The sequence below is a fragment of the Coregonus lavaretus genome (assembly GCF_964263955.1).
Source record: "Coregonus lavaretus genome assembly, chromosome: 12".
Lineage (NCBI taxonomy): Eukaryota > Metazoa > Chordata > Actinopteri > Salmoniformes > Salmonidae > Coregonus > Coregonus lavaretus.
In genome coordinates this window covers 51879568-51944065 of record NC_139999.1, presented here as the reverse complement: position 1 = coordinate 51944065, position 64498 = coordinate 51879568, and the positions used below count along the sequence as shown (strand labels likewise).

The 64498-nt window shown below is 42.2% G+C and overlaps 1 protein-coding gene across 1 annotated transcript; it reads right to left on the bottom strand.

The window, feature by feature from the left end:
- Positions 1-7193: 7193 nt before the first annotated feature.
- Positions 7194-30941, bottom strand: LOC311137994 (uncharacterized protein). The gene is made up of 8 exons (XM_084172639.1): positions 30562-30941; positions 14561-14666; positions 11904-12542; positions 11266-11345; positions 10773-11053; positions 10271-10352; positions 9326-9461; positions 7194-7894 (listed from the first exon to the last, which is right to left on the bottom strand). Exons 5-7 carry the CDS (start codon positions 10942-10944, stop codon positions 9449-9451), a joined length of 267 nt encoding a protein of 88 aa, XP_084028765.1. The 5' UTR covers positions 10945-11053; positions 11266-11345; positions 11904-12542; positions 14561-14666; positions 30562-30941; the 3' UTR covers positions 7194-7894; positions 9326-9448.
- Positions 30942-64498: the final 33557 nt, after the last annotated feature.

The following is a 64498-nucleotide window of genomic DNA, read 5'->3' as shown; positions in this document are numbered from 1 at the left end:
GACAAGTGTGTCACGCGACAGGGTGTGCTGCAACGGATCAAGTCCAATTAAGGCCAGTACTGTTCTATCCACAAAACCCACTCTCCCTTACAGGATATAATAGATGCATTGTGTAGGCATAGAATATTTCATGTTGTGACCATTTCACAGGAACTTGGCAACAGACTGATGAATTGATGTAATTGATAATTCCACATTAGGGGTTTTGTGAATTAGTTGTTTTGATTAGAGTTGTGTTGGAAATCCAGCACTGACATTATTCTGTAAAATTAAGGTAATTGGGTGATTATTAAGCAATTGGTTTGTGAGTGCTGTAGTGTTGCTGGATTACAGGTCTTTCTTTTTTGGATTGCTCTGAAGTTGACTACTTTCCTTTACTTTTCCTGACCGGATGTGGTAAGATTGCCACTAATCAATAATTTGGTAAAATAAAATAAATGGATATATTGATTAATTGATTAATTAATTAATTTGAATGAAAAAAATACATACAGTGGGGAGAACAAGTATTTGATACGCTGCAGGTTTTCCTACTTACAAAGCATGTAGAGGTCTGTAATTTTTATCATAGGTACACGACGGAATCTAAATCAAAAATCCAGAAAATCACATTGTATGATTTTTAAGTAATTCATTTGCATTTTATTGCATGACATAAGTATTTGATACATCAGAAAAGCAGAACTTAATATTTGGTACAGAAACCTTTGTTTGCAATTACAGAGATCATACGTTTCCTGTAGGTCTTGACCAGGTTTGCACACTGCAGCAGGGATTTTGGCCCACTCCTCCATACAGACCTTCTCCAGATCCTTCAGGTTTCGGGGCTGTCGCTGGGCAATACGGACTTTCAGCTCCCTCCAAAGATTTTCTATTGGGTTCAGGTCTGGAGACTGGCTAGGCCACTCCAGGACCTTGAGATGCTTCTTACGGAGGCACTCCTTAGTTGCCCTGGCTGTGTGTTTCGGGTTGTTGTCATGCTGGAAGACCCAGCCACGACCCATCTTCAATGCTCTTACTGAGGGAAGGAGGTTGTTGGCCAAGATCTCGCGATACATGGCCCCATCCATCCTCCCCTCAATACGGTGCAGTCGTCCTGTCCCCTTTGTAGAAAAGCATCCCCAAAGAATGATGTTTCCACCTCCATGCCTCACGTTTGGGATGGTGTTCTTGGGGTTGTACTCATCCTTCTTTTTCCTCCAAACACAGCGAGTGGAGTTTAGACCAAAAAGCTCTATTTTTGTCTCATCAGACCACATGACCTACTCCCATTCCTCCTCTGGATCATCCAGATGGTCATTGGCAAACTTCAGACGGGCCTGGACATGCGCTAGCTTGAGCAGGGGGACCTTGCGTGCGCTGCAGGATTTTAATTCATGACGGCGTAGTGTGTTACTAATGGTTTTCTTTGAGACTGTGGTCCCAGCTCTCTTCAGGTCATTAAGCAGGTCCTGCCGTGTAAAATGTCATTGATGCCCCACGAGGTGAGATCTTGCATGGAGCCCCAGACCGACGGTGATTGACCGTCATCTTGAACTTCTTCCATTTTCTAATAAATGCGCCAACAGTTGTTGCCTTCTCACCAAGCTGCTTGCCTATTGTCCTGTAGCCCATCCCAGCTTTGTGCAGGTCTACAATTTTATCCCTGATGTCCTTACACAGCTCTCTGGTCTTGGCCATTGTGGAGAGGTTGGAGTCTGTTTGATTGAGTGTGTGGACAGGTGTCTTTTATACAGGTAATGAGTTCAAACAGGTGCAGTTAATACAGATAATGAGTGGAGAACAGGAGGGCTTCTTAAAGAAAAACTAACAGGTCTGTGAGAGCCGGAATTCTTACTGGTTGGTAGGTGATCAAATACTTATGTCATGCAATAAAATGAAATTGAATTACTTTAAAATCATACAATGTGATTTTCTGGATTTTTGTTTTAGATTCTGTCTCTCACAGTTGAAGTGTACCTCTGATAAAAATTACAGACCTCTATATGCTTTGTAAGTAGGAAAACCTGCAAAATCGGCAGTGTATCACATACTTGTTCTCCCCACTGTATAAAAGAGTCGTTACAATGGGGGAAAAGGACATAAAAACTACAAAAGTAATTACTCCTGTTGATGTAGTACAAAATAGTAATCCTCGTTAATGGTATTGCAAGGTTATCTGGAAAATGGAATAAACGTTGGCCTGACATTGAACAACCATGGCCAGTGGAAGGGACTCTTAACCCAGACGTCATCAAGATAATGCAAGTGCTTGTATCCACGTATAAGGCAGATCAAAAGAAGGGCAAAAAAGGGGAAGAACGTAAAGAAAAGAGACAGAGAGCTGGGTGTTCTTAAGCTGTTTGAAAATGAAGGACAAAAACTGATAAAAGATAGAAAAGATAAAAGAGACAGAGGTATAGAGAAAATTGCAAAAGAGGTGAAGGTAACAGAAAAACTAATGGCAGAAGTCAATACACCTTTCTCACATATGGATTCAGCAAAAAGACCCCCACCTTACGAGGAAGGAGTAGAGTTTAAGGACGTCTATCCTCAGCTTCCAGTGATCATTCAGGAGGGTGATTATTGCATCAGAGATGAAGATGAACTAATAATAGAGAGAGGACAAGCAGAAACGACCATAAAGATGAATCCAAACTCCAAAAGTAAGAACAAAACGAGATGTCTGGAAACTAAGGGTGGAGTGAGGTTCAGGAGGATGGACCTTGAAGATGATGATGATGATGATGATCAGAGTGATTCAGAAGAGATCATGGGTGGATATGACCCTGTGATCAGACAGAGGTTGGCCAGAGCGGAAAGAAGGGGTGATGGAAGTTGGAAGAAGAAGAATACAAGAGATTTGAGTTCTGATGTGAAGATGGAGACAGCGATGAAGATTTGGAGATTAAAGGTGCTTCATATTCAAGAGGATTTTATCCTACAATGACTAACACAGAAGAAATAGAACAAGATATAGATAGATGCATATCATGCCTGGATAAGGCCAATAATTTAGAAGAAGTAAGACAACTGGAAGAACAACTCAAGAAGCTGAAGATACAGAAGAAAAAACTGCTGAAAAAAGGATCCCAAGAATTGGAGAAGAAGTATACATTAAGGCCAAGACAAGGGAGCACCAGTAAGAAGATGATGCCAGTGATCATTCGAGGACAAAACCTGGAGTATAAGCCTTTGCAGACTACCGATATGTCAGATATACTTGAGAAGCTGCCTACCCTTCAAGATGGAGCATATCCTTGGATTTCAAAGTTGGAAGAAATTACGGTGGGAACACAGTCTGCCATAGGAGACATTAAGAGACTTTTGGCTAATCTCCAGGATTCCAGGCATGGAAGACATTTTTCAGAGAGCTGGACTTCATAGATATGTGGGGACTGCAGTGAATGACCCTGAATTGTTGGCTGCAAGTAGAAATCGGCTGTGGAGAGCACTGAAAGATACGTTTCCAACAAATGTGCATCCTGACAACATTCTGATTGATCCACTAGGACAACAAGAAAATCTGAGAGCCTATGTGTCAAGAGTTCATCAAGTGTGGAGAAATATTACCGGAAATGATCCAGATGTGAGTCAAATTGAGCAGTCAATTTTGAGAGCTAAACTACAGATGGGACTGCCCTCACCAGTAAGGAGCAAACTGGCAGAGGTGGTTGGTCTTGGAAGCATGACAAAAGGTGTCTATACAGATCATATAGCCCATCAAGTGGATCTGTACCGGAAAAAGGAACACAACCAGAAAGAACAGGACCAAGAAACTCTCAGAAAACTCAATCAAATACAACTGGTGGAGAATAAGAAGGAGAAGAAACAAGCTTTGGTTATGCAGAATCAGTGTGCACCAAATCAACAATCACTGCCACAGCTTCAACCGAACCAGTTCCAACCGCAATTGTACCAGCCACCAATAGCGGTACCAGTTGTTTCATATCCACAGCCAGTTTCTGGACAGAGACAGAATTGAAGAGGAAGAGGACGAGAAGGCTTAGGAAGAGGAAGAGGAGGAAAATTTAAGCCATACTTCCAGCAATCTTCAGAAGTGTGTTATAATTGTGTACAGGTTGGTCACTTTGCCCGTGAGTGTAATGGGCCTGGAGGAAACACCAGAGGGAATTTCAGAGGAAAATACAGGGGCCAGTCAAGATCATCTGGAGGACCGGTGAACCCTTATAGGTGCCCGGAGCAAGGATTCTAGAGGTGCCCAGAAGATCCGAAAGGGGGGTGTCAGCTGGTAGCATCAGGACCGGAAAAAGATCCAACAATTGATGTGAAAGTAAACAAACAACCATTGGAAGTGATGGCGGATAGCGGAGCTGCTTTTACCTGTGTTCGGCCTGAAGATGCTACACATCTCCCTATGTCCAATCAACTAATTAGGACAATCGGATTTGAGGGAGTGAAACAGCTGATTCCTCTTACGGAACCAATTGAGCTCTGCTATGAAAATCAGAAAATTACAATACCCATACTGGTATCAGAACATACACCTATCGCATTGTTGGGAAGAGATGCATTGTGTAAATTGAACTGTACAATAAAATGTACACTGTCTGGTAGAAGTGCCAAAGGAAAAGGTTTACCAATTGTCGATGACGACAGAGATGGATTCTTCTTCAGTATTCTGGATTGGAAATCTCAGTGAAGTTTTTTTGGAGCGAGACCTCCTTGGAAGAATCAGTATCCATTGAAAGATGAAGCAATCCAAGGGATCGAACCAGGAATTGAAGGACTTTCAAAAGCAGGTGTTTTGAAGACAATGAGAAAAAATCCTTAGAGTAACAATCAATTGTTGTTTTGGGAGAAACCATGAGGGGTTGATAGTAGCGCCTCTAGACCTATTAGGTCTGATGATTCAGGAAGCACATGGGTTAGCTCATGTTGCAAGGGGGAGGTTAGGAGAAAGATCACAAAGGAGTATGGTTTTTGGGAACCATATTTGCTTGAACAGGTTGACTATGTCATAGGCAGGTGCACAATTTGTCTGAAAAATAATGTTCGCAGGGGTGTGACTGTTCTTCCTGGTCACATTCCTACACCGAGAGGTCCTATGCGTGAGTTGGTTATCGACTTTGTTGATATGATAAAACCAGTTGATGGGAAAAGATACATGTTGGTGGTTGTAGATAGATTTTCACGATGGCCGGAGGCCTGTCCAACCAAGTGAAAAGATGCTCAGTCGGTTGCTAAGTTCTTGTGTAAAGAAGTCATAAGCAGGTGGGGACTTCCCGATCGAATATCCTCCGAAAATGGGAAAGAATTTGTGGATAAATCAGTGAAATGGTTTTTGAAAAAATGAAAAAAAAAAAAAAATCTGACTAAATTGTTATGAAAACTAGGGTTGAAGTAACTCTAGGAAATTTTCAATATCTGTGTGATATTTTTTTACGTCTTTACATATTATTGTGATATTTTGTATTTTCTTATGAATCAAAAGGGGGAAATGGAATGTGATTCATTTTATATATCATTTTATATATCATTCATATATTATTGTTGATATTGATGTTTTAATTTGCATGTGTTGTTTTGCAAAAGATACTGGTTGGTCTTTTCTTTTCTTCCAGAAGTATATGGGAATGTGTAGAGGGGATTCAAATACTCAAACATGGACAATATGAATGGACTGGAGGAAGTGGAACAAGGAAGGTGTGGAAATGTTCAGATTCCATCATCAACGTTTCATTGGAAGTCGACACTGCTGAGGAGATGAAGTGTAGTGGACTACATTCCAGTGTCTGCAATGATATATAGACATATTTGCATGTGTAATACATAATTTGTGTTACATTCTTTCTGTATTAATTTTTGAAGAATTATATTTTCTGTTGTTGGGTACATGTGGGGACCTCAGATGTTTTTGTTTATTTCGTTGAAGCTTAGGGATATTGGGTCTAGGCAGGGACAGAGAGAATCCACAGGAGGGTCCGATGGGTCGACCAGCCTGAATGTGGACATTTTTGATTGTATTTTGTTTACTGAGGTTTTCATGTGTATTCAATCAATCAATCAATCAATTTTATTTTATATAGCCCTTCTTACATCAGCTAATATCTCGAAGTGCTGTACAGAAACCCAGCCTAAAACCCCAAACAGCTAGTAATGCAGGTGTAGAAGCACGGTGGCTAGGAAAAACTCCCTAGAAAGGTATTCAATTGCATCATAGCTTAAAATGCATTGATAAAGATTTATAAATTGATATGGAGTACTTAGGTGGTCGCCTGGGGCAGAGGGGCCGTGAGAGAATTTTCCTGTCTTGATTGATGGATATTTGGAATGAAAGCTGCCAGACAGGTTTTTCGCTCTTACACTCCATAACAATTTATTTACACTAATTACAAAAATGTGTCTATATAAACATGTGTTTACTCTCCATAAATTTTGGTTTATTGCTAAAGTTACTCAAGAACAAAAAAAAATATTTGTCATAATCCTATTTTTGTTTTCGAGACTTAATTAGTCTCGAAGGGGGGAAATATGTAGTGTCCGAGGGTCTATGATTTTGCTGACATTTGCAAATGGTGTAATGGATGAACTCTACTCTGCTTTGCTGAAACATCTGGAAAGCATTACTACATAGGTTTCTTGGAATAGAGGACATTTGGAGATATGTGGAACCCGGGGATTGGTCTATTAAAATCACGCCATATTATGTTACATAGGATATAAATACCATGTTTTGAACAAAGGACGGGGAGGAATAACATATTACAGATTGCAGCCGGTTATTCTCCAGATATCTGCAGATGTCTGTAAATTGACGCTGGAATTCTTTGAAATAATAAAATCTTTATAATCAAAGTACAGCGTCAGCGGAATTCTTATCAACACAGCATAGATCAGCATCGTTGTCTCTGACACCACATGGGCAAATGTACAAAATCAGCAGGGGATCAAATACTTTTTTCCCTCACTGTATATATATATATATATATATATACATATAAAACGTGGGGGATTGGAAGTGATGCAGACAATTACATTGATGGAAGTTACAATCTACAATATTAAGCAGATCTACCCCCCACCCCCCAAAAAAAAAAAAAATCCTCCCCCGACATCCTGGGGACCTTGATCAATGTCGAATATTGCAGTGCATCCGGTGTCACCATGATTAATAAGAGGTTGTACACCACAGTGTATTTCACAACAGGAGGATTTCAAACCAAACCAAATAAAGGGATGTTATACCACAGTGTCCACCCTCTAAATAATCAGACACTCTATCCACCACATTTCCATGTGTACTACATTTAGTGTGCATACTTTATTATTTTTTCAATGCGCTTTATACAAGTAGTCGAAACAAGGGCCGATATTTATGACGTACGCTACTGAAAAGGATGCTCATGCTAGTGTTGAAGAGCAAGTCTCCCTTGAGCAGCATGATTGACAGACCAGTCATCGTTTATGGTGGGGGGAGATCGGAAATCAGATTCGTTAAGTTATTATTTTATTTTTTCAGACACAGCAGTGGGAATATCGTCAGGGAAAGACATGAAGAGGGGCAAACATGGGGGTGTTGAGGCTGGGCTGGGGGTGTTGAGGCTGAGCCAGTGCTGCCCCTGTTGAGGCTGAGCCCAGTGCTGCCCCTGTCGAGGCAGATCTTAGGGTGTTGAGGCTGGGCCTGGTTCTACCCCTGTTGAGACTGGGCTGGGGGTGTTGAAGCTGGGCCTGGTACTACCCCTGTTGAGGCTGGGCTGAGGGTGTTGAAGCTGGGCTGAGGGTGTTGAGGCTAGGCAGAGGGTGTTGAGGCTGGGCTGAGGGTGTTGAGGCTGGGCTATGGGTGTTGAGTCTGGGCTTGGGGTGTTGAGGCTGGGCCAGGTTCTGCCCCTGTTGAAGCTGGTGCTGGTGGCCCTATTAGGCCCTGTGTGCTGGGGCCTGCTGCTCTCCTGTCCTGAAGGGTGAAAGGAACCACTTACTGTACATACAGTACACATACAGTATCTCACAAAAGTGAGTACACTGAAGAAATTATACTTTGCTACAATGTAAAGTAGTGAGTGTACAGCTTGTATGGAAGTTCAACATGGCACCTCATGGCAAAGAACTCTCGGAGGATCTGAAAAAAAGAATTGTTGCTCTACATAAAGATGGCCTGGGCTATAAGAAGATTGCCAAGACCCTGAAACTGAGCTGCAGCACGGTGGCCAAGACCATACAGCGGTTTAACAGGACAGGTTCCACTCAGAACAGGCCTCGCCATGGTCGACCAAAGAAGTTGAGTGCACCTGCTCAGGGTCATATCCAGAGGTTGTCTTTGGGAAATAGACGTATGAGTGCTGCCAGCATTGCTGCAGAGGTTGAAGGGGTGGGGGGTCAGCCTGTCAGTGCTCAGACCATATGCCGCACACTGCATCAAATTGGTCTGCATGGCTGTCGTCCCAGAAGGAAGCCTCTTCTAAAGATGATGCACAAAAAAGCCTGCAAACAGTTTGCTGAAGACAAGCAGACTAAGGACATGGATTACTGGAACCATGTCCTGTGGTCTGATGAGACCAAGATAAACTTATTTGGTTCAGATGGTGTCAAGCGTGTGTGGCGGCAACCAGGTGAGGAGTACAAAGACAAGTGTGTCTTGCCTACAGTCAAGCATGGTGGTGGGAGTGTCATGGTCTGGGGCTGCATGAGTGCTGCCGGCACTGGGGAGCTACAGTTCATTGAGGGAACCATGAATGCCATCATGTATTGTTACATACTGAAGCAGAGCATGATCCCCTCCCTTCGGAGACTGGGCCGCAGGGCAGTATTCCAACATGATAACGACCCCAAACACACCTCCAATACAACCACTGCCTTGCTAAAGAAGCTGAGGGTAAAGGTGATGGACTGGCCAAGCATGTCTCCAGACCTAAACCCTATTGAGCATCTGTGGGGCATCCTCAAACGGAAGGTGGAGGAGTGCAAGGTCTCTAACATCCACCAGCATTGTGACGTCGTCATGGAGGAGTGGAAGAGGACTCCAGTGGCAACCTGTTAAGCTCTGGTGAACTCCATGCCCAAGAGGGTTAAGGCAGTGCTGGAAAATGATGGTGGCCACACAAAATATTGACACTTTGGGCCAAATTTGGACATTTTCACTCACTTTTGTTGCCAGCGGTTTAGACATTAATGGCTGTGTGTTGAGTTATTTTGAGGGGACAGCAAATTTACACTGTTATACAAGCTGTACACTCACTACTTTACATTGTAGCAAAGTGTCATTTCTTCAGTGTTGTCACATGAAAATACATACTTAAATATTTACAAAAATTTGAGGGGTGTACTCACTTTTGTGAGATACTGTATATAGCAACACAAGAATATAGATGGCGAGAGTAAGCAGTACCTGAACATATAGAAGAGCAGGTAAGCACTCCGGGCTCTGGTCCTCAGCACAGTGGCTTCATTGGACATTGACACCTGGCTATCGTTACAACAGAACCAGTTTCCACTGGCATTCAGGATGTCACTAACGTAGTGCCCTGTGGAACAAGGAAGACAGACTAGAGGTCAAGGGTCAGGCTCTTGTGGGTAATGAAGTGTGTTGTACAAGTTAACATTTAATTTGGGAAGTATTTTATCTGTTACATGTGTCAAGTTTCGAAATCAGAGATAATCAAATACACGTGGCATATTATTAGGCATGCCTCTCCATTCTTTTGAATTGCACAAACTCTAAACATATCATGGTGCATGTCGGGATGGCACTTCGCTTGGCCGAAGTGGCTATTGGAGGGTCTAATTATCCCCTATACCAGGGTTCCCCAACTGGCGACCTGCGGAACGAATTTGGCCCACTGGTGATTTTATTTGGTCCCCCCATGTTTTCTGCGCAAAAAATGTTTAATTGTTAAAAGACTGTAAAAACACCAGCAAATCAGCTCCAAGTGATTTTCATTTTGGAAATCTGTTGCAATGTATTCCCACGCACAATAAAGAGATGTATGTGACTTTACACAAATGTAAGCAAGGTTTGAAATGAGTCAAATATTATATCTGTTTGGGCTGCTTGCGGACAATTTGCAGTCTACAAATTATTTGTAATTACGTTCCGGACCCCTGCCCATCTGGTGATGAAGAAAATAATTGGTCCGGGGCTGAATCTAGTTGATGATCCCTGCCCTACACCCTCGATCATTTTCACTCCCTCAGCTTTGGGATACTTGTGTATATGGCAGAGGTGCACGTGAACTCGCAATTGGAGAGCTGAAGAGAAGGGAGTGATTTGGGATTCAGCCTAAGTCTTATTTACTGTGTATCTGCATGTGTGTGTTTTAAGGTATTTACTTACCGGAGCTTGCGAGGCCTCCCAAATGAGAGACTACGCCAGTCAGCTGGTAGTAGCCATTCACTGACTTCACTGGCTGCTGCTTCTGTAAGAAAACACATGTGATCATAGGATTGTCATTTCCTCTACAGTCCACCACACTGTCTACAGTCTACTAGTCTACTGCAGGAGGTCTACTACATCTGTACTCCTCATAACTATCTCAGTGTTCTGTCATGACTTATTTTTCACTGGTTTCTCTCTCTCTCTCCTCACCACTGAGGCTGTCTGCAACACTTTCCCTGGTTCCTGGTCATTTGAACCTGAGGGGTCAAATATACATATAAAGAGCTGTGAAAAACGTGGTCACTTGTCTGAATTGCTCTGGTCTAAAACAGCTCAGATACATCACTAAATATGTCTGAGAAACATTTTAATTTGCAGCTTCTAGCTTCTCTGTCTGCAGGACCGTTTTGGGAGTGGGTGGTTTGTGTGGTTTTGGAGCAAGAATAGTGCCATGACCTACCTGAACAGCAGTGGGCGCTGTCTTTGGCCTGTCCAGGTGGGCTGGAGACTTGGCTGGTGAGGGTCTGGGGGCTGGAGACCTGGCTGGTTTTGGTCTGGGGGATGGACACCAGGATGCTGGGATCCTGGTTGGTGAGAGCCTGTGGGCTGGCACTGTGCAGGGGTGGCACCATGTCCCCACAGAGATCAGAGAGCCTCAGCTCTGGAGGAAACAAAAGAGGAGCCTCCAGCTTCTCCAACCCCCCAGGTCCTCCAAACCTCTTCAGATGCAGAACCAGCACACTGCCCAGAAACATAGAGTGAGAGAGATTAACAGACAGACAATGAAACCAGCCAACAAAATAACAGATGAGTGAAATGTGTTTGGTGGTGCTCATCCCTAAGTCCTACAACCTGCTCAGGAAGGTAACTACTCCTAAAGGCTCAGGACACACGGACCACTAATTTCATTAAACACTGCCAGTCGTATGAGAGGTTATAAAGGGGAAACTCACAGAGGCAGTATGTGGAACTGCTCCACCTTTGAGGCCTGGAGGCCTTTGCAGCCCTCACATGTGAATTCAACCTTTTCGCCCTGGGTTAGAAACAAAAGCATTACAAAACGAATGATACCACTACAATAACAAGATACATTATTCTGAGGCAGTGGGCAGCTTGCCCAGGGTGTTAGTCTCTACCCTCAAAGTGCTGAGCCCTAAGTGCTGACCTTGTATAGATGTGTTGTTTATTCAACTAAGATATTTGGTTTGGATACTGCTCTCAACTGACTAAAGAAAGTCAGCGCATCATTGAAGGAGATGATCCTGCCGCAGTTTTGTGGCTCACGTTATTCTAATATAGATGGCTTTCTTTCGTAATGGGAAACACTCTTTTCATGCCACTTCGATACCGAAGTGACTTTTTCCTAGCAGCTTACAGTAATTTACGCAGCAGGTTAGGAGAATTAACGTAGCCGATTAGGAGACTGAGATTAAGGTTAGGAAAAGGGTTAGGGTTAGCGAAAATGCTCTCCTAACCTGCTATGAAAATCACTTTCTATCGAAGTGGCGGGAAAAGAGTGTGTCCCTTCTTTAATTTATGACCACAAATAGTGGGTGGGTGGGTGTGTGTCTGCTCTTGAGCCTTCCCTTACCTGAGCAGGTTGGAGAAGGGGGAGGAGCTCCAGAGTTGTTCCTGGCGTAGGATTTCCTTTGAGAAGTAAGGCAGGACCAGAAGGCACTGCAGGGTGGCGTTAAGGAAGCAAGTGTTGCCAATGTTAGGCAACCTGTGAAGAAGAAGCAGCCATCAGTTTACACATAGAGATACAATATCCAGAAACATAGAGTGGCCTATGTCATAAACCTTCATAACTCTAGAATGTGTTTACAATGGCAGCCACCTTGGTCAGGGATAAATTCGATGTAATTCTGTGAGTACACAAAGGAGTGGATGTCCTTTAGACCAAGATGACCATAATGCATGGGTTTATAATGATCTAATAAAACTGGCATGCTTGATAGTAAGCCCTGTCCCCATACTATATCAGTCATTGATCTCTAAACAATAAAGAGTTTATTTTCAATGCATCTGCGGTGTGTTGTGGTTGCATCTGCGGTGTGTTGTGTTTCACCCAAGATGTTCCATGTTGACCCCTGCCCCCCATTCTCCTCTGGCCCCCTGGGTCTCCTCTGACCCTCTGGTGGCTGAGCTGGCCCTGGGAAGAGTCCAGCTTCTGGCGGCTGAGATAGGCCTCTGCGGCCTTGGGCTAGAGTAGTCCTGAAGAGACAAAGGTCTGGAGGAAGGAGAGAAACAGGTCTAAAGCCTCCAAAGCAGAGATAGTATCACTCTACACAGTCTCTCTCTTAAATACTATAATGTACTATAAACACAGTCTGAGTAGTTATGAATGTATTGCTGTCCATATAAATGCAGTGTATCAAGTAAACCAGGGCAATAGGTTAGTACTCTCTTAATCCACTAGATGGGGCGAGAAGAGCCTAAAACTACAGTTTGAGAAAAATAACGTTCTGGGACTGTGTTTATCAAGCGTCTCAGAGTAGGAATCTGATCTTGGATCAGTTTTGCCTTTTAGATCATAATAAATCAGTTTATTATGGACAGAGAGGACCTGATCCTAGATTATCACTCATACTCTTGATAAACACTGGCCCTAAACCCACCTCTCCAAGGAGACTCTAGGATGGCACTGTACTTATTTTATTTTTGTTTGAATTACCTGACAGTTGCGCCCTCTTGGCCATGACGGTCCAGAAGGTTGGTAGGAGAGAGAGAACTAGGAGGGACACCATTGGAGTGGATTTCACTGGGGAAGGGTGTTTGGCAGGTGACCGGGGGAGAGAGGGGTGTTTAGCAGGAGAGCAAGGCTGAGTGGAACATTTAACAGGAGAGGGAGATGGATGGAGGGAGGAGAGTTGGTCAGAGGGTGAGGGGACAGAGGTGGAGGAGACTTTCCGTTCAGAACGGTCAGGTGGAATTGGAGAGGGGGATGAATTGCTACTCTCCTTCTTATTTCTTGTCTTCTGCTCCACATCAATTGAATTGGGTTTCTGCCGTTTTTTCTGTTGGGGGGGGGTCATAAGAATAGGAAGAGGTAGGCCTAAATTAGAGGAACTTAGCTATCTATCCTAAACCTCAAATATCTCAGTGTATACAGGTTATGTTGAGTGACATTTGCAAAAGCCAAACTTCATGTACATTTCATGTACACTTTTTATGTATTCGTCAATCAGAATGTACTTTTACTTTTATTCTTCCCACTAGGTCTAAGAGAAAAATACTACACCAGAATTTAAGTAGTTGTTAATCGATTAAATGACCTGATTTCATACCTTTTTGCACCAGCAGAAACAAGCCATGTCAATTAACCAATGAAGACAATTGAACATGCCACCACAATAAAGGCATTTTAATTTGAAGACAAGAGTGCCTTCATCTTCCTTGTTTTTTGATAGCTTCCATGTTCTTTGTGGGTTGGTCATCGGTTTATTGAAATGCTAAATGCTTTTTCTCTTATTCACCAGAAGATGGACAAAGGGTTGGTCAAAAGAATGTAAACAGGAAATAGAGATTTAGCCAAAACCTCAAACAACAACCCAGATTGGTTAGGGACAGTTTTCCTTATTCAATATTGCCCTGAGGGCAGCTCTGCCTCAAGGGCAGAATGAATGTGGTTGGTTCAATTAAAGCTCAATGGTCAGTGGGCAGAGCTTACAGCACCCAGTGCGAGTTAAATACACTTGCTAGGTGGTAAATTGGTGTTGGATTTAAGGCATATCACATGGGTTGCCACACACAAGGTTGCTGGATTGAATTGTGTTTTCTAACCTCGCTCCAACCACTAAACAATTATTGGTACCTAAACTTAACCCAACCCTAGCTCGAGTCCCAGATCTGTTTGTGCTGTCTTGCAACTCCTATGTCATGGCATGACAATGACATAGGAGAAGACAGACAGCACAAACTGATCTGGGACTGGGCTAACCCAACCCCTACCCTACTAGCCTTTAACTTAACCAATCACATTTTATAGTGACAGGTCAAATGGGTACAGTAAGGGTGTGGCGTCACTGTAAACATATTTGATATTAAGCATCTCAATCATATCACGTGAAAGGGAAGGAGTTCCCATAGGTCGTTTGGCCACCCGTTACTCTACTCAGAGGACCATGGTTACATCCGTAACCCAGCGTTTTCAAGTCTGTATTTATTCAAATGGAATACAACTGGAGAGTAACATCAAAAGATACTCGTAGCATCTCTGAATCTTTATGTGGCATTCCTCCTCCAGACCTGATTGAGGGTTAGAAGGCTCCATAACGTCAGCTGCCCAGCTGCTTCCCTTTGCTGTGTTTCCTATTAGGACCGGCATGAATCCCAGACGATAAAGCTTCCTGAGCTGAAAGAGTTACAATGGTTAACAGAATTATCTTCAATTGGATTATCTTACATTTGTTTGTCTTTATTGAAATTGCATGGCATTTTCAATATGCCCACCCAATGTTCAAGAATGGCATTTTTCCCTTTTTTTCAGATTACAACCACTCACTTTCAGTTATTTGAAAAGGAAATAATCTCCCAAATATCACTATTTCTAAAACAAGCCATAGAAAGTTTGCCCTGTGTGTACAATGTTAAAATGTAACAAATTAAACTATAGATATAGATTAAATAATGACACAATAATGATGAGAGATCTAAAGTTTGAAATTAAAATAAATACAAATATTTGTGTAAGAATGGAGCAGAGTAGTTGAAGATAATTACAAAATATACAAATACATACTTTGTATTTATTTAATCATATACAATATTAAACTTGATCAATCATGAATAAGCAGTGGTCAAACTCCAATTCTTCCAAATAAATCCAGAACAACATGTGCATGCCTATTGAAATCACTGGCCACTTTAAGAAATGGAACACTAGTCACTTCAATAATGTTTACATATCTTGCACTACTCATCTCATATGTATATATTGTATTCTATTCTATAATATTCTACTGTATCTTAGTCCATGCCGCTCTGTCATTGCTTGTCCATATATGTATATATGTATATATTCTTAAATTCCATTCCTTACTAGTTTTGTGTGTATTGGGTATATGTTCTGAAATTGTTAGATATTACTTGTTAGATATACTGCACTGTCGGAGCTAGAAGCACAAGCATTTCGCTACACCCGCTATAACATCTGCTAAACACGTGTATATAAAAAGTATATATAAAAAATCTTAGTAAAAAAGCCATCCCTTTTCATTTGTAGATCCAACACCGATAGAGGAGAGCAGGGCAGCCATAGCAAAGATGACACACAAAGGAGACACTATAGCCACCAGCATCCAGCTAAAGACAGAGAGAGCATCAATAGACTGAGAAGGGGAAGGTGTATTTGACCCACTGGTCTGGTCTGTTTCAAGGAAATACACTGAATACACAATTCAATTGATTGTCTTTTCTCATCAAGCTAATCATACAAATAGTGTGAAAGTTTAAAAAGGTCCAATGCAGCTGTTTTTATCTCAATATCAAATCATTCCTGGGTAACAATTAAGTTCTTTACTGTGATTGTTTTCAATTAAAATGGTCAAAAAGAAACAAAAATAGCTACTTAGCAAAGGGCAATTTCTCAAGCAAGAATTTTGCTAGGACTGTCTAGGAGTGGGGAAGAGAACTGAAAATTACACGTTTTTGTGTTACAGCCTGAATTCAAAATGGAATAAATAGATTATTTTTCTGACCCATCTACACACAATACCACATAATGACAAAGTGAAAACATGTTTTTAGAAATGCTTGCAAATGTATTGAAAATGAAATAAATAAATATCTAATTTACATAATTATTCACACCCCTGAGTCAATACTTTATAGAAGCACCTTTAGCAGCGATTACAGCTGTGAGTCTTTCTGGTTAAGTCTCTAAGAGCTTTCCACACCTAGATTGTGCAACATTTGCCCATTATTCTTTAAAAAAGTTATTCAAGCTCTGTCAAATTGGTTGTTGATCATTGCTTGACAACCATTTTCAGGGCTTGCAATAGATTTTAAGTAGATTTAAGTCAAAACTGTAACTCGGCCACTCAGAAACATTCACTGTCTTCTTGGTAAGCAACTCCAGTGTAGATTTGGCCTTGTGTTTTAGATTATTGTCCTGCTGAAAGGTGAATTAATCTTCCAGTGTCTGGTGGAAAGCAGAGTGAACCAGGTTTTCCTCTAGGATTTTGCCTGTGCTTAACTCCAGTCCGTTTCTTTTTTATCCTGAAAAACTGCCCAGTCCATAACGATTACACAAGCATAAACATAACATGATGCAGCCAACACTATGCTTGAAAATATAGAGAGTGGTACTCAGTAATGTGTTGTATTGGATTTGCCCAAAACATAACACTTTGTATTCACACTTTGTATTAAGTTAATTGCTTTACCACATTTCTTGGAGTATTACTTTAGTTTTGGAATATTTGTATTCTGTACAGGCTTCCTTCTTTTCACTCTTGTCAATTAGGTTAGTATTGTGGAGTAACTACAATGTTGTTGATCCATCCTCAGTTTTCTCCTATCATAGCCATTAAACTCTGTAACTGTTTTAGTCACCATTGGCCTCATTGTGACATCCCTGAGTGGTTTCCTTCCTCTTCGGCAACTGAGTTAGGAAGGACGGCTTTATCTTTGTAGTGACTGGGTGTATTGATACACCATCCAAAGTGTAATTAATAAATGCTCAAAGGGATATTCAATGTCTGTTTTTTAATCTTTACCCATCTACTGTCGTGTCTTGACTTTAACATTAATCTAAAGACTGTTATTTCTCTAATTTACTAACTATGTTTCATTGTTACCCGATCATTAGGATCTGGGGCACCATGAGAGCGGTTCTTAAAAAGAGTTACCATCTCCCGAATTAAACTCTAAAAGGTCTTTACCTATCACATCTATAAATAGTCAACTTATTAATCATAACCTCGTATCATATCATCATTCTGAGCAGTCGTAACCTCCTTGCATCTGCAAAAACCAGAGCCTTACTTATGATTCAGTACTACACAAATTGGTTTAATTATTTACAGTGAGGGAAAAAAGTATTTGATCCCCTGCTGATTTTGTACGTTTGCCCACTGACAAAGACATGATCAGTCTATAATTTTAATGGTAGGTTTATTTAAACAGTGTGAGACAGAATAACGCATGTCAAAAATGATTTTCATTTTAATATTTCTACGTTAGAAATATTGTTCCAGTATTCAATTTTGAACGTGTTAGCGTTTCAGCGGGAAAAGGGTCTGTTGAGACAAAGCACATTCCTTTGGTGAATTTGGAGAGCACAGGCCTGGATCTTCTCCCTTGATTTACAACAGGACATGAGTTGTTAATCCCCACTAGTTCTTTCCTTCCCCCTCTACGGGTTATTAATTGCAAACCTGATCTGACCTATTTGGATTCTCGTGGTCATTCATGACACTACCAATAGGTGCCCTTCTTTGCGAGGCATTGGAAAACCTCCCCGGTCTTTGTAGTTGAATCTGTGTTTGAAATTCATTGCTTGACTGAGGGACCTTACATATACTTGTATGTGTGGGGTACAGAGATGAGGTAGTCATTCAAAAATCATGTTAAACACTATTATTGCACATAGAGCGAGTCTTATGCAACGTATTATGTGACTTGTTAAGCACATTTTTACTCCTGAACTTATTTAGGCATGCCATAACAAAGGGGTTGAATACTTATTGACTCAAGACATTTCAGGTTTTCATTTTTTGTTAATTTGTACAAATTTCTAAAAACAATTCCACTTTGACATTATGGGGTATTGTGTGTAGGCCAGTGACAAAAACATCTCTATTTAATCCATTTTAAATTCAGGCTGTAACACAACAAAATGTGGAAAAGGTAAAGGGGTGTGAATACTTTCTGAAGGCACTGTACTTAGCTACAAATCCATTTAGAGTTACAACGGTAAATACGTCAAGCTAGCTAGCTAATGATCCATTGTTTATCATTTTACTTGAATAGATTCTCCCACTGCCTCCGTTTTCTGGGTCCTTAGAAAAACAAAATAATGGGTAATCTTCACAAAGTTTCCAGTGGTAGCAAAACGCAGCCAGCCATGTGGATGATTGGAGGAGTTCCAACAGACTGTCTCTGGTCTTCCAACATGGGGCCTGGTGTGGTTGCTAGGTGATTTGTGACGCAACTGCAAGCCCTCTATAGGAGCAAAGCGGGAAGTAAAATATGTGCTGTGATTTGTTGATTAAACTCAACTGACATTACAAAAAATACATTCCATTGCATGAGCCACATCAGTTAACAGAACATTCTACATTAACATGGAAATTATTGCATCACAATACCAGGCAACCGTTGTGAGTGTACCCATGAGTTTACCAGTCAAATTGCCAGGGTGAGGTTCCAAGCCCGTTCTATTCATTCTATGTCTATGTGTGCTGCTGCTGCATTGTGGGGGGTGGTGCCTAGGCAACAAAGACTAGTTTTCTTGTTTCAGCAAGGAGCATCACAGTTTCATCACGTTGTTAAGAGTCCATGTTACGACCGAAACGGACTCAACCTCACGAATGTCCAGCTTCAGTCAGCTGTTTTTCAGTGTGTTTTTTTAAAACAGTTATGATGGTTATTTTCATGACAGTCTTCATCCATAACTGTCGGTTACACAGTTATAATATTAGTAATTGTGCCAGCCCCCCCACCCCCCAGACTAGGGAATGCTAAAAAGAGAGGCCATGTTCTCACAGCCAGAGATCGTTCCCTTAACAGTGTACGTCCTAGCTTAGCTTAGCAACAAGTGGCAAAAGGTTGCTAGGAAACACCTTGCTCTCTGGGAGCGGGGGCACACGCATACACATATACACTTCAATGTATTAACTGGAGCTTTGTATTAAACTCCTGATGTGTTGAAAAAAATCCAGCGTGGAGGAAAGCCCCTGTCAGCAAAGTAACATGTCTTTAGAGAGATGACACTCAACCTTTCACCTTTGACCGTTTAGAAGTGTGAACTTGCAGGAAATGTCATGGGGAGGTGAGGGTTGGGGAGGGGGGGCACATGCAGGCTGTGAATGTCCCACCCCTAGCACCCCATCATCACGGCATGTCTGCCCTGTGTTCAGCGCACACACACGGCACTCAAAGCTTTGGCAAAATATCCAGTATGCCAATAGTAGAGACCAGAATCCACGTAATTAATACTCATGCATACTTTTTAAAAGACAGTCCAAGTTAAATGTTGCTTTTTCTGCTGCCACGTTCATAGTTCAATAAGCCTGGCTTTGTTTGCTTGTTACTTTAAACATAGGGAGAGAAAAGAAAGCTTTAGCCTGACCAAATCGCAATAGATCCAACAAATTAAGATCGAGAACCTCAAGTCAATTTTGGAATAGGTCAAGTTGGGACCAGCGAAAGATAAATCCCACACACCCTCCCCTCATCCATCCTTCAGCAGTCAAAGTACACAACTTTTAACAGTCCAGTCCAACATAGGTCCTTTTCTGTCCATGACAACCCCCCTTTCCCAGGATAGAGTCCCCCCGGGGGGGGGGGGGTTATGGTGGGGTGTGGGTTTAAGGGTGACTGCTCCAGCTTTGGCAGTCGTCTTGAGAAAAAGGGTGTTTCTGGGGAAACAGAGTGCTCCCCATTTTCCAAGGACTCCATAGTTCCTACTTAGCAACGGCCAGAAGCGTCGGTATTCCGAACACCGCTTTTCACACAGCCTGCCTATCGGCCTGCCAAAACCACACAGGAACACAAAAACCTGGCGAATGTCACCATAACAGATGCCCCGTGTATTGTTTTCAGGGAGTCAAAAGCCACAGAAAAACCCCTGATGTTATTGAGATGATTTTCTGTTTCAAGAGCAGTTTAATATCCGAGTGAATAGCCACCTGTCAAGCTTTGGCAAAAAACTAGAGGTGAACTGATGCCGAAGAAAACTAAAAACTCTCAGAACTTTTCAAGCTTCAAAGTTCTGACTTTTGGAGAAGTTCTGCCCTAGTTTTTGGGTCGGGTTCCAGATGGTGGACACTCCCCCTCTACCACACCCACTTACCTACCTATCCCTCGGCGGAGGACTCAAGTCTGCAGCCAGTCAACACCAGCTGTTCTCCCAAAGACAGACAGACACACAGTTCAGACAGACAGAGCAAAGCAACACGAATCCTCCCTTCTTTCACATCCCTCCCCCCATCCTACCGCATCCAGACCTATACCTCACCCCCCTCCATCCCTTCCCTCCATCCCTTCCCTCCGCCCCAGTTCCCCCTCTTGTTGGCTGGCCTTTTCAACCTTCGCCAACAAAAGAAACAAAAGGAGCCAGTGCAGAGAGAGAAAGGGTAGAGAGAGACCAGGCCAAGCACAGCAATAAACTCTACACACGCACATACCTGTAGACACATGTACACAAGTACGCACATGTGTGTGAATGCAAACTCATGCTGCAAACACAGACCCACAGTGCTAACACACACCATTTCACGAGGACACACATTACCCCTGACTTCTGAAAACATGCAAATACACAAATATGGCCTGCACAAAATATGCACACAAACTTGAGGGCAGACACACACACCTTTAGTGAGCACATCAACATTATTTTGACTACAGCCTGACAAACTGCAGATTATGTACCATTCTACATGTTGCCTCCAAAGGAATGCCGTTTGCAGTGCACAAGACAGATGCCAATTAGTTGTGCGTGTGTGTTTGTGTCTGTTCCCCTGTCTCCAGTTCTCCCTCTTCACCTGCCTCAGGTGGGGGTCTCATCTTCTCATAATCATCCGAGGCTTTGACAAAGACCTCCTCAGCCATGTCATACTATACCATCTCACCACAAGGGCTTCATTCTCTAAGAGGCTGCTTGAACTTGTGAGAGTGAGAATGTGGAAGAGAGTGAGACAGCGAAATATAGGATATGGGAAATGGACACATTCAGTAGGAAGAGAAAGAGTGACGCAAAAAAAGAGATGATGAGAAGGAACGAATAAGAGAGCGACAACACCCCACGCAACCAAAAACAACAACCCAGGAACTGCTTTGCTCTTTTCCCCCAGCCTGTGCTGTGAACCACCCCCCCCACCCCCACACCACTACCACACACATCCTTACCGTTTTCTCTGTATGCAGGGGTGAGAAATGCATTTAGGCATGCAGAGGTAGTGTAAATATAGTAGAACGCTAAGATCCATCATGCAGATCGAAATTGAATAACTAGGCAGGCCTTCACAATATGTCGACCCGCCCTACCATGTGCTAAACTGGAGGAAGACAACGTTCGTGTTACGGAATTTGAACATGGATTCAGATAGACACACACTAACCAACTCCATTCATGAGGGAGCTCACACGCATATACCATTTATACTCGTACGCTGCATTCGGTGGAAGCATGCAGCGTGCCCTTCTGAGTTAATAATTCACACTCCGATAGGGCACTTCAGTTGTGCTTCAAAGGAATGCCGATACTGCACTGTGCGTAGTTTTCATAGTTTGCATATGATCTAGGTCTCTATTTACATATTTGAATAATGAACAGGCTTTCCAGTCTAATTAAACCCTATGAGAGTTAAGACTAAAGTCAAGTTTTTGAAAAAATTATCACAGAAGTTTCAACATACATCCATGGGGTTAGGCTACTGATTAGAATCAAGGGCATGTCTGGAGGGTGTGGGTAACATGTTAAATGGGGCCTCTTGAGCAGTGTTTACCCTTGTGCATCTGAATTTGATTAAATTAACTGACTAAAGGCGTTAGCATGCTTCAGTTCGGCTGGCGCCTAGCCAGCCTCCCTTAAAAGACCTTCGCTTGAAAAACAAGAAAAAGTGTAAAAATAGTGCTTTTGTCCATTTTGAGACGCAATAGCCAGTATACACTTCCTCAAAATAGTCAGAATTAATCTAAGACATGTCCAAGAAATCTGTCATTAATTTTAAAGTTTTTTCCAAGGAGATCTTAGTCGCGCGATTTTACGTCTAACTAAGATGTTTGGTGCAGTATCTCTCAATGAAAAAATTTGCATGAAAACAAGTCGTCTCGTTGAATGACAAAGACTTTATTGAAGAATCCCTACTCTTGACCAATCACCTGACTAAGGGGCGTAGACTTCGGCTCCGAACTTCGGCTTTCCTCCCGAAGAAAATGTGTGTGTCCGAAGTCCAAAACGAACAAAAACGTCACATAATGTCGTCACGATATTTGCAAGAACTCTTCTGAACTGTTTCGGCTGGGAAGCATGCGGACACCTTAAGAAGTAACAGCAAAATAAAACTAGCAGAGTATCATAGAAGAATAACTTGGCACCCTTGCACTGTTTCTATGGCCTGAACCACAGCCAAATAATGAATAAAGATGGGAATTACGATTAAGCCTAGATCAAGTTAAGTTTTATTAGTCGTACGGGATACACATGGTATACACCGTCCAATGAAATGCTTACTTGCAGGTTTCTTCTCGACAACAATAAGAAATAATAAAAAGATAAGAATACGAACATAAAGTAACTTGCTCAGTATAATAGAATACAATTTTTAGCATAAGTGTAATACAGGAAGGCACTATTTTTTTGTCCAATATTTACATGTGTTTTGGGGAAGGGAGGATTGGGGGGCAAGTGTTTAACGGGAACTACCATTTTATTTATGTTATTTCTCCACACATTACATACAAGACTCTATAATGATACGTTCACTGTGATGTAATAGAGCAGGAAGCCTGTTGTCTTCGGTTATTCCCAGAACCTTATCTGCTACCAAAAAAAATGCAGCCTTTGATTGATATCTAGAGATAGATCGTCAGATAGCTGCCATCTAGCAAGATCCAAAGATCTCAAATGGTTGAAATAGTCAGTCTGGCACTGGGTATCTGATTCTGAAACCCACCCCACCCCCTCTTTTAGGGGGATTGTGCTTTGTGCCACCAGTATATTCTTCTTAATCTTTTTGCATCTGTTGGCTTGCAAAGCCCCATTAAAAGACCAGACCATTCTGATAAAGGTTGAGTTAATGCCCACTGACATAATTAAATAGGGTATTTAAACTGGCCATGGTTGTTGAGGGGCAAGACCACTTTAAAGCAAGTGTAGCCTTCACGAATCGTGTAAGGCTGGCTATCCTTCCCAACAAGTTGTATTTCCATCCATGTTAAACAGATTTGCTCCAGGGCAATTCCACGATAAAGGAATTACGCTAAGACTCCAATTGTTTCTCTTTAAAATGTATGCCAAACAAGTTTACCAACAATGACTACTTTGAACAATTTATAAAGTAAAATTAACATTTACTGGAAAAACTGTGCAGATACGAAGTTTGGTAACAGAATTACGGTAAAGTCTCCCTCAGTTTTATTATGTTAACAAACTTTGGATCTGCACAGTTCTTCCTGTAAATGTGTTTTTGTAAAAGTTTCAGTGGAAATAGTCAAAGGTAGTCCTTGTCCAGAGTTATTTTGTTTGTTAAACTGGTGTACATTTTAAAGTGAAAAATCGGAATCTCAGCATAATTCCGTTACCATGAAATTGCCCTCCAGTCTTGGATGGATAAGGGGCTTTACCATATCTAAGAGGGGAACCACACCAGAGCAATTATCCTCCAAAACCAGTCAGTAGGCGACCATCCAGCCAGCTCGTTGCAAGCAGTGGCCTTCTTTCCCTCATTGCAGGGTTAGCGTTATCAACAATTATCAACATTGGCCTATTCCGGTAACCCAAAGCCGTTTCAACTGTTCAGGGCTGTGATTCTGTGCCTCCGTATCATCACAGGATATGGCACTTTGTGGTGACACCTCTGGCCTGACTGAGTGTGCTGCCGCAAGACATCATTTAATCAACAACACCACTGATGATCTACTGCCATCGCCACCCAGTCGCAGTTTATCCAATCTCCCCGTCCTTGATATCTCCCCACCTGTTAATTGCCAGGCCGGCAAGATAAGTCACAAAGAATGCTAAACAAGACAAATCACGAAAGCGTCTAGCCCGCCTACTTGCCTTTGCTGGGGATGACTTGACAAAAGGACGGACAGACTGAAGGACTGAGGTGCACTAGTTTGAGGGAGTAGGACTGATGAAAGGTGGTGACACCACATGTTCATGCTAGCCCGTACAGCTGCCAGCCATGGAGAACAAGGGGGGCCAACACCCATCCCCCTTCAGTCTTTGACACTAACAGTTACATGGTGTCTGAGGTCACACTAGCACCATTTACTGGCAGAGAGGTGAGGAGTGCTCTGCCCAATTGGGTCATTATCACTGGAGCCCTCTCTTTCACAGAAGTCTGTTAAGTATCGATGCCCTTTTAACTCAGCTGGAGGCAATTAGTGTAGTCAGTCATGCATATTATACCACTGTGGTTTAATCTCATAAAATAATCCACCTTCAGTAGCATATACATCACCACCCATATTGAATATATTCAGAACATGGAAGTGAGGTTATGGTAATGGCAGTTGTAAGGGCATTAATGTACAATTCATATCATTATTTTTCTTTGAGCAGCAAGCCAAACTGGTGAGGGCCTAAATTGCAATGGAATAATATGAACATAATCAACAGTCATTGAAATTACAATATCAATTCCACTAAAACAATTCCCTGTGAATAAGGTTAAAATGGGAGATAATCAAATTCCTCAGCCCTCATCTGTAGGACCTGGATGATACCAGTATCACGATACATATCATAGAAAGGAAACAAAACACAAGGTGAATTTAAAATGTGGAAACAAACATCATTGTGTCATCCAGTAACATTGATTTATTTTCCAAGCTATAGCAAACAATATTTTACATACAGCAAGTTTTAAAAGGACCAATATTGCGATACTGGTTTCGTCACAGCCCTATTCACCTGGCACCCTTCCAAAATTGCATTTCTGGCTCAGGTAATGACTGGTCAAATCTCCAAAGGTAAAACGGTGAACACATAATGGTACCATTTATACATGGAGTCAAGGGTCATTTTACAAGTCAAGACTGATCTGTCTTGTCTTGTCGGACTCTGTCCAGGTCCAGTGCAAAATGGTGCCGGCCAGCTTCCACATGTCTGCATACAACGACACTCTCATTCGCAAAGAAAACTTGCCACATATTTGAGCCTTGGTAACTGCTTTCTTTGTGACTGATACACACTCAGTAAAAATCAGTCCCAATTAGCCACAATCATGAACAGCAGTGCTGTTCAGCAACCTCCTACAACAGTGGCCAGCTTGAACTGTTTATTTGAGCTTCCACAGCCAAGGGACATAATTGGCAGCTTTCTCTCCTCTGTTTAAAGGTAACTTCCCTTTTATATATTTATGACTGGAGACAAATTTAGCCGTCCATAAGCTAATGCCCTGTTAGTCTTTTGATCTCCATGCTGCCGAAATACAGCCATAAATGTCTCAAACTTTTAATAATCTACCCAAAACAAAAAAAAGTGATGCTTTATAGAGAAATGGATTGTGCTAAATACTTATCTAGTCTTTGTAGCCTATCAAGGGGGTTTAGGCCAAACCGTTAATAACCAAAAATGACAGCTGTGTATGCCGTGCAGCCTAAGACAAAAATAGCGCACACAAAAATGACAATCTGCGGATGAGCGTAAAAACAAACCGAGTGGATGCTGTTTTTTTTGGGCAGCCACGGCCAAAAACAAATCAGGAAAAATGCAATAACAAAAATGATGAGGAATGACCCAGTTATTAGATGCCAGGTCCAACCAAGACTACGAAGCAAATCCAATGGGCAATCAACATCAAGATGGGATATTCCAAGTGGTTTCTGTGCTTATGGTGTTGCGATAACTTAATCTGTCACTTAAATTACAAGGCTATGATCTTAAAAAGAAGAGCAGTTGGCTAGCATTTGAGGAAAAGGTCACGCAGTCACTCTCACTGATGGCTCTTCTGCCATGGATGACACTGTTGGATAGGTGAATATCAATACAAATAAAAATTACGTGATAGAAAACATCATGACCTGGACTTGAACTTTTACCTTCTAATAACTGTCCCAGATAGAGTAATTCAACACACAATACTTCAAATAATTACAGTTTACCATTAGATTTGGCTTCACATGCCTTTCTTGACAAGAAACGTTCTCCCATCTGAAGAACCTTCTCACAACCGGTTAATTATTTAGAGTCTAAGACGTTGGGGGAGGGTGGTGCTAAGCTGACATATGGAATTGTTTTAAGATGGTCATACAATGGATCATTGTGGTCCTCTGTAGCTCAGCTGGTAGAGCACGGCGCTTGTAACGCCAAGGTAGTGGGTTCGATCCCCGGGACCACCCATACACAAAAATGTATGCACGCATGACTGTAAGTCGCTTTGGATAAAAGCGTCTGCTAAATGGCATATTATATTATTATAATCATTTAGCTATTAGATTTTAGGACCTCTTTAGGTATCAAAAAATAATGTATTTGATAAAGTATTGATTTTGACCTTTACTATTTTGGCCATAGAAATGCATTGAATAACACTCATAAATGGCAAAAAGGCCAGTAAAAAAATCTATGATAAGAAACAAGGTTTTGAAGTGTCTGTCCTAAATTTAGGAGATTTTTTTTAAACTCAGGAAATATAAATATATACAGTACCAGTCAAAAGTTTGGACACACCTACTCATTCAAGGGTTTTTCTTTATTTTTACTATTTTCTACATTGTAGAATATGAAGACATCAAAACTATGAAATAACACATATGGAATCATGTAGTAACCAAAAAAGTGTTAAACAAATCAAAATATATTTTAGATTCTTCAAAGTAGCCACCCTTTGCCTTGATGACAGCTTTGCACACTCTTGGCATCATCTCAACCAGCTTCACCTGGAATGCTTTTCCTACAGTCTTGAAGGAGTTCCCACATATGCTGAGCACTTGTTGGCTGCTTTTCCTTCACTCTGCGATCCAACCCATCTCAAACCATCTCAATTGGGTTGAGGTCGGGTGATTGTGGAGGCCAGGTCATCTGATGCAGCACTCCATTACTCTCCTTCTTGGTCAAATAGCCCTTACACAGCCTGGAGGTGTGTTGTGTCATTGTCCTGTTGAAAAACAAATGATACTCCCACTAAACGCAAACCAGATGGGATGGCGTATCGCTGCAGAATGCTGTGGTAGCCATGCTGGTTAAGTGTGCTTTCAATTCTAAATAAATCACGGACAGTGTCACCAGCAAAGCACCCCCACACCGTCACACCTCCTCCTCCATGCTTCACGGTGGGAACCACAAATGTGGAGATCATTCACCTACTCTGCATCTCACAGACACAGCGGTTGGAACCAAAAATCTCAAATTTGAACTCATCAGACCAAAGGACAGATTTCCACCTGTCTAATGTCCATTGCTCGTTTTTCTTGGCCCAAGCAAGTCTCTTCTTCTTAGTGTCCTTTAGTAGTGGTATCTTTCCAGCAATTCGACTATGAAGGCCTGATTCACGCAGTCCCCTCTGAACAGTTGATGTTGAGATGTGTCTGTTGCTTGAACTCTGTGAAGCATTTATTTGGGCTGCAATTTCTGAGGCTGGTAACTCTACTAAACTTATCCTCTGCAGCAGAGGTAACACTGGGTCTTCCTTTCCTGTGGCGGTCCTCATGACTACCCCATGAAGCTGGTTGAGATGATGCCAAGAGTGTGCAAAGCTGTCATTAAGACAAAGGGTGGCTACTTTGAAGAATCAAAAATGTATTTTGATTTGTTTAACACTTTTTTGGTTCCTACATTATTCAATGTGTTATTTCATAGTTTTGATGTCTTCATTATTATTCTACTATGTAGAAACTAGTAAACAATTAAGAAAAACACTTGAATGAGTAGGTGTTTCCAAACGTTTGACTGGTACTGTTATTATGGGAGTGGATTGTGTGTGGGTGTTTGTGGAGAGAGGGGGTGCATGACTATAGCTCAGCTTGTGACATCTTCCATAGAACTGCATCTGTCAAGACATAAACTGGGGTGCAAATGGTGGAACAGATCAAACATGTGAATTTGTTAGGGATCAATTTGTCAAAGAGCTGAATAGGCATGAAGTCCATTCTTGCGATCTCTTGAAGAGGAATTCTTAATGTGCATTTTCAACATAGAACATACATACCCATGAAACTTAGAAACCAGATATTGATATTAAGTATTTTCAATACACTAAATGCCACCGGAAAAGTAATGTAAAGACTGCAACGTAAAGCAACGACGCCTGCCGGAGAGAGACAAAACGGGCTGTAAAAACAGAACAAGCAGTCCTACTCCAATAACCCACCGCCCGCTGTGGTTTAATGAACTGAATGTCGGGGGGCCCCCAGATAGCATATGAACATGTCATAAGAAATGGAAAAATGTGTAGAATTGCAGGAAATTAACTTTAACGGTCGACTTTGGGCATGAAAAACGGTCCAACTCCTCCTCTTTCTCAATTTTTAAACAGAAATTGGGTGTGCCTTTGATGGTTCATCGACGTGTCATTCTGGTAATGCACGCTGCGACCGATGTAGCTAGTTTGTTAGCTAAGCTAGCCACTTGTAGCTAGACAGTAACTCTCCCAGTATGTGTTGACGTCATTTTACACTATTTGTTTTTGGACGGAAGCTGTAGAGATCAGTAACAAATGGCACTTCTGTAGCCAAATACCTTATTCATTTAAAAAATGTAATCATTAAATGACCTGGTATGATGTTGTATTAATCAGTTTACAGTTTAAAACTGTTATTTTTGCATTTTTGCCGAAAGTCAAACTTTAATGTAACTGTCCAAAGTTTCCAGATTTCTATGAAATATTACCTATAATTAACAGGAGTGAAATAGTATTCCTTCCAACATATTTGAATTAGGTATGCTAAAAAGCAGCTTTTCTGTGTTGGAATGGCGTAGGCGTACCCCAACAACAGAATGGTGTGGGCTTATACCGGTCATTAAAAATATGAATGTGAGTAGACCGCTGATTGGCCAGCTCCTCCTCCTCAGGAGGATGACATCAACCCCTGTGAGGAAATAGCAAGCATTTTTTAAACGGTCTGTTCGAGTTACAAGTTTGATGTAGAGTTGTTTAAGTGTTTTTTTTCTCCAAATTATGCTTTGGCCACAATTACGAGTATAGGATGATTCAACAATATTATTTTGGTATGAGTTAACAGAATATGACGTTTTTAAAGTGAGATTTTCACTGGACAGATACTTTAAAACTGAAACATGTAGCTGAAAATTAGCTTTAAAACTGTGAAATGTTCTCTCATCCTCATTGCAAAATGTGAAGAGTAGCATGAGATGAGCTATAAAAGCATATTTTTCTCTCTGCCCCATGACAAAGTGTAGCATTGCAGGAAATTCGTTTTAAAACTACAACATTTTCTCTGAGATTTATGACTAAATGTGTAGAATAGCATTATAAAACTGCACATTTGTTTCTCTGCCCCATGGCAAAATGTGGTGAAATGCAGGAAGTTAGCTGTTTTCCTTTAAAAATATAAATCTGTTATCCCAATAAAATTCTACTTATCCTTCCACTGTTTTCTAAATAACTCTCCATATACCCCTCAAGAGAGGCATAATAAGTTGTGTCAAACTGTGTAAAATTGCAGGAAACGCGTTTTAAAATGTCCCAAAAAATAACTCAGTGGAAGGACCCCAGGACACCCAGTCTATAGTTCGTCCCCACCAATATCTACACCACAATTTCGCCCTTGCACAGACTCCCGATGTTGTTTTGGAAAGCTAACCTATAGTGTGGTCAGGTTTATCACACCAGATAGCCTAATGAAAAGACAATTGATTTGTAATAGAGATAGTAGCCTTCGTATTACCGAAGTGTATTTACACATTCAAAACTAGGACTTATTTTACATGGCAAAACTGGACTCCATACATTAACTATTGGCTTTCAACGTTAAGATAGTAGTACCACACTATTCGTACTACCAACTATTTTCATATTGCTAAAAAAAACATGTACGTAACTGATAATATAACACTTGAAATGTCTATATTTGTACAACATTTGAGTGCAATGTTTACTGTTAATTTCTAGTCGTTTTTGGTTGATGTTGTTAAATTTGTTTCTTCTCACTTTTGTTTGTTAATTTAACTTGCTTTGGCAATGTAAACATATTTCCCGTGCCAATAAAAGCCGTATGAATTGAATAGTAACATTGGCCACAATCAGCATTCAACTTGCACTAGACTCCACGTATTTAGGAGATAACCCCAATTTGCAGGAACTATGGACGACGTTTCTGAGAAACAGGGTTTTGCAAGCCTCAAAAGTAGGTTTTCGCAGTAACAGTAAGCTTAGACCTCATACACTCACCTTAAATTCAGATAAATGAGGTTTAATTCCACGACCCGCCGTTTCGTTCTGGATACAAGGCAAGTGAGTTCAGTGCCGTCGGGGGCAAGCTTATCCAATTTGTCAACAACTTGTGCTTTTAAATCCAGGCAAATCACAACGGTTCCCAGGGGTCAGGATAACGCAAATTCCATTTTCGTTCAAACTTGCGTTTGGTTGGTATTAGTTTTCTGCTGGTTTAAGATTGTTTCACGAGATCAAACAACCTTCAGCTTTAGTAAAGTCTGCAATGTTCCATGTACATTTCCCGGCTTAAAACCAACTCGTTCGCGATCTTATTGTTATAGCTTTTTTCTCATGTTGCACTGTGCACTTTCTACGATTACCACATGTAAGCCTGCCCGGCGAATAGTGGCAAGAATGGATAGATTACCTCACGACAGCCCTAGATACGCCAGCCCCCGATATGCGTAATGTTTTAAAGGGGCTTGGCCACACCGACTGCTGAAATGCCCTGGTGACTGGCGGGCCCCTCCTGGCCAACCAATTTGGTTATCTAAACGGGGCAATCTGCAGTTCAAACAACAACAAAAGCGAGACCCCGCCACTGATTTGGTAAACAGCTCAGGGATGGAGCTGGAGAAATGTAACCACTCTCAAATTCATTGACAGAGCTATGGATGCAAGGACTGATCATCCAAGAGATCAACATTTGAGGCTATACAGTGTTTGTTTACCATTAGCCTACATTGTTTAAAAAAGCGTATATTTTGGGTTCTGATGGGATGGGGTATGACATTTGAACTAAGCCCATCAGGCATTTATAAGTTATATTCTTCAAGAATCAATGGGTATATACAATGAATGTTTTGTGCAACAACAAAAAAATGTGGTATCAGCAGATTACCCCTTTTAAAGGGGCAACAGGTTAGGGGTTGATTCAGATCCGTTTTAGCCACATCCACATAGCAGTTGTTTTGGCAGGAACCCACTAAGGTGTTTCAGATTCCAAGCTTATGGTCATGTTGCACAACCTGGTCTCAGCGTATTTCGTATTATTCTGTACGTAAAGCCGAGCTACTCCATTTAGTATGTTATGTTACTTTTCGTATGGTATGTATTCATTTGTGGATGTGCATCATCCATTTCATATGATATGAATCTACAATATGTTACGAATTTGCAAAAGGTACAATAGTTACGAATTTACAAATGTTAGCTACGCTAGGGAGAGGGTTAAAGGGTTAAGGTTAAAATGTTAAGGTTAGGGGAAGGGTTAGCTAAAAGGGTTAGGGGAAGGGTTAGCTAACATGCAGTTGCAAGGTAGATCAAAAGTAGTAAGTAGCTAAAAAGTTGATAATTAGCTAAAATGCTAAAGTTGTCCGTGATAAGATTCGAACACGCAACCTTTAGGTGTTCGAATCTCATCAACTTTAGCATTTTAGGTAATTAGCAATGTTTCAACTACTTACTACTTTTTAGCTACTTTGCAACTGCATGTTTCCAAACCCTTCCCCTAACCTTAACCCTTTTAGCTAACCCTTCCCCTAACCTTAACCCTTTAACCATACCCCTAGCGCAGGGTTCTTCAATTCCGGTCCTGGAGGGCCGAAACACTTCTGTTTTTTATTTCTACCTGGTAGTTAATTGCACTCACCTGGTGTCCCAGGTCTGAATTAGCCCCTGATTAGAAGGAGAGGATGAAAAACAGAGGTGTTTCGGCCCTCCAGGACCGGAATTGAAGAACCCTGCCCTAGCGTAACTGATGTTAGCCAGCGTAGCTAACGTTAGCCAGCTAGCTAACATTATCGTTAGCCACCTAGCTAACATTAGCCACAACAAATTGGAATTCATAACATATCATACGTTTGGCAAATTCAGAACTATTGTATGTTTTGTGAATTCGTAACATATTGTAAATTTTTGCAAATTCATAACATATCATATGAATTGTAATTCGTAAAATATCATATGAAATGGATGATGGACATCCACAAAATAATTCATACAATACGAAACGTAACATATCATACTAAATAGAGTGTCTCGGATTTACATACAGAATAATACGAAATGTTTTACGACCAGGATGTGCAACATGACCATAAGATGGCATCTGAAACACCAAGTAGTAAGTAGTTGAAAAGTTGCTAAAATGCTAAAGTTGGCCTGATGAGATTCGAACACACAAAGGTTGCTAGACGTTCGCATAATACACCCACCCAACCACCATCCTTTCGTTTTTGCCTTAAATCAAATCAAATCAAATTGTATTTGTCACATGCGCCGAATACAACATGTGTAGATCTTACAGTGAAATGCTTACTTACAAACCCTCAACCAACAATGCAGTTTTAAGAAAGAATACCAAAAAAATTACACAAAAAAATACAATATAAAATAATACAAAATAAAAGTAACAAATAATTAAAGAGCAGCAGTAAAATAACAATAGTGAGGCTATATACAGGGGGTACCGGTACCGAGTCAATGTGCGGGGGCACCGGTTAGTCGAGGTAATTGAGGTAATATGTACATGTAGGTAGAGTTATTAAAGTGACTATGCATAGATAATAAACAGAGAGTAGCATCAGTATAAAAGAGGGGGGCAATGCAAATAGTCTGGGTAGCCATTTGATTAGATATTCAGGAGTCTTATGGCTTGGGGGTAGAAGCTGTTTAGAAGCCTCTTGGACCTAGACTTGGCGCTCCGGTACCGCTTGCCGTGTGGTAGCAGAGAGAACAGTCTATGACTAGGGTGGCTGGAGTCTTTGACAATTTTTAGGGCCTTCCTCTGACACCGCCTGGTATAGAGGTCCTGGATGTCAGGAAGCTTTCCCCAAGTGATGTATTACCCTTTGTAGTGCCATGCGGTCGGAGGCTGAGCAGTTGCCATACCAGGCAGTGATGCAACCAGTCAGGAAGCTCTCGATGGTGCAGCTGTAGAACCTTTTGTGGATCTGAGGACCCATGCCAAATATTTTCAGTCTCCTTAGGGGGAATAGGTTTTGTCGTGCCCTCTTCACGACTCTCTTGGTGTGCTTGGACCATGTTAGTTTGTTGGTGATGTGGACACCAAGGAATTTGAAGCTCTCAACCTGCTCAACTACAGCCCGTCTATGAGAATGGGGGCGTGCTCGGTCCTCTTCTTTTTCCTATAGTCCACAATCATCTCCTTTGTCTTGATCACGTTGAGGGAGAGGTTGTTGTCCTGGCACCACACGGCCAGGTCTCTGACCTCCTCCCTATAGGCTGTCTCATCGTTGTCGGTGATCAGGCCTACCACTGTTGTGTCGTCGGCAAACTTAATAATCGTGTTGGAGTCGTGCCTGGCCATGCAGTCATGGGTGAACAGGGAGTACAGGAGAGGACTGAGCACGCACCCCTGAGGAGCAGCGTGGCAGATGTGTTGTTACCTACCCTTACCACCTGGGGGTTGTTAGAAATTGCGTAATTCAAATCTGGTATTGGAATAAGAGAAAACATAATCAAGAGATATTCAATCCAAGCTAAATTTATTATATGCAAAATGTATGTATGATAAGTATGAAGGTTCGTATACGGGCTCACTGAAAAACCACGCAGGGCCGACAGTGAACTAGAATTATTGTTTACAGATTATTTCTCAAATACTCTGACAGAAAGCCTCCACCTCTTCTGTTGGCCAACCAGAGCAAAGGACTGAGTGTGGTCCAGACTCCATTTCAGCCAATCCGTTCCATTTGTTGCCAGGCATAGTTGCTATGATAATAACCTGCGGAGTCAGCACCGAAAATACACAAATCCACTGTAGCCATGTTCAAGGACAGTTTCACAGACAACAAAGAGAGAGTGTTCTTATCAGCCTGTTATGTGAAACAATCCATATCAGTACAGTGCTCCTCATTAATGCATTCCTTCCAAGCTATTCATCACATACTGTCACGACCGTCTTGAAAGGGAGCAGACCAATACACAGCGCGTTGAGTGAACATGATGACTTTAATTAGTAAAGCACGTCAATACAAAACAAAAGACGATAGTGAAGTCCACAGTGGCAATGACTGTACAGGAACAAAAACCCACAACCACAAGGTGAAAACACACAGTATAAATATGGCTCCCAATCAGAGATAACGAGCCGACAGCTGACACTCGTTACCTCCGATTGGGAGTCACTGACCAAACACGGAAACAAAACCAAAACCAAACACAACAAATGAACACACCCTATACCCAACACAACCAAATGAATACACCCTGGCTCAAACAACACAGTCCCGGAGCCAGAGCGTGACAGTACCCCCCCCTAAAGGCGCGGACTGCGACCGCGCCTCAATACGGGCTAAACAAGGGAGGGCTGGGCGGGCATACCTCCTCGGCGGTGGTTCTGGCTCCGGTCGTGGTCCCCACCCCACCATAGTCACTACCCGCTTTCGTAGCCTCCTCCAACTGACCCCCACCGGATTAAGGGGCAGCACCGGACTAAGAGGCAGCACCGGACTAAGGGGCAGCACCGGACTAAGAGGCAGCACCGGACTAAGGGGCAGCACCGGACTAAGGGGCAGCACCAGGATAAGGGGCAGCACCAGACTAAGGGGCAGCACCGGACTAAGGGGCAGCACCGGACTGAATGGCGGATCCTGGCTGGCTGGCTCTGGCGGATCCTGGCTGGCGGAAGGCTCTGGCTGATCCTGCCTGGCGGAAGGCTCTGGCTGATCCTGTCTGGCGGAAGGCTCTGGCTGATCCTGTCTGGCGGAAGGCTCTGGCTGATCCTGTCTGGCGGAAGGCTCTGGCTGATCCTGTCTGGCGGAAGGCTCTGGCTGATCCTGTCTGGCGGAAGGCTCTAGCGGCTCCGGTCTGGCGGACGGCTCTGAAGGCTCATGGCAGACGGGCGGCTTATGCAGCGCTTGGCAGACGGACAGTTCAGACGGCGTTGGGCAGACAGGCAGTTCAGGCGCCGTTGGGCAGACGGGCAGTTCAAGCGCCGTTGGGCAGACGGGCAGTTCAGGCGCCGTTGGGCAGACGGGCAGTTCAGGCCGGACCGGGCTGGCGACGCGCACCGTAGACTTGGTGCGGGTGGCAGGAACAGGCCGGACCGGGCTGGCGACGCGCACCGTAGACTTGGTGCGGGTGGCAGGAACAGGCCGGACCGGGCTGGCGACGCGCACCGTAGACTTGGTGCGGGTGGCAGGAACAGGCCGGGTCGGGCTGGCGACGCGCACCGTAGACTTGGTGCGGGTGGCAGGAACAGGCCGGACCGGGCTGGCGACGCACACCGTAGACTTGGTGCGGGTGGCAGGAACAGGCCGGACCGGGCTGTGGAGACGGATAGGAGGCCTGGAGTGAACAGCGGCCACCACCCGTCCTGGCTGAATGCCTACCCTCACACACTCTGTGTGAGGCATCCGCACAGGACGTACAGGGCGGTGTACCCCTGGCCTGGTGGCCTCCTGGATACTCCCCCTTTTCTCCTCCGTCAGCCCCGTCGTCCATGCCGTGTGCCCCCCCCTAAAAATTTTCTGGGGTTGACTCACGACCCTCCGACGACGACCCTGATCACGCCGTAGCTCCTCTCTACGGCGCGCCTCCACCGTCTCACTCCATGGCCGGCGATCCATCCCGGCCAGGATTTCCTTCCAGGTCCAGGACCCCTGCCCGTCCAAGATCTGCTCCCACGTCCAGGCTGCCTGCTCCTGGACACGCTGCTTGGTCTTTCTTTGGTGGGTTTTTCTGTCACGACCGTCTTGAAAGGGAGCAGACCAATACGCAGCGCGTTGAGTGAACATGATGACTTTATATAGTAAAGCACGTCAATACAAAACAAAAGACGATAGTGAAGTCCACAGTGGCAATGACTGTACAGGAACAAAAACCCACAACCACAAGGTGAAAACACACAGTATAAATATGGCTCCCAATCAGAGATAACGAGCCGACAGCTGACACTCGTTACCTCCGATTGGGAGTCACTGACCAAACACGGAAACAAAACCAAAACCAAACACAACAAATGAACACACCCTATACCCAACACAACCAAATGAATACACCCTGGCTCAAACAACACAGTCCCGGAGCCAGAGCGTGACACATACAGATCCAATTAAAAATAAAACCCGACAATTCCCCCTTTTGACGCCCTCTAGGGTGTCACTCATTAAAATACAATACAAACAAAAATAAACACTTTTATTAATAGACAATTTGATAATAAAAGTCCTTCAGTCCTTCCATCGACACCCAACTTGCAAACGGTTGGCCACAAGTCACCCAGGCACTTCAAACCTTCACATAAGGAAAGACAAACATTCTCAATGGTTAACTTGATTAATAAAGCATAAAACACAGGATTAATAGAACACAAAACATAAGATTATTAAAACATAAAACACCAACAGGGAAGTAAATTTTGGCCCCCTTTAGACACCCTCTAGAGTGTCACTCCACCAGGCCTGGTAGGTCATATCCTTCATTCCTTAGGTCGGAGTCCGGGATTGGGCCGTATCTCACCATCTGTTTGTAAACCACCTTCTCCATCTCCTTTTCTCACCAACCCTCAGACACAGGAAATAAGACAACATCCACAAAGAACAAGTATACCCATAGAAGCTATAACTTCACCCAGAATAGTTACAACAATAGTTTTCCATTTACCAAATATGTTATCAAACCAACCGTTTATGGAGCTATCAATACCAGAGTTCTCAGCCAGTTATTGTTGGAGATGAAAGTACAGCACATATATCCAAACAGAACACAAACCCCGTCCCGCTCAGCCACAAGCATATCTAAAGCTATTCTATTCTGCCATGTCATTAAGCTAGTTGCCGCTGTCTGCTCAGCTAATCCCTTTATTGCATCACGAGTGTGGTTTATAAATCTTTTGCTGGTTATATTAAATATAATTTATCCAATCTACATTTTTATTAATTGTTGACCACCAGAAAATACTTAATTCAAACCCAGCTGCGATCTGATTGTGGATCCCATCAATATATATCCTTTCATCAAAGGATTCCTGGAGGAGGTCCTACTTTCTACGTGACAACTCACCAGTCTCTGACACGTTTGATTGTTTACATATGTAGTTGAGTTCACAATCAGTTATCACCACACATCCATCAGATGTCAGCACGGGTCTGGTTTTGGGTCCTAAAATCCTCTGGCTGCAACAAAGAGGAGAGATTAGTCATGGTCTCAGCGAAGTGAAGTTCCGCTACCAGATCACAGTCGGAGGTCACCAATTGTTAGAAATTGCGTAATTCAAATCTGGTATTGGAATAAGAGAAAACATAATCAAGAGATATTCAATCCAAGCTAAATTTATTATATGCAAAATGTATGTATGATAAGTATGAAGGTTCGTATACGGGCTCACTGAAAAACCACGCAGGGCCGACAGTGAACTAGAATTATTGTTTACAGATTATTTCTCAAATACTCTGACAGAAAGCCTCCACCTCTTCTGTTGGCCAACCAGAGCAAAGGACTGAGTGTGGTCCAGACTCCATTTCAGCCAATCCGTTCCATTTGTTGCCAGGCATAGTTGCTATGATAATAACCTGCGGAGTCAGCACCGAAAATACACAAATCCACTGTAGCCATGTTCAAGGACAGTTTCACAGACAACAAAGAGAGAGTGTTCTTATCAGCCTGTTATGTGAAACAATCCATATCAGTACAGTGCTCCTCATTAATGCATTCCTTCCAAGCTATTCATCACATACAGATCCAATTAAAAATAAAACCCGACAGGGTGGCCCGTCAGGAAGTCCAAGATCCAGTTGCAGACGGAGGTGTTTAGTCCCAGGGTCCTTAGCTTAGTCATGAGCTTTGAGGGCACTATGGTGTTGAACGCTGAGCTGTAGTCAATTAATAGCATTCTCACATAGGTGTTCCTTTTGTCCAGGTGTGAAAGGGCAGTGTGGAGCGCATTAGAGATTGCGTCATCTGTGGTTCTGTTGGGGCGGTATGCAAATTGAAGTGGGTCTAGGGTTTCTGGGATAATGATGTTGATGTGAGCCATAACCAGCCTTTCAAAGCACTTCATGGCTACAGACGTGAGTGCAACGGGTCCCCTGTAGCTCAGTTGGTAGAGCATGGCGCTTGCAACGCGAGGGTTGTGGGTTCGTTTCCCACAGGGGGCCAGTATGAAAATGTATACACTCACTAACTGTAAGTTTCTCTGGATAAGAGCGTCTGCTAAATGACTACAATGTAAATGTAGTCATTTAGGCAGGTTACCTTAGTGTTCTTGGGCACAGGGACTATTGTGGTCTGCTTGAAACATTTTGGTATTACAGACTCAGACAGGGAGAGGTTGAAAATGTCAGTGAAGACACTTGCCAGTTGGTCAGCGCATGCTCAGAGTACACATCTTGGTAATCCGTCTGGCCCTGCGGCCTTGTGAATGTTGACCTGTTTAAAGGTCTTACTCACATTGGCTACGGAGAGCGTGATCACACAGTCGTCCGTAACACCTGATGCTCTCTTGCATGTATCAGTGTTTCTTGCCTCGAAGCGAGCATAGAAGTAATTTAGCTCATCTGGTAGGCTCGTGTCACTGGGCAGCTCGGGCTGTGCTTCCCTTTGTAGTCTGTAATAGTTTGCAAGCCCTGCCACATCCGACGAGCGTCGGAGCCGGTGTAGTACAATTCGATCTTAGTCCTGAATTGACGCATTGCCTGTTTGATGGCATAGCGGGATTTCTTATAAGCTTCCGGGTTAGAGTCCCACTCCTTGAAAGCGGCAGCTCTATCCATTAGCTCAGTGTCGATGTTGCCTGTAATCCATGGCTTCTGGTTGGGGTATGTACGTACAGTCACTGTGTGGACGACGTCATCGATGCACTTTTTGATGAAGCCAGTGACTGATGTGGTGTACTCCTCAATGCCATCGGAAGAATCCTGGAACATATTCCAGTCTGTGCTAGCAAAACAGTCCTGTAGCTTAGCATCTGCTTCATCTGACCACTTTTTTATTGATCGAGTCACTTGTGTTTCCTGCTTTAGTTTAGCTTGTAAGCAGGAATCAGGAGGCTAGAATTATGGTCAGATTTGCCAAATGGAGGGTGAGGGAGAGCTTTGTACGCGTCTCTGTGTGTGGAGTAAAGGTGGTCTAGAGTTTTTTTCCCTCTGGTTGCACATTTAACATGCTGGTAGAAAAGAGGTAAACGGATTTAAGTTTCCCTGCATTAAAGTCCCCGGCCACTAGGAGCGCCGCCTAAGGATGAGCGTTTTCCTGTTTGCTTATGGCCGTATACAGTTCATTGAGTGTGGTCTTAGTGCCAGCATTGGTTTGTGGTGGTAAATAGACAGCTACGAAGAATATAGATGAAAACTCTCTTGGTAGATAGTGTGGTCTACAGCTTATTCATGTCTTCGTTCAGCCATGAAACATAAGATATTACAATTTTTAATGTCCTGTTGGTAGGATATACGTGCTTGTAGTTTGTCCACTTTATTATCAAGCGATTGTAAGTTGGCCAATAGTATCGATGGCAAAGGCAGATTAGCCACTCGTCGCCGGTTCCTTACCAGGCACCCCGATCTCCTTCCGCGATATCTCCTTTTCTTTCTACTGTGAATGACAGGGATGAGGGCCCTGTCGGGTGTCTGGAGCAAATCCCTCTCGTCCGACTCATTAAAGAAAGATTCTTCATCCAGTTCAAGGTGAGTAATCGCTGTTCTGATGTCCAGAAGCTCTTTTCGATCATAAGAGACAGTAGCAGCAACTGTTTTTACAAATTAAGTTACAAACAATGCGAAAAAACAGAGTCCATAAAACGGCAGCCATCCCCTCCGGCGCCATCAAAACCTAGGTAACCTAGAACCTAAGTAACCTTCTGTTTTATGTAGCCATACCAAATGTAACATATCATACTAATTTCAGTGTCCCGGATTTACATTTACTATGTTATGTCTAGTCAATGAGACCAGGCTGTGTTGCAGCATTGTTTAGGAGGGAGATTCCGAGCTGTGAGAAGTGTGCAGGAGGGCTTGGGACAAAGGAATCTGTACTATCGGTGGAAAAAACTGTGTGTCAATTGTGGGGGTGCCCATGTTGCTGTGGATCAGAAGTGTCTGTGCGAGAGAGACAGGTTGAGTTTGCCAGGTTCAGTTAAGTAGGGTGACCACATGTCCCAGATTGTGCATGACAGTCCTGCATTTTGGCCGTTTGTCCCGCAACAATCATTTCCCACATTTTATCAACAAATTCAAACACCACTAATTTAGAAAGAAATGTATAAATGTCCCGTATTTCATTCAAACATTCCAACCTGTCTCTTGCATTCACGTTGCGCTTAAGAAAATATGTACATCATAAGGATGTGGTACTGGTAGCCTACTTCTCCAATCGTTGTTGAGATCTAAGGTGCGTTCAGTTCGCTTGAACGTTTTCTACGTTGCGGAACGGTTTGTACTGAACAACACGTTTACGCAAAACATTTTACATTTTTGTCATTTAGCAGACGCTCTTATCCAGAGCGACTTACAGTTAGTGTGTGCATACATTTTCATACTGGCCCCCCGTGGGAAACGAACTCACAACCCTGACGTTGCAAGCGCCATGCTCTACCAACTGAGGTACAGGGGACACAAAACGTTATTGAACAGACTTTGAGGTACGTTTGCTCCCATTTGGTGGGTGTAGCGAGGTGTGGTTTGACGCAATGAGTGACGTTTTTAAAGGGCAGTGGCCATGCTGACAGCGTTTCCCCAACCCACAACCGTTTTTCAACCGGTCATTCAGTACAGCACCGTTTCCGTTCAATTGAACGTTCCAGAACGTAAAAACGTACTGAACGCAGTCCTGATATTCTGTGCAAGACTACAAAAGTAAGTAAATAGTCGCATTAGACTGAAAACTAGGCTATATTGTAATTTCGTCAGATTTATGAAGCTCTCCATGCTCATTAGTTTCTCATTCAACATATTTGCTGCTACTTCCCTCAATCCCATTTTAAAAGTCTCCCATCCTAACTGTTTTACATTCCGTGAGACCAACCAGAAATGTTTCCTTGGCCACATATTCCCACATTTTCATAACACAGCCACACATTTGATCAAAAGAGTAGCTGCGCTTTAATTTGCTCATTCAGTGCTCATTCAGTGCAACGGGAGAAGGGATGTAGTGCTGTCAGCGCACACCAGAGCGACTCCCCGCCACTTCTCACAATGTTTGTTATGGATCCCCATTAGCTGCTATACAAGGCAGCAGCTACTCTTCCTGGGGTCCAGCTAAATTAAGGCAGTTATACAGCTTAAAAAACATTACAATACATTTCACAACAGATTTCACATCACATGAAGTGTGTGCCCTCAGGCCACTACTCTAGTATCACATACAGTATCTACAACACAAAATCCATGTGCGTATGTTATCATGTGCCCGTGTGTCTGTCTCTTCACAGTCCCCGCTGTTCCATAAGGTGTATTTTTTAGCTGTTTTTTAAATCCGATTTTACTGCTTGCTTGTATTCATACCCCTTGACTTATTCCACATTTTGTTGTGTTACACCCTGAATTCAAAATAGATGAAATGTATTTTTTTCTCACCCATCTACACACAATACCCCATAATGACAAAATGAAAACATGTTTTTAGAAATGTTTGCAAATGTATTGAAAATTAAATACATAAATATCTCATAATTATTCACCCCTGAGTCAATACATGTTAGAATCACCTTTGGCAGTGATTACAGCTGTGAGTCTTTCTGGGTAAGTTTGGAAGAGCTTTGCACATCTGGATTGTACAATATTTGCCATATATTTGCAATAGTCTTGCCATAGATTTACAAGCAGATTTAATTCAAAACTGTAACTCGGCCACTCAGGAACATTTACTGTCTTCTTGATAAGCAACTGCAGTGTAGATTTAGCCTTGTGTTTTAGGTTATTGTCCTACTGAAAGGTACATTTATCACCCAGTGTCTGGTGGAAAGCAGACTGAACCAGGTTTTCCTCTAGGATTTTGTTTCTTTTTTATCCTGAAAAACTCTCCAGTCCTTAATGATTACAAACATACCAATAACTTGATGCAGCCACAACTATGCTTTAAAAGATGGAGAGTGGTACTCAGTAATGTGTTTTATTGGATTTGCCCCAAATATAAAACTTTGTATTCAGGACATTTGCCACATTTTTTGCACTATTACTTCAGTGCCTTATTGCAAACAGGATGCATGTTTCAGAATATGTTTATTCTGTACAGGCTTCCTTCTTTTCACTCTGTCAATTAGGTTAGTATTTTGGAGACACTGCAATGTTGTTGATCCATCCTCAGTTTTTTCCTATCACAGCCATTAAACTCTGTAACTGTTTTAAAGTCACCATTGGCAGTTTCCTTCCTCTCCGGCAGCTGAGTTAGGAAGGATGCCTGTATCTTTGTAGTGACTGGGTGTTTTGATGCACCATCCAAAGTGTAATTAATAACTTCACCATGCTCAAAGGGATATTAACTGTCTGCTTTTTATGTTATTTTACCCCATCTACCAAAAGGTTCCTTTCTTTGCAAGGTGTTGGAAAACCTCCCTGGTCTTTCTGGTTGAATCTGTTTGAAATTCACTGCTCGACTGAGGGACCTTACAGATAATTGTATGTGTGGGGTACAGAGATGAGGTAGTCATTAAAAAATAATGTTAAACACTATTATTGCAAACATAGTGAGTCCATGCAACTTATTATGTGACTTGTTAAGCAATATTTAGGCTTGCCATAACAAAGGGGTTGAATACTTATTGACTCAAGACATTTTCAGCTTTTCATTTGTAATTAATTTGTACAAATTTCGAAAAACATTATTCCAATTTGACATTATGGGGTATTGTGTGTAGGCCAGTGACAAAACATTTTTATTTAATCTATTTTACATTCAGGCTGTAACACAACAACATTTGGAAAAAGTAAAGGGATGTGAATACATTGTGAAGGCACTGTAGGTGTAGGGTTAGTTGGTGGTGCAATTTGTTCCTTTCCCCCTTCCTTTTTTATTTTTGTATCACATACATTCCCGCACAGTAGGTGGCGGCATGCACAAACAAAATGTGCGAACGCCGTGATACCAAAGAAGAAGAAGAAGTTGTTTCGTCAGTGTCGGAGGTGGAACTGCATTAGAGCTGTCAAATCCACAAGTGACTCTCGGCAGTATACCTAAATCGGACATTGCCATTGGCTGCACGGAGTCGCATTCAGACAAATCCCATGCAGCCTTTTTTACAAGTTTGAACACTGGAATGTGAGATGTAATCTACACCTAGATCAGGATGATATAGATCATAGTTGAAATTGCCACAGGGGATGGGGGGACATGTCCCCCCCAATATTCAGAACAGGTCGATTAGTCCCCGCAAATAATTTATTTAAAAAATACAATAATAATAATTGGTTGGGGGCTCCCCAGATAGTATATGAACACGTCATAAGAAATGCCAAAATGTGTAGAATTGCAAGAAATTAACTTTAGCAGTCGACTTTGGGCATTGATGAACCACCAAAGGCACACCCCATTTCTGTTTGAAAATTGAGAAAGAGGAGGAGTTGGACTGTATTTCGTGCCCCAACCCCCCAAAATTATTTGTATTTTAGGCATAATTTCCCCCCCACCAATATTCAGAACAGGTCGATTAATCCCCCTGGAGGTCGGAGGCCCCCCAGATAGCATATGAACACGTCATTCCAAATGGAAGAATGTGTCGAATTTCAGGAAATGAACTTTAAAGATACACTATGCAGAAATCGCTCCACCATTTCCTGGTTGCTAAAATTCTAATAGTTTGTTTAATTTCAGTTTATGTGATAAAACAAGTAAGTATAGTGTAGAAAATCATTGTACCATCTAAACCGCTGTGAAATATGTTTTCCATAACCAAAAATATTATATTTTAATATTTTTGAAGCTGGTGTGCAAAACCGAAAGTAAAAATGCAAAAAACTAAACTTAAGAACAGGAAGCATAGAAATAGTGCACATAGAACAGATCTACTGCTTCTTAGACTTGCTTTCAATGAGAATGACAGATCTATTACACACATTCCTATGTGAATTTGGTCAGGTCGCCCAAAAAGTTACACATTGCAGCTTTAACAATAGATTTTGGGCACGAAAAACGGTCCAACTCCTCTTTCTCAATTTTCAAAAAGAAATGGGGTGTGCCTTTGGTGGTCCATCGTTGTGTCTTTCTGGTCATGCACGCCACGACCGATGTAGCTAGTTTGTTAGCTAAGCTAGCCACTTGTAACTAGCAAGTAACTCCTCCAGTATGTGTTGACAGAATTAAACTGGATTTGTTTTTGGACAGAAGCTGTAGAGATCGGTAAGAAAAGGCACTTCTGTAGCCAAATATGTTATTCATCAATTATTTTAAGCATTAAATGACCTGGTATGATGGTGCATTGATCAGTGATACAGTTTAAAGCTGTTATTTTTGCATTATTGTCTAAAATAACTGTCCAGTCTTTCCAGCTTTCTATGAAATATGACCTATAATGAATTACAATATGAGTGAAATAGTTTTCCTTCCAATTTTTGGATTTATAAATTATGTTAAAAGGCAGCTTTTCTGTGTTGGAATGGTGTGGGCGTACCCCAACAACAGAATAGTGTGGGCGTATACTGGTCATAAAAAATATGAATGCGAGTAGACCGCTGATTGGCCAGCTCATCATCCTCTGTGAGTAAATAGCAAGCATTTTTTTAACGGTCTTTGAGATTGTGTTATTGAAGTGTTTTTTTTCTCTCCAATTTATGCTCTACGAATGCAAATAAGAGGATAGAAATAGGCTAATGAGGCAACAAGGGAGGGAGGGATAGAGAAATGGGGGGGGGGGGGGGGGAAGTGGGACACCCAGTCCCCACTAGCTTGTCTCTGTGTATGTGTATATGTGTGAGCACAGGCTAGTATTCATGGTAGGGGGACAGAGTGAGGTGCGGTGGAAGGGGGAAGCTGGGTGGGTGAATGAACGCGCCTGTCTGTCAGGGGCTACACATTGCATTCATGCCCCCCGAAACACTGAGTCATTCATCCAGCTCTCAGACTACCCCTCTGAATACCAACTCTGCCTTTCAGCAGAGTGAGCGGAGCTGGGTAGGCCCGGGATGGGGTGAGAGGAGGGGAAGGAGACGGTGGATGGATGGAGGGGGTCAGGGGGTCAGAGGGCAACACCCCTCCTCCCCCTCGTTATGTTGATTCACAGAGTTGTTCAGGAGAAAGTCTTCAGTCACTGGGTTGTTTCACACTTATGTGACCCACAGGAACACATGCTTTTGAAAGCACAAGGTTTTTGAGATAAACACACCATTCTCGCTCACGATGTTATCACCTCCTAAGTGATCTAACGGATTCATGCTCAAGTCTCAGCTCCTGTATCCTGTAAATTGAGAGTGAAGTTATGAATAGGCTATAGCGTCTGAACGCTGAATGGCTTCCCATTGGCCAGACAGTTGTGTGTGTGTGTGTGTGTGTGTGTGTGTATGTGTGTGCGTGAACGTATGCGTGTGTGTGTGTATGAGCATGTGCGTTTGTGCATTGTATGTGTAAACAGAAGTACAGCTTATCCTATATCCAAGGTACATTTGGAAAGTCTTCAGACCCCTTGACTTTTTCCACATTTTGTTACGTTACAGCCTTATTCTAAAATTGATTAAATTATTTTTTCCCCTCATCAATCTCCACACAATACCTCTTAATAAGGGGCGGCAGGTAGCTTAGTGGTTAAGAGCGTTGTGCCAGTAACCGAAAGGTCGCTGGTTCTAATCCCCGAGCCGACTAGGTGAAAAATCTTAACTTAACCCTAATTGCTCCTGTAAGTCGCTCTAGATAAGAGCATCTGCAAAACAGGTTTTTAGAAATGTTTGCAAATGTATTAAAAATAAAAAACAGAAAAACCTTATTTACATAAGTATTCAGAGACTCGAAATTGAGCATAGGTGCCTACTGTTTTCCATTGATCATCCTTGAGATGTTTCTACAACTTGATTGGAGTCCCCCTGTGGTAAATTCAATTGATTGGAGTTTGCCAAAAGGCACCTAAAGACTCTCAGACCATGAGAAACCAGATTCTCTGGTCTGATGAAACCAAGATTTAACTATTTGGCCTGAATGCCAAGCGTCACGTCTGGAGGAAACCTGGCACCATCCCTACAGTGAAGCATGGTGGTGTCAGCATCATGCTGTGGGGATGTTTTTCAGCGGCAGGGGCTGGGAAACTAATCAGGATCGAGGGAAAGATGAACGGAGCAAAGTACAGAGAGATCGTTAATGAAAACCTGCTCCAAAGCACTCAGGACCTCAGACTGGGGCGAAGGTTCACCTTCCAACAGGACAACGACCCTAAGCACACAGGCAAGACAACGCAGGAGTGGCTTCGGGACAAGTCTCTGAATGTCCTTGAGTGGCCCAGCCAGAGCCTGGACTTGAACCCGATTTAACATCTCTGGAGAGACCTGAAAATAGCTGTGCAGCGACGCTCCCCATTCAACCTGACAGAGCTTGAGAGGATCTGCAGAGAAGAATGGGAGAAACTCCCCAAATACAGGTGTGCCAAGCTTGTATGAAAAATGTATGCACTCACTAACTGTAAGCCGCTCTGGATAAGAGCGTCTGCTAAATGACTAAAATGTAAATGTAGCATCATACCCAAGAAGACTCGAGGCTGTAATCGCTGCCAAAGGTGCTTCAACAAAGTACTGAGTAAAGGATCTGACTACTTACAGTACCAGTCAAAAGTTTGGACACACCTACTCATTCAAGGGTTTTTCTTTAATTTTACTATTTTCTACATTGTAGAATAATAGTGAAGACATCAAAACTATGAAATAACACATATGGAATCATGTAGTACCCAAAAAAGAATTTATTTCCTTCTTAATGCGTTTGAGCCAATCAGTTGTGTTGTGACAAGGTAGGGGTGGTATACAGAAGATAGCCCTATTTGGTAAAAGTCCAAGTCCATATTATTGCAAGAATAGCTCAAATAAGCAAAGAGAAACAACAGTCCATCATTAATTTAAGACATGAAGGTCAGTCAATCCGGAAAATGTCAAGAACTTTGAAAGTTTCTTCAAGTGCAGTCGCAAAAACCATCAAAAGCTATGATGAAACTGTCTCTGAAGACCGCCACAAGAAAGGAAGACCCAGAGTTACCTCTGCTGCAGAGGATAAGTTCATTAGAGTTAACTACACCTCAGATTGCAGCCCAAATAAATGCTTCACAGAGTTCAAGTAACAGACACATCTCAACATCAACTGTTCAGAGGAGACTGCGTGAATCAGGCCTTCATGGTCGAATTGCTGCAAAGAAACCACTACTAAAGGACACTAATAATAAGAAGAGACCTGCTTGGGCCAAGAAACACGAGCAATGGACATTAGATCGGTGGAAATCTATCCTTTGGTCTGATGAGTCCAAATTTGAGATTTTTGGTTCCAACCGCCAAGTCTTTGTGAGACGCAGAGTAGGTGAACGGATGATCTCCACATATGTGGTTCCCACCGCGAAGCATGGAGGAGGAGGTGTGATGGTGTGGGGGTGCTTTGCTGGTGACACTGTCAGTGATGTATTTAGAATTCAAGACACACTTAACCAGCATGGCTACCACAGCATTCTGCAGCGATACGCCTTTCCATCTGGTTTGCGCTTAGTGGGACTATCATTTGTTTTTCTACAGGACAATGACCCAAAACACATCTCCAGGCTGTATAAGGGCTATTTGACCAAGGAGAGTGATGGAGTTCTGCATCAGATGACCTGGCCTCCACAATCACCCGACCTTAACCCAATTGAGATGGTTTGAGATGAGTTGGACCGCAGAGTGAAGGAAAAGCAGCCAACAAGTGCTCAACATATGTGGGAACTCCTTCAAGACTGTTGGAAAATAATTCCTCATGAAGCTGGTTGAGAGAATGCCAAGAGTATGCAAAGCTGTCATCAAGACAAATTGTGGCTACATTGAAGAATCTCAAATATAAAATATAGTTTGATTTGTTTAACACATTTCATAGTTTTGACGTCTTCACTATTATTCTACAATGTAGAAAATAGTAAAAAATAAAGAAAAACCCTTGAATGAGTAGGTGTGTCCAAACGTTTGACTGGTACTGTATGTAAATGTGATAAAATTTATAAAAACCTGTTTTTGCTTTGTCATTATAGGGTATTGTGTTTAGATTGATGAAGGAAAAAAACAATTTAATGCATTTTAGAATAAGGCTGTAACGTAACAACATGTGGAAAAAGTCAAGGGGTCTGAATACTTTCCGAATGCACTGTATATGAAACACCTGTTCTGGCATGGCTTGTGCGTATGTACATCTTGCCACCAGAGGTTTTTTTGGATGGTTAATACCACCGAGACCAATGTGTCACAATGCACAACCTAACCCCCCATCCTAATCTCGATTAGTTTAGGCTACAGAGACAGAATATTTGATGAACAATCCATTATCCTTTTGTTTAAGGGGAATTGACTTCATTGCCCCTCGATGAAACATTTTTTCATTATGTTTCATCGGAATCCAAAGACAGGAATTAAATGTAGGTACAGTGGGTATAGAAAGTCACCATCCCCTTTCAAAATGTTCACCTTTTGTTGCCTTAAAGCCTGAAATGAAAACACATAAAATCAGACTTTTTCCGGCTTTATTTACATACAGTAACCCACCATATACAAGTGAGGGAAAAAAAATCAATACAACTGAAAATTAATTACAATTAAAACAGTAAAATACCCTATTTGGATAAGTGAACACCCTGAGTTAATACTTGGTGGAACCACCTTTTGCTTGAATTACAGTCATGAGTCTCTTTGAATATGTCTCTACTAACTTTGCACACCTTGATTGTGCAATATTTGCCCATTCTTCCTTGCAGAATTGTTCAAGCTCAGTCAAATTGCATGGTGTCCGCTCATGGACTGCACTCTTCATGGGATTTAGGTCGGGGCTCTGACTAGACCACTCAAGGACATTCACCTTCTTGTCCTTCAGCCACTGTACGGTTGCTTTCGCAGTGTGCTTTGGGTCATTGTCATGTTGAAACGTGAACCATCTTCCCATTTTCAAGTTCCTGTCAGAGGGCTGCAGGTTCTCCTCAAGAATATGTCGGTATTTTGCACTGTCCATTTTCCCTTCTATCCTGACAAGTGCTCCAGTCCCTGCTGAAGGGAAACACCCCCACAACAGGATGCTGCCACCGCCATACTTTACTGTAGGCATGGTGTTCTTTGGATGGAAAGATGTATTGGGTTTTCGCCAGACATATCGTTTTGCGTTCAGGCCAAAAAGTTCAATTTTGGTCTCATCTGACCACATCACCTTTTGCCACTTGGCCTCGGAATCTACAATGTGCTTTTTGGCAAAGCTCAAACAAGACTTGATGTGGCTTTCTTTGAGGAGTGTTTTTTTTTCTTGCCACCCTCCCATAGAAGCCAGATTTGTGGAGCGCTTGTGATATTGTGGTCACATGCACACATTGACCCGTCTTTGCCATAAAGGCTTGAAGCTCCTTCAAAGTCGCCATTGGCTTCTTGGTAGCCTCTCTGATTAGTCTCCTGCTTGCCCGGTCATCCAGTTCGGAGGGACTGCCTGATCTATGCAGGGTCTGGGTGGTACCATACGCCTTCCACTTCTTAATGGTCTTAACTGTGCTCTGAGGGATAGACAAAGCCTTTGAAATATTTTTATATCCATCCTCTGACTTGTGCCTTTCCACAAATGTATCTCGTACATCTTTTGAAAGTCCCTTTCCACCCATAGTGGATTCTTTGCTTTGAATTGCACTACTAAGCAGTGGAGTCCTCTATGAACAACTGCTTTTATTCTGAACTAATCAAAGTCACTACAATTGATCACAGATGGAAGCGAATTAGCTTGAGTTGTGATCTGGAAGTTGGTTGGTTATACCTCAGCAAGTTTGCAATTGCAATTCTAAGGGGGGTGTTCACTTATCCAAACAGGGTATTTTACTGTTTTACTTGTATTTAATTTTCAGAGTTTTGTAGATTTTTTTTCTCTCACTTGGATATTGTGGGTTAATGTGTGTAAATAAAGCCGGAAAAAGTCTAATTTTATGTGTTTTCATTTCAGGCTGTAAGGCAACAAAAGGTGAACATTTTGAAAGGGGGTGGTGACTTTCTGTACTCACTGTATATGGGCTAAAGTTCAACCTTCTTATAAAAGGTCACACAAACAAGTCAACCAATGTGGTAGGACACATCATGTGACATGGTAGAAGTCTGAGAGGGGCCATGCAAAAATAAACCATTTGTTTTGACACAGCACAAAAACATGTAAAATATATGTACTGAGACGGTCTTATTAAAAGTGATAGCTGTTGAGCTAACATGTTTGAGAAAGAAATAAAATATTTTGAAGATACATCATAGCCATAACACCATGTGGCTGCCTTGAGTTGGGAGATGTAGCATTCTCCTGGACAGTTGTGAGGACATCAAACCCCTTACACCTTGTGATCTGGTTGACCACATCTGTAGGGGGACAAGGACACACTGTGTCTGTGTTGTTGTCGAGTGTAGACATGAAATGTACTAGGAAATCAAATCCATTCATGATGTGGACACATTTTGAGAGATGACATTTGGGATAAATAACAGGCACAGGACACATTTTGATACCAGGTGTGGACGCAAAACCTTTGATCGGATTATTGTGTGGATCATTCAGCGACTGGATTTGAAAAGTTATTTCTAATCTAATACCATCTATAGTATAGGCAGGGTCAGTGATGTATAGGGGTGCTTTCAGTTCAATTCAACGTTTGCTATGTTGCGTAACATCTTGTACTGAATTACACGTTTCCCCGAAACATTCTTCAAAGTTCTTGAACAAACTTTGAGGTACATTTGCTCCATTTGGTGGGTATGGCTTGAAGCAATGAGTGGGCAATTTCGTTTTGCATCGTTCGGTGCCTCAGGTGGGCGGGACTTTTTATACCATTCCATTGGTCCTAAAGTGAAATCTTTACCCACCTTGGGCAGCGGGCCATGCAAAATGAACTCACTCAATTACGTATTTAAAGGGCAGAGGTTATGCTGACAGCGTTTCCCAAACCACAACCCAACACCTCCTAGTTTTTCAAGTGGTCGTTCAGTACAGCACAGTTTTTCTTTGTAGTGAACGCAGCCCTGACTGTGTGTGACTGCCTGGTTGTGAGGACTATCCGTCTCCACTTCCTGTAGTTCTAATGGCCTGTTTCCTGTAGTTCTAGTGGCCTGTAGTTCTAGTGGTTAATAGGTCCCCTGAGCAGGCTATTGGCCCAGCCTAGGCCCACTGGTACATCTCGCCACTGTCATTCTCAAGGTTATTTAGTAGACAAAAACAATAGACTCGGTCACATGGCACAGCAGATTGATGTTGATACCAATAATCTATTGGATTGGCACACTTAAACCGGGCGTGCTCTGTTCGCTGGCCGATTATCGATCGCTTGTCATATTGGGTGTTTGCTGTGTTTCATGTATTGATCCGATTTGAGAGGGAGATGGTGTGAAGGTTTGGCCCATTGTAAAGTAAAGTAAAGTAAGGAAGCTCTGAGTTGCTTGGCATTCAATGCTGTGCAAAGTCAAAGACTTGAATGGCTATTTTGCTAGCATTTGTCATTTCTTGGGTTAGGCTGGGGTAGTATTGCCACAGAGTTGGTTCTACCAACATCATTGACTGTGTAACTGAGACAATTAACACTACAGTCACTTGCCACCCTGTTGAAATCATAATTAACCCTGTGGTGGCTGCTGTGCCAATTGACATGGTTGAGTACGAGTAGGGGGGGGGGGGGGTCTGGACTAACAGATTTTAACAGATGAATGTTGAAATCAATATTTCTGACCTATATTAGTGTCCGACGTGATGGTAGTCAATGATGCTGTATGTTAAATTGTGCACTGTGCTTTGACTTAAAGGCCCAGTTCAGTCAAAAACATGATTTTCCTGTGTTTTATATATAGAGGTTGGAATAATACTGTGGAATTGTGAAAATGATGATAATGCCCTTTTAGTGTAAGAGCGGTTTGAAAAGACTGTTTGAAACTTCAGCCTGTTTTGGTGGGATGGAGTTTTGGCCTGCCTGGTGACATCACCAGGCGGTAAATTAGTTAATAGAGCAATAAGAAAGATTGTTCCAAACCTCTCTGCCAATAACAGCTAGTTTTCAGTTTTCCCCTCCCCACTCAGACCACTCCCAGACAGCCCAAGCTAAATTCTTGCTTGAGAAATTGCAACTTGCTAAGAAGCATGTTGTTGTTGTCTTTTTGACCATTTCCATTGAAAACAATCACAGTAAGGTACTTAATTGTTACCCAGAAATAACTTGATTTAAGATAAAAACGTCTGCATTGGATCTTTAATTGACAAACAGTCTGATTGACAGACATACAGTGCATTCGGAAAGTATTCAGACCCCTTCCCTTTTTCCACATTTTGTTACGTTACAGCATTATTCTAAAATTGATAAAATACATTTTTTCCCTCATCAATCTATACACAAATACCCCATAATGACAAAGGGAAAACACGTTTTTAGAAATGTTTGCAAATGTATTAACAATCAAAAACAGAAATACCTTATTTACATGTATTCAGACCCTTTGCTATGAGACTCGAAATTGAGCTCAGGTGCATCCTGTTTCCATTGATCATCCTTGAGATGTTTCTACAACTTGATTTGAGTCCACCTGTGGTAAATTCAATTGATTGGACATGATTTGGAAAGGCACACACCTTTCTATATAAGGTCCCACAGTTGACAGTGCATGTCAGAGCAAAAACCAAGCCATGAGGTCGAAGGAATTGTCCATAGAGCTCTGAGACAGGATTGTGTCGAGGCACAGATATGGGGAAGGGTCCCAAAACATTTCTGCAGCATTGAAGGTCCCCAAGAACACAGTGGCCTCCATCATTCTTAAATGGAAGAAGTTTGGAACCACCAAGACTCTTCCTAGAGCTGGCCGCCCGGAAAAACTGAGCAATAGAGGGAGAAGGGCCTTGGTCAGGGAGGTGACCAAGAACCCGATGGTCACTCTGACAGAGCTCCAGCGTTCCTCTGTGGAGATGGGAGAACCTTCCAGAAGGACAACCATCTCTGCAGCACTCCACCAATCAGGCCTTTATGGTAGAGTGGCCAGACGGAAGCCACTCCTCAGTAAAAGGCACATGACAGCCCGCTTGGAGTTTGCCAAAAGTCACCTAAAGGACTCTCAGACCATGAGAAACAAGATTCTCTGGTCTGATGAAACCAAGATTGAACTCTTTGGCCTGAATGCCAAGCGTCACATCTGGAGGAAACCTGGCACCATCCCAACGGTGAAGCATGGTGGTGGTAGCATCATGCTGTGGGGATGTTTTTCAGAGGCAGGGACTGGGAGACTAGTCAGGATCGAGGGAAAGATGAACGGAGCAAAGTACAGAGAGATCCTTGATGAAAACCTGCTCCAGAGCGCTGAGGACCTCAGACTGGGGCGAAGGTTCACCTTCCATCAGGACAACGACCCAAGCACACAGCCAAGACAACGCAGGAGTGGCTTCGGGACAAGTCTCTGAATGTCCTTGAGTGGCCCAGCCAGAGCCCGGACTTGAACTCGATTGAACATCTCTGGAGATATCTGAAAATAGCTGTGCAGCGATGCTCCCCATCCAACCTGACAGAGCTTGAGAGGATCTGCAGAGAAGAGTGGAAGAAACTCCCCAAATACAGGTGTGCCAAGCTTGTAGCGTCATACCCAAGAAGACTCAAGGCTGTAATCGCTGCCAAAGGTGCTTCAACAAAGTACTGATTAAAGGGTCTGAATACTTATGTAAATGTGATATTTCTGCGTTAAAAAAAATACATTTGCAAACATTTCTAAAAACCTGCTTTTGTTGTCATTATGGGGTATTTTGTGTAGATTGATGAGGGGAAAAAAACAATTTAAACAATTTTAGAATAAGTCTGTAACGTAACAAAACGTGGAAAAAGTTTCCGAATGCACTGTAAATGTCAACTTCAATGTGGTATGTCTTACCCAGTATTGTAATGACACATCTGTGCAAAATCAAAATACACTGACAGTATATTTGACCTATTATTAGCACTACAACTGACTGAGGGGTAAAAACATGATATGGTCTCAGTTAATGACACTTGACACAGAAAGTTAATACTTGAGCTACAATGGTTCAACAAATATATTGTTTATCATCTGTCTGTGCACCATGTCACTATCTAAATGGTACAGCCAGTGGTAGATTGGCAGGATGTCTGCTTGTGTGAGGTAGAAAATAATTTAGAAGATGCTCTTTGGAAGGGTTCTTGCTGAAAATTAATTAAGTAAAAGTAATAATGCCTTTATTTTAAATTGGTATGTCCACAAGGATGTTCTAAAACATTGCACACTTACACATTTCAGCTATGCCATCAGAGTGTCAATGATGAAGTACGGCCAGTGATCTTGGTTGGTTTGGCTGTGTTCATTAGCAAAACAGAAGACTTTGGTGGTTGGTATTTGCTTTTTGTATGCATCTACTCATAATCAGGCGGGGGCGTAAAGGAGGAGGGGGCATTTCTTACAGTGAACCAATACCTGAGCTGCTCTATGTATCTGTCCATGTAAGGTAACCATAATGAAAGACCCTTGGGTAGAAAACGCAAGTGTCTCACTCACCTCACAGTTATCTGTAAATATGGAGAGAATATTCATTGTCCTGATTGTCCTATATTGTAAGTACCCTGCCTATCTACTCAGCTATAATCCTATTAATTAATTAATTTTTCACAAATAAGTCTTTCAAGACCACTATAGGTCACATTAAGTAAAGTGTTGTTTTGGTAACACTTCACCTAATGGCAAACCTAATGGTTTGTTACTTGTTATTACCAAAAGTATGTGAGATCTAGAGTTGTCTTGATCAAATTAAATCAAATCAAATCAAATGTTATTGGCCACATGCGCCGAATACAACAGGTGCAGACATTACAGTGAAATGCTTACTTACAGCCCTTAACCAACAGTGCATATTTTTTTTTTTTTTATAGAATAAAACAACAAAAAAGTGTTGAGAAAAAAAGAGCAGAAGTAAAATAAAATAACAGTAGGGAGGCTATATATACAGGGGGGTACCGGTGCAGAGTCAATGTGCGGGGGCACCGGCTAGTTGAGGTAGTTGAAGTAATATGTACATGTGGGTAGAGTTAAAGTGACTATGCATAAATAATTAACAGAGTAGCAGCAGCGTAAAAAGATGGGGTGGGGGGACAGTGCAAATAGTCCGGGTAGCCATGATTAGCTGTTCAGGAGTCTTATGGCTTGGGGGTAGAAGCTGTTGAGAAGTCTTTTGGACCTAGACTTGGCACTCCGGTACAGCTTGCCGTGCGGTAGCAGAGAGAACAGTCTATGACTAGGGTGGCAGGAGTCTTTGACAATTTTGAGGGCCTTCCTCTGACAACGCCTGGTATAGAGGTCCTGGATGGCAGGAAGCTTGGCCCCAGTGATGTACTGGGCCGTACGCACTACCCTCTGTAGTGCCTTGCGGTCGGAGGCCAAGCAGTTGCCATACCAGGCGGTGATGCAACCAGTCAGGATGCTCTCGATGGTGCAGCTGTATAATTTCTTGAGGATCTGAGGACCCATGCCAAATCTTTTCAGTCTCCTGAGGGGGAATAGGCTTTGTCGTGCCCTCTCCATGACTGTCTTGGTGTGTTTGGACCATGATAGTTTGTTGGTGATGTGGACACCAAGGAACTTGAAGCTCTCAACCTGTTCCACTACAGCCCCGTCGATGAGAATGGGGGCGTGCTCAGTCCTCTTTTTTTCCCCTGTAGTCCACAATAATCTCCTTTGTCTTGGTCACGTTGAGGGAGAGGTTGTTATCCTGGCACCACACGGCCAGGTCTCTGACCTCCTCCCTATAGGCTGTCTCATCGTTGTCGGTGATCAGGCCTACCACTGTTGTGTCGTCGGCAAACTTAATAATCGTGTTGGAGTCGTGCCTGGCCATGCAGTCATGGGTGAACAGGGAGTACAGGAGGGGACTGAGCACGCACCACTGAGGGGCCCCCGTGTTGAGGATCAGTGTGGCAGATGTGTTGTTACCTACCCTTACCACCTGGGGGTGGCCCGTCAGGAAGTCCAGGATCCAGTTGCAGAAGGAGGTGTTTATTCCCAGGATCCTTAGCTTAGTGATGAGCTTTGAGGGCACTATGGTGTTGAATGCTGAGCTGTAGTCAATGAATAGCATTCTCACGTGGGTGTACCTCTTGTCCAGGTGGGTAAGGGCAGTGTGGAGAGCAATAGAGATTGCATCATCTGTGGATCTGTTGGGGCGGTATGCAAATTGGAGTGGGTCTAGGGTTTCTGTGATAATGGTGTTGATGTGAGCCATGACCAGCCTTTCAAAGCACTTCATGGCTACAGACGTCAGTGCTACGGGTCGGTAGTCATTTAGGCAGGTTATCTTAGAGTCCTTGGGCATGGGGACTATGGTGGTCTGCTTGAAACATGTTGGTATTACAGACTCAGTCAGGGACATGTTGAAAATGTCAGTGAAGACACTTGCCAGTTGGTCAGCACATGCTCGGAGTACACGTCCTGGTAATCCGTCTGGCCCTGCGGCCTTGTGAATGTTGACCTGCTTAAAAGTCTTACTCACATCGGCTACGGAGAGCGTGATCACATAGTCATCCGGAACAGCTGGTGCTCTCATGCATGCTTCAGTGTTGCTTGCCTCGAAGCGAGCATAGAAGTGGTTTAGCTCGTCTGGAAGTCTTGTGTCACTGGGCAGCTCGCGGCTGTGCTTCCCTTTGTAGTCTGTAATAGTTTTCAAGCCCTTGCCACATCCGACGAGCGTCAGAGCCGGTGTAGTACGATTCAATCTTAGTCCTGTATTGACTCTTTGCCTGTTTGATGGTTCGTCGGAGGGCATAGCGGGATTTCTTATAAGTGTCCGGGTTAGAGTCCCGCTCCTTGAAAGCGGCAGCTCCACCCTTTAGCTCAGTGCGGATGTTTCCTGTAATCCATGGCTTCTGGTTGGGGTATGTACGTACGGTCACTGTGGGGACGACATCATCGATGCACTTATTGATGAAGCCAGTGACTGATGTGGTGTACTCCTCAATGCTATCTGAAGAATCCCGGAACATGTTCCAGTCTGTGCTAGCAAAACAGTCCTGTATCTTAGCATCTTCGTCATCTGACCACTTTTTTATTAACCGAGTCACTGGTGCTTCCTGCTTTAGTTTTTGCTTATAAGCAGGAATCAGGAGGATAGAGTTATGGTCAGATTTGCCAAATGGAGGGCGAGGGAGAGCTTTGTATGTGTCTCTGTGTGTGGAGTAAAGGTGGTCTAGAGTTTTTTTTCCTCTGGTTGCACATTTAACATTTAGGTAGAACGGATTTAAGTTTCCCTGCATTAAAGTCCCCGGCCACTAGGAGCGCTGCCTCTGGATGAACGTTTTCCTGTTGACTTATGGCCTTATACAGCTCATTCAGTGCAATCTTAATGCCAGCATTGGTTTGTGGTGATAAATAGACAGCTATGAAAAAAACTATCTTGGTAAATAGTGTGGTCACCTCGAGACTTCCTTAGTATTTGATTTTGTGCACCAGCTGTGGTTTACAAATATACACAGACCGCCACCCCTTGTCTTAACGGAGTCAGCCGTTCTATCCTGCCGATGTAGCGTATATCCCACCAGCTGTATGTTATCCATGTCATTGTTCAGCCACGACTCGGTGAAACATAAGATATTATACTTTTTATTGTCCCGTTGGTAGGATAACCGTAATCTTAGTTCATCCAATTTATTCTCAAATGATTGAAGATTGGCTAATAGGATTGATGGGAGCGGCAGTTTACATTTACATTTACGTCATTTAGCAGACGCTCTTATCCAGAGCGACTTACAGTTAGTGAGTGCATACATTTTTATTATTTTTTCATACTGGAATCGAACCCACAACCCTGGCGTTGCAAATGCCATGCTCTACCAACTGAGTTTACTCGCTCGCCGTCGGATCCTTACAAGGCACCCCGACCTACGTCCACGATATCTCCGTCTCTTCCTCATGCGAATGACAGGGATTTGGGCCTTGTCGGGTGTCTGTAGGATATCCTTTGCGGCCCCCTCGTTGAATAAAAAAATCTTTGTCCAATACGAGGTGAGTAATCGCTGTCCTGATATCCAGAAGCTCTTTTTGGTTATAAGAGACGATGGCAGAAACATTATGTACAAAATAAATTACAAATAACGCGGAAAAACACACATAATAGTACAATTGGTTAGAGGGCTGTAAAACGGCAGCCATCTTCTCCAGCGCCATTATTATTATTGATGTTAGAGGCCTAACCTGAAAACAATGATATGAAGAAAATATGTGTCCGTATTGTCAGTGGGCTCTATAATATCTGTTTCTCTCCCGGTCTCTCCAGTGTCCTCCAGTCCGCAGGCTTTCTCTGTTCAAACTATGACCAGAGTCGTCAGACCTGGGGACAAGGTCACTCTGTCCTGCAGCATACAACACCAGAACCAGACAGTGTGGTATGGACAACAGAGCAACAAGCTTCCCTTCATCATCATCATCTCAGCCCGAAAACATAATTTAAGACTGAAGGAAGTTCTAAACAAATTCTACAAAGGCAATAACTATGGATTCACCACAATGTTTGAAAACAACAACTCCATCATTCTGACCATCTGCAACATGACTGGGTCTTTGCTAGCGCTGTACTATTGTACCTCAGGAGTTGGCGAGGAAACCGTCTTTGGATTGGGTCACGTTCTTGCATATAAGAATGCCAGTGTTGCATCTAAATGTGATGATGGTATGTTCTCTTCAGCATCCAATTATGGTTTCATATTTGCTTCTCCCAATTATAGACAACAAAGGCATGAATATTGTGAATTCTGTGTTGCATTTACACAGAGAAACTGGATGAGTCTTCAATGCGTCTTCCTGAGTCTTCTGGGCAATGCTGGGTGCTGATGGGCATTTTGTGTTCTCTCAGTGCTGCTGTAGCTGCTCTGCTCGCCTTTATTTGTACCTGGATTTTTCACAGAAAAGGCAAAAGTTCATTCTCATAACTTCAAACAACCTTTATGTATTATTTACATATTTTCTAACCAAATATGTAAAAATATATATTTTTTGTTAACTGGTTAATCAATATCACTATAAGTTTACTTTACTACTATAACCCTAACACCCAAATTATTTATATATACAGAGGGGTCCGAAATGATTGACACCCTTGATAAAGATGAGCAAAACTGACTGTATAAAATAAATAATTCAAATACTGAACTATATTGTACAGTATGCTAAAACAATAGGGAAATAATATTATTTTATACTTATACAATTTTCTCAGTAGTTTTTTATCTCTCAAAAAGATAGGGGTCAAAATTATTGACACCCATGTTTTCAATACCTTTCAAAACCTCACCTTGCGAGAATAATGGCACTGAGCCTTTTTCTAAAATGTTTTATGAGTTGGAGGACACATTGGGAGGGATCTTAGACCATTCCTCCATACAGAATCCTTCCAGATCCTTGATATCCTTAGTCTGCGCTTATGGACTGCCCTCTTCAATTCCAACCACAAGTTTTCAATGGGTTTCAAGACCTGAAACTGAGATGGCCATTGCAAAATGTTGATTGTGTGGACATTTAACAATTCCTTTGTGGATTTTCATGTGTGCCCCATAACATCAAAGATCCACTATAATATTTTACAGTAGGTATGGGGTGCTTTTCTGCTTATGCATTCTCATTTCGATGCCAAACCCACCACTGCGTGGCCAAAGAGCTCTATTTTCATGTCATCTGACCATAGCACCGGTTCCAATCCAAGTGCCAATGCTGTTTAGTAAACTCCAGGCATTTACATTTGTTTGATGACATGAAAATGGAGCTCTTTGGCCACGCACACCAGTGGTGGGTTTGGCGAGGAAATAAGAATGCATGAGCAGAAAATAACCCCATATCTACTGTAAAATATTATGGTGGATCTTTGATGTTATGGGGCAATTTTGCTTCTATTGGTCCTGAGGCTCTTGCTATGGTCAACAACATCATGAACTTTACCCAGTACCAGGACATTTTAGCCAGAAACCTAGTTGCCTCTGCCAGGAGGCTGAATTTTGAAAATGGATCTTCAAGCACACATCAAAATCCATAAAGAAATGGTTCATTGGCTACAAAATAAATGTTTTGCAATGGCCATCTCAGTTTCTGGACTTGAAACCCTTTGAAAACCTTTGGTTTGAATTGAAGAATGGAAGAGCGCAGTCCATAAGCGTAGACGAAGGATATCAAGAATCTGGAAGGATTCTGTACGGAGGAATGGTCTAAGATCCCTCCCAATGTGTTCTCCAACTCATAAAACATTTGTATTAGGGTTAGTTTTTGTTGTTGCATACAATATAGCTCAATATTTGAATGTTTTATTTGATACAGAAAATATTGCTCATCTTTATCAAGGGTGTCAATAATTCCGTCCCCAATGTATAATTATACAGAATATCAGTTGTTTGACAGAAATGAAAATTTATGAAAATTGTTGAATCACATTTTGAAAATAGTTTATTTGTACCCACAGGAAACAATGAACTGGAGAGACGGAAAATTGATCAGGGACGCAACAACGATGTGCAGGTATGTAGGTATTTACTTTTACTTTATTAAATTTAGTTTTATATGAACAATGCATATTAATCAATATTATTGTAAAAGTGCCAGTTTTAGCCAGTCTGCAAATGTTTCACTGCAGTTGCTGGGCAGGTCATTAAAAACAAATAAAATGAGGATACAAACAGACAATATGCACATGCAGAGCAGCACAGAATACAACAGGACAAGGAAACACATTTCTGGTTAATTGATCTTTGATCTTGTTAATTGATCACAATGTTAAACTGTACTGTTCATTTTAACAGGGAGGGGAGGAAAGAGTGCTTTACAGCGCCTTGCATTTCTCAAATGGAGATCGCAGAAGCAAAGGAAAGAACACACATAACTAGAGTGATCCTATGTATTTTTTTGCAGCTGCAGTTGTAGTTGGAACATGCTGATGTGATATTTCTATAAGTTAGTATAGCTGCTGGTACAGATATTGTTTATCTGGTACTGTATTGTTGTGGTTACATTTTCTCCCAGAGGTGTGGACTCCAGTCACATGACTTTGACTCAAGTCACAAATAAATAACTTGAGACTTGACTTGGACCCTCAAGACTATCGACTTTGATTTGAGACTGATGACTTGAAATTATCTGGCCAGGTTTTGTAACATGTTGTCACTCATTTTGTTTCTCAGATGCCGCATTCATGTCTTAGTCGGAACTAGGAAACTCTGAAATGTCCGATTTGCTAACTGGTTATAGTTATTTATACACTTGCCGCATTCAACCAGGTAGCAGGTCGGGAATTTCAGAGTTTCCTAGTTCCGACTAGCACGTGAACGAGGCAACAGTCTCCGTGGATTACTCTTCATGCAGTCAGAGACAGTATTGCACTTCAAAAAAACTGATTGGCTACTGAAACGCATACTCAACCCTCTGATTGGACCAGAAAACTGTCAATCAACACAGGTTGGGTGAGCTAGGGCAGTTTGAAGATTTTGGGGGGTTGGGAGTGTGAAACTGAATGAGAAAAGTTTATATTTTTCATACATATTTAAATAGGCTACATAGCCTACCATTTGTATTTTATATTTATCTTTGTTTATTCGATCTGGTCACTAACATAGGCCTAAGACATTGCACAAAATTCGTGTTTCAAAAACATCTAATCTGCGCTTCAGAAAGAAAAAAATGGATGTCTTTACTGGCTATTGATAGCTGTAACAAATCGCACTACCTTCAGTACATATGGGATGAAGATAGTGAATTAATTAATTAATTACGATATTTGTGAGGAAGAAAAAGGCTACAGACAGATCATGATTTCCATCAGATCCTGCTGCATACAGGTAGGCCATATGATCCTGCTTGTTCTGGACTCCAGATAAGTGACAATGTGACATTATATCCCAAGTAGATATTGACTGCTAACATGAATGACTTTCAGCTGAAAATGCAGGTGTAAAATGCAGTTTATTTCTGTATCTTGCGTTTTAGGAAAACGCATGACCGTTTATGGCTGTAATGACAGGCTAAATATGCGCAGCGATTGTGCACGCGTGCAAGTTTTGAACACACCTTTTTTGGGGTCGCGGGTCAAAAAGTTTGATAACTACTGACCTAGCGAACAGATTGCTGAATTGCTGGACATCTATAGGATCGGATGCAGCGCTAACGTCAAATTGTAGGGAGAGAGGATTGCCATAAATGAATATGCAGCTCCAAAAACTGTTTGGTGATCAACAATATGAACCGTTTACTCCGCAAGCTCAACAGCAATGGGGCATCAAGCAACAATTACTAGCATAAGCCTACTGGTCTTTGGGTATGTCAAAATTGCTTGAAATTGATAATTTACTTATGAAGCTTGCATTTGGAATTTGTTGTTACAATTAATTATTACATAATCAAAATGTGTTGTAGACAAAATAATGAAAAGGACTGTCTGGTTCCTCAATAAATAGACTGTATAATTTTTTTTTACATGACATTAAAAAACTTGATTTGCTCTTAGAATGCACGACTTTGACTTGATTTGAGACTCCACCCGAGACTCGACCTGTTCTACTTGGGACTCGACTTGAGACTTGGACATTGTGACTCGAATAATAGTGACTTGGTCCCACCTCTGTTTTCTCCTGAAAACAGTTTTTTGCTACGAAGTCCTATATGTCTAACACTGTACTGGTTATCTACAGCATTCTGCCATGCCCTGTGTTTGTACCGATACATTGCATCTACTTCATTATTCAGTGCATACTTAGATTTTGCTATTATGTCACCACACATCTGTTGTCTTCTACAATCCAGTGATCGTTGTCTGTTAAAAAATGCAGTTGATCATTTATTTTGTATATAAAACAAACTCAGTGGAATCTTGGAACAGATTCATTAGATGTGGTATTTTCAAAAACAAATGTCTATGATATGATAATGGTCATCGGTTGTTGAATGCATGACTGTGGAAAATGTGTGAAACCACAAACCAAAATATACATTCCAACCAGCCAGGGGAGCATCACAAATAACAGGAAGTTTCTACTCACATACTAGGCTACTAGCAAATGTTTCTCAAAGGTTTTACACATCATTAAAGATTGCATTTACTTGCCATTATAGTAATTATTATAGATCATGAACATGGTCTCAGCCATGCTGTCAGTTTAATCAAAGGATTAATTGACGGTTTTAAGACAGGGCTTTCCAAAACTAGACTGTCTCTCAATTTTCTCTTTCTTTCTTAGTCCATTCTAATACCTTCAGTAAGAATGTTTGAATTTGTCTGACATTATCCTAATGATGCCCCAAAATGGTATGCAGCTTAATGTCGGTCAGAGAGACAAAGGAGGGTGCCAGAACTTTACTTGTGCTACAACCGTGAGCTTCAGCCCAGGGGTCGTATGTACAGTGCATTCGGAAAGTATTCTCACCCCTTCCCTTTTCCACATTTTGTTACTTTACAGCCTTATTCCAAAATTGATTAAACTAATTGTTTTCCTCATCAATCTACACACAATACCCCATAATGACAAAGCGAAAATAGGTTTTTAGAAATGTTTGCAAATGTATAAAAAAATAAAAAAAATAAAAACTTATTTACATAAGTATTCAGACCCTTTGCTATGAGACTCGAAATTTAGCTCAGGTGCATCTTGTTTCCATTGAGTTGTTTCTACAACTTGATTGGAGTCCACCTGTGGTAAATTCAATTGATTGGACATGATTTGGAAAGGCACACACCTGTCTATTTAAGGTCCCACAGTTGACAGTGCATGTCATAGCAAAAACCAAACCATGAGGTCGAAGGAATTGTCCGTAGAGCTCCGAGACAGGATTGTGTCGAGGCACAGATCTGGGGAAGGGTACCAAAA

Coding starts and splice junctions, on each gene's coding strand:
- LOC311137994 (XM_084172639.1), bottom strand. CDS start 10,944: ATGGTGCCACCCCTGCACAGTGCCAGCCCACAGGCTCTCACCAACCAG. Junction 10,353..10,772: donor CAGCGCCCACTGCTGTTCAG/GTAGGTCATGGC, acceptor GTTTTCTTACAG/AAGCAGCAGCCAGTGAAGTC.